This window comes from Chiloscyllium punctatum, chromosome 21 (genome assembly GCF_047496795.1).
Source record: "Chiloscyllium punctatum isolate Juve2018m chromosome 21, sChiPun1.3, whole genome shotgun sequence".
In the NCBI taxonomy this organism is placed as follows: Eukaryota; Metazoa; Chordata; class Chondrichthyes; order Orectolobiformes; family Hemiscylliidae; genus Chiloscyllium; species Chiloscyllium punctatum.
This window is the reverse complement of record NC_092759.1, coordinates 5,521,632-5,593,720: the sequence shown is the minus strand read 5'-3', so window position 1 is coordinate 5,593,720 and position 72,089 is coordinate 5,521,632. Positions and strand designations below refer to the sequence as shown.

At 45.7% G+C, this 72,089-nt stretch overlaps 1 protein-coding gene across 1 annotated transcript; it reads left to right on the top strand.

The window, feature by feature from the left end:
* The first annotated feature begins 31,414 nt into the window (after positions 1–31,414).
* Positions 31,415–47,726, top strand: LOC140492546 (7SK snRNA methylphosphate capping enzyme-like). Its single transcript, XM_072591488.1, has 4 exons — positions 31,415–33,170; positions 38,745–38,963; positions 41,402–41,528; positions 43,798–47,726. The coding sequence occupies exons 1-4, from the start codon at positions 31,731–31,733 to the stop codon at positions 43,842–43,844; spliced, it is 1,833 nt and encodes a 610-aa protein (XP_072447589.1). The 5' UTR covers positions 31,415–31,730; the 3' UTR covers positions 43,845–47,726.
* Positions 47,727–72,089: the final 24,363 nt, after the last annotated feature.

The following is a 72,089-nucleotide window of genomic DNA, read 5'->3' as shown; positions in this document are numbered from 1 at the left end:
CCATAATCCTCAGAACAATCCCTTCAGCGCAGACCTCTAACGCAATCCTCAGAATGAATCCGTCAATGATGAGGGATTTATTCTACCATAGTCCTCAGAATAATCCCATTAGCGCTGACCCATTACCGTAATCCACAGAATAAATCCCTCAGGACTGACTTTATACCATAATCCTCAGAATAATCCCGTTAACACGAACCCTCTACAGTAATCCTTAGAATAATCCTTAGAATTAAAGTGGCACAGTGGCTCAGTGGTTAGCACTGCTGCCTCACAGCACCAGGGTCCCAGGTTTGATTCCAGCCTTGGGCCAACTGGCTGTGTGGAGTTTGCACATTCTCCCCGTGTCTGCGTGGGTTTCCTCCGGGTGCTTCGGTTTCCTCCCACAGTCCAAAGATGTGCAGGTCAGGGTGGATTGGCCGTGTGAAATTGCCCAAAGTGTTAGGTGCATTAGTCAGGGATAAATATGGAGTGTGGGTGGGTAACTCTTTGGAGGATTGGTGTGGATTTGTTGGGTCAAATGGCCTGTTTCCACACTGTCAGTTATCTAATCCCGTTAGCACTAACCTTCTACTGTAATCCTTACTTTAATCCCTTTAGAGTTAGCTGAAAATGTGTTGCTGGAAAAGCGCAGCAGGTCAGGCATAAACCCTTCTTCAGGTTTATGCCCGAAACGTCGATTCTCTTGCTCCTTGGATGCTGCCTGACCTGCTGCACTTTTCCAGCAACACATTTTCATCTCTGTTCTCCAGCATCTGCAGTCCTCACTTTCTCCCTTTAGAGTTAACCCTCTGCTGCAATCTTTAGAATAATCCCTTTAGCGGTAACCCTCTACTGTAATACTTGGACAAAGTTAAAAATCACGCAACACCAGATTATAGTCCAACAGGTTTATTTGGAAGCACTAGCTTTCAGAGCACTGCTCCTTCATCGGTTGATGACCTGATTTTTAACTTTGTCCACCCCAGACCAATATCAGCTCCTCCACATCATGGTAATCCTTAGAATAATCCCTTTAACGCTGACCTGCTACCGTAATCCTCAGAATAATCTCCTTCGCGCGAACTCTCTACCATAATCCTTAGAATAATCCCCATAGCATGAACCGTCTACCATAATCCACAGAACACAGAGGAACCTCGATTATCTTAACGAGACAGGCAGGATGTATTTTGTTCAGATAATCGAATGTTTAATAATCGAATGTTCAAATAGTAGTTTACCTAAGCATCATGACCTTGAGATATTGTTCAGATCATCCGAAATCTGGATAATTGATGTTTAGATAATCGAGGTTCCTCTGCAATTCCTTCAGTGCTATCCCTCTACTGTAATCCTTAGAATAACCTCTTTAACACTGACCCTGTATTGTAATCCTTAGAATAATCCCTTTCATGCTAACCTTCTACCATAGTCCTCAGAATAGTCCCCTTAGCACTAACCCTCTACCATAATCCTGAGAATAATCCCTTTAACACTGACGCTCTACCATAATCTTCAGAATAATCCCCTTAGTGCTCACCCACTTCTGTAATCCTTAGAATAATCAATTTAGGGCGAACCCATTACCGTAATCCTCAGAATAGTGCTCTCAGTGCTCACCCTCTACCGTAATCCTCAGAATAATCCCCTGAGAGCAAATCCTCCCCCATAATCCTCAGAATGATCCCCTTAGCACTAACCCCCAACTGTAATTCTCAGAATAACCATTTTAGTGCTAACTCTCTACTGTAATCCTTAGAAAAATCACTTTAGCGCTGACCTTCTACCATAATCCTCAGAATAATTCCGTAAGAGCTAACCCTCTACCGTAATCTTCAGAGTAATCACTTCAGTGTTGCCAATCTACTATAACCCTCAGAATAATCCTGTTCGTGCTAACCTTCTACTGTAATCCTCAGAATAGTCCCTTTAGCACTGACAATCGAGCATAATCCTCAAAATAATCTCTTTAACACCAACCTTCTACTGTAATCTTCCAAATAATACACTGAACATTGACTCTCTACCATAATCCTCAAAATAACCCCTATAACTCTAATCCTTTCCCACAATCCTCAGAAAATTCCCTATAATACCCAAACAGGCCCTTTACCATAATCCATATAGTAATCCCTATTATGCCATACAAACCTTCACCATAGTCCTCATAGTATCATGAGGTCCTGTACTGTAATCATTGTAATAATCTCCATAACAACATAAGCCTCATCACTTTAAACCCTACCTCTTAGTTCTGGCCCTGCCCATTTTAACCATAATTCCCACCCCATTCAAACTGGCCCACACCCGGGAGCTCATGTCCAGAGGATCATGACCCAATCCCCTTAACGCTGACCCTATACCATAATCCCTATAATTTCTGCCCCTTAATACTGACTGCATCCGCTTTTAATCATAGACCTGCTCCCCCAGGAGCAAGCATCCCGACGAGAATACCTAATATCCTGAACGCTGACCCTATCCCTTTAAGCCTCTTCACGATCCTTCAGCCCTGCTCCCACCAACATTGGCCGCATCCCTCTGAACACATATATAGACCCTCACCTGCTCCACCCAGGACCGCAAGAGACTACAGAAGGTTATGTGCACATCCCGGACCATCACGGAAGTGAACTTTCCATCCACGGACTCCATCTACACTTCTCATAGCCTCAGAAAGGCTGCCAACATCATCAAAGATCCCTCCAAACCCGGGAATGCTTTTCCACAACCTCTTCCATCAGACAGAAGTTACAGGAGCCTGAACACATGCGCCAACAGGTTCAAGAACAGCTTCTACCCACTGTTACTAGACTGCTGAAGGCACCTCTCTAACTTCAAATAATGTTGATCTTGTTAATGTTGATCTTGCTTCATGCCCCTCCTGTGCAGTGTAACCTTGTTTGCCTCACTCTATCTAAGCACTCTGTGTTCTGTATGTCCTTGTTTGCTATGATCTGTCTTCACTGCTGCTCACAAAATAAAACTTTTCACTGTACTTAGGAGCATGTGACCCCAATAAATCAAATAAAATCAAAACATATAGTTATACAAATTAGGAGCAGACTGAGGCCTCTCAAGCCCGCACTGCCATTCAATGGTTGATCTGATTACTCTGTATTCCCGCCTAGCTCCAATAACCTTTCACCTCCTTACTATTCACCTCTGCCTCTAAAATATTCAAGGAATCTGCTTCCACTGCATTTTGAGGAAGGAGTTCTAAAGATATATAACCCTCTGTCAGAAACAAGATGTTCCTCACCTCTGTCTTGAAAGGGTGACCCCTTATTTTGAAACAGTGAGCCCTAATTCTAGATTCTTCTACAACAGGACGCACCCTCACCATGTCTATTCCATCTAGACACCTCAGGACCTTCATGGTTTTGGTCACGTCATCTCTCATTCTTCTAAACTCCACGAGATACAAGCCCAATCTGTCCAACTTTTCGCCATTAAGTATCTTACCCATTTCACTAGTCCAGCAATTAGTCAAGTCAAGAGTAGCTTTATTTGTCATTTGCACCATATACAACTGATACAGTAAACACGAGACAGCGTTCTTCTAGGATCAAGGTGCTACATGGACAGCACAAACTACACGATCAGACACAGGGCAGCATAAAGTGCAAAGTGCAAAACACACAAGACAGCAGAGTAATTCCTGACAATAGGCACAGTGGTGAACAAATTACAGTGCAATAAATGAATGATAATTAATAAAACATTGTTCTAGTAGCAATCCGAAGTCATGCAAAGAATTTCAGATGGAATAGAGTTTGATCATACAATGTTTTTTTTATAGATATTTTTATTGGAAATTTAACATTTTTACAAGTTTACAAAAATAAAAATAACTCTCAAGTACAAACATTGATATACAATTAAATCTTAAATAAATAATAACCAAAATTTAACAAAAGAAAAATACTGAGAGAAAAAAAACCCAAAACTCAACTAACTACTAATCTAACCTACAACTAACCAGAGTGTATAATTAAGTCTCTTACATTATTCACATAAGAGAAAGAAAAAAAAACAACGGATAACACAGAAATTGGATAGTGAGATACATGCTCGGAATGTGTTAACATCAAATGTAACAAAACCCGTATTCGTGCGGGATTCCTCTCCCAAGGGGCCCCGGACCAGCCAGGTTTGCAATCTCAATTAAATAAAAGCCCTTGTTAGGATAGCCGAAATATCTGTATTTATATAATTCATGAAGGGCGATCATACAGTGTTAAGGAGCCTGGTGGCTTGGGGGAAGAAACTGTTGCACAGTCTGGCCGTGAGAGACCGAATGCTCCAGTACCTTCTGCCAGATGGCAGGAGGGAGGAGAGTTTGAGTGAGGGGTGTGTGGGCTGTCCCACAATGCTCTTAGCCTTGCGGATGCAGCGTGTGGTGTAAATGTGTGTAATGGAGGGGAGAGAGACCCCGATGATCCTCTCAGCCGTCCTCACTATCCATCGTAGGGTCTTACCGTCCGAGAACCGGGCAGTGATGCAGCAGCTCAGCGTGCTCTCAATGGACCCTCTTGTAGAACGTGGTGAAGGAGGGGTTTGGGGTGGGGGGGGGGGGGAGATGGGCTTTCCTCGGCCTACACTGAAAGTAGAGACGGTTCTTGGCCATGGAGCTGAGGGTTGAGGGTCCAGGTGAGATTCTCCACCAGGTCGATGCCAATTAGTCCCATTTCTCCAGCCCTTCCCTACAAGCCTCCAGTTCCCCAGCCACCTCTGGGAATGACACCAAGTAATCCTCAGCAAGCTGTCAGGACTTGGAATGCGCTGCCTCGGAGGGTAGTGGAGGTGGATTCCATAAGGCTGGAGAATGGGACTAGCTGGGTAACACTTTTGGGAGCCAGTACAGACACAATGGGTTGAATGGCCTCCTTCTATGAACCAAGAGAAACAATTGCAGATCGTGCTCTCAATATCAGAATCAAAACAGTAAAAAGCAAGCACACTGTGGCACACCGTTAGGAACTAAGTTACATTTGTAAGGTATGACATCCTTTGCTTTCTTTCTTGGCATTTGAGTGTCCCTGCGCAAGACTATCCATCATATGTTGAGTTCCCAAGGCCCGGCACGCGGACAGAAGGCAAGGCCTGAGGACCAGTGCAGACGGCACCTAGATCGGGGCTTTGGTGGTCTGGTGTGTGTGGCACTGGCTGAAAGAATTTGGCAGTCTGGGATCCCAAAAGCAATTCCAATGTGGCCAAGGAGGTTCCCCAAACATCTGCAGTGATGACAAAAGCAGGGGAGATCAAGCCAGCACGGGGAAAGCTTGCTAAAGCGGGGGAGATCGAGCCCTTGCAGGAAGGTCGGTCCCAGTATGGCTAAGCGCTTAAGGAAGACTCTAATACATTTTAAAATTTATTTCTTTATTTTTCAACTTAATACTAAGAGTGATTGTAATGTCTAACTTGTACCTGGGTACTTAAACCTAAGATGGTACCTTGTGTGGCGACATTGAAATCTCTTCTGGTCGCCCTACTATAGGAAAGAGACAGGGGCTTTGGAGAGGGTGCAAAGAAGGTTTACCAGGATGCTGCCTGGACTGGAGGGCTTGCCTTATGAAGAAAGGTTGAATAAGCTCGGACTTTTCTCTCTGGAGAGAAGGAGGAAGAGAGGAGACCTGATCGAGGTGAACAAGATAATGAGAGAAATAGATAGAGTCAATAGCCAGAGACTTTTCACCAGGGCAGGATTGACTGGTACAAGAGGTCACAATTTTAAGATATTAGGAGGAAGGAATAAAGGAGACGTCAGAGGTAGGTTCTTTACGCAGAGAGTTGTGAATGCATGGAATGTGTTGCCAGCGGTGGTGGTGGAAGCAGAGTCATTAGGGACATTTAAGTGACTGCTGGACATGCACATGGAGAGCAGTGAGTTGAGGGGTGTGCGTAGGTTAAGTTATTTTAATTTACATTAGGATTAAACCTCAGCACAACATCGTGGGCCAAAGGGCCTGTTCTGTGCTGTACTTTTCTACGTTCTATGTTTTCACTGTATTCCTATGCTTTTGTACTTGAATACACATGACATGAAAGTCTAAATCGAAATCTAGATTTAAATCATCTCTAATTTCCCCTTGGCTTACTACAGCTATTTCAGAAAGCAGTTAAGAATCTCCCACAATCCTGTGGCTCTGTATTCACATGTAGGCCACAATGGGTAAGGATGGCAGATTTCCTTCCCTGAAGGATGTTAGTGGGTACCTAAGACAATCAGTACTGGTATTATGGTCACACAAACTCAGTTTCAAATCCAGATCGCTCAATATAATTTTAAATTCCACCAACTGCTGTGCTGTGATTTGAACTGGTGTCCACAGAACCTGTGTCTCTACGGTTACATCTCTAAATATAGCCCTCTCTACAGCAAATTACAGGAGCACATTCATAAACTCAGAAGGTAGTGAGTTTGTGGAATTTAATACCACAGAGGGTTGTCGAGGCTGGATCATTGAGTACATTCAAGGCTGAAACAGACGGATGTTTAATCAGTGAGAGACCCCAGGCTTACGGGGGAAGAAGACAGCAAAGTGGAGTTGTGGATGATCAAATCAGCCCCATGATTTCATTGAGTAATGAAGGGGACTCAATGGGCTGAATGCCTCCATCCTACTGCTCAGTCTTATGGTCTGATAAACTGGCAGATTGGGCAAATGATCCCAGAGTCATAGGGCTATACAGCCCGGAAACAGATCCATTTATCAATTTAACTCCTACAACTAAAGGTTATTCCCCTAAAATGCATGAGTTGTGATACAGTGACTTTAAGAACTACAGACATTGTTGTCCATACCATGGTTTTGGTTTTATCATGTGGCATAGATGATTGTGATCCTTCTTTGTGAAGCGTACCTGGGAGGTTTCTTTTTATTGAAATCTACAGTTTACACCATGGCAAAGACCTCAGGTTTATTCCTCATCCAAACTTTGAACACGAATTGGTCCTCCAACCCAAAATAGAATGGACAAGCTAATATTTTCACCCTTTATTCTTGGAGTTGATAGCCTAAGTGGTATTATCGCGAATAACTGTTTAATCCAGCCATCCAGGCAATGTTCTAGGTTTGAATCCTACTACGGCAGAGGGTGGAATTTGAATTTGCTAAAAATCTGAAATTAAGAGTCTAATAATGACAGTGAATCCATTGCTGGTTTCTGGGAAAACCCATCTGGTTCATTTATTTTCTGCATCTGTGGCATCTTAAAAATCTATGTACCTAAACCCACAAGTCTCTTTGCACTTCTACTGTATTTAAACAATCTATGAGCCACTCAGTTCAGGAGCACTTACAGATGTATGCAAATACCGGCCTTGCTCAGTGACACACATGTTGTGTTTTTTTGATTTATTCACAGGATGAGGGCATCACTGGCTAGGCCAGCCATATTGCCTATCCCTAATTGTCCAGCAGACAATGATGAGTCAACCACATCACGGTGGGTCTGGAGTCATGTGTAGGCCAGGCCAGGTAAAGATGGCAGTTTAAAAACCGAAAGAACTGCGGGCGCTGTAAATCAGAAACAAAAACAAAAATTGCTGGAAAAGTTCAGCAGCTCTGGCAGCGTCTGTGGAGACAAATCGGAGGTAACGTTTCAGGTCGAGTGACCCTTCCTCACAACTGCTCCTCTACCACATATGAAAGTTATAGAGTCATAGAGTCATAGAGATGTACAGCACGGAATCAGACCCTTCGGTCCAACCCACCAAGCCGACCAGATATCCCAACCCAATCTAGTCGCACCTGCCAGCACCCAGCCCATATCCCTCCAAACCTTTCCTATTCATATACCCATCCAAATGCCTCTTAAATGTTGCAATTGTACCAGTCTCCACCACATCCTCTGGCAGCTCATTCCACACACGTACCACCCTCTGTGTGAAAAAGTTGCCCCTTAGGTCTCTTTTATATCTTTCCCCTCTCACCCTAAACCTATGCCCTCTAGTTCTGGACTCCCCGATCCCAGGGAAAAGCCCTTGTCTATTTATCCTATCCATTCCCCTCATAATTTTGTAAACCTCTATAAGGTCACCCGTCAGCCTCCGACACTCCAGGGAAAACAGCCCCAACGTGTTCAGCCTCTCCCTGTAGCTCAAATCCTCCAACTTTGGCAACATCCTTGTAAATCTTTTCTGAACCCTTTCAAGTTTCACAACATCTTTCCGATAGGAAGCAGACCAGAATTGCACGCAATATTCCAACAGTGCACTAAGGTTCCGAGTCAATCCGAAACGTTAACTCCAATTTCTCTCCAGGGCTGCTGAGCTTTTCCAGCAATTTCTGTTTTTGTTTCTGATTTACATCATCTGTAGTTCTTTTGGTTTTTAAACTGCCATCCTTACCTGGCCTGGCCTACATATGACTCCAGACCCACAGCGATGTGGTTGACTCGTCATTGTCTGCTGGACAATTAGGAATGGGCAATATAGCAGGCCTAGCCAGTGATGCCCTCATCCTGTGAATAAAAAAAACACAACATGTGTGTCACTGAGCAAGGCCAGTGTTTGCATACATCTGTAAGTGCTCCTGAACTGAGTGGCTCATTGATTGTTTAAATAGAGTGGAATTGCAAAGAGACTTGTGGATTCAGGTACATAGATCTTAAAGATGCCACAGATGCAGAGAATAATCAAGAACACCAGTGGAATGCAGGCCTTTATATCTTGGGGACTAGAATAGATGTACAGAAACTTATGCTGCAGTTATATAAAACCCTGGTTAAACCTCACTGTGAGCATATGTGGGCAGCACACTTCAGGAAGATACACTGGCCTTGGAGGGAGTTCAATGTAAGTTTACAAGAATGATACCTGTACCTCAGGGTTGAATTTGTGAGGAGAAATTATACAAATTAGGCCTATGTTTCTCTAGAATTTAGAAGGTTGTGGGTGATCTTTGAAGTCTTCAAGATATTAGCTGGGGTAGACAGAGATAAACTGTTCCCATTTGTTTTGTGTTCGAGAACTAAGGGGTACGGACTGAGAATTAGGACCAGACCATTCAGGAGAAGGGCAGCATGGTAGCTCAGCGGGTTCGATTCCAGCCTTAGGCAACTGTCTGTGTGGAGTTTGCACATTCTCCCTGTACCTACATGGGTTTCATCCCACAGTGCAAAGGTGAGCAGGTTAGGTTGATTAGACATCTAAATTGCCCATAGTGTCCAAGGATGTGTAGGTTAGGTGAATTAGCCTTGGGAAAAGCAGGGTTATGGGAATAGGGTGGGGGCGGTGGGGGGGGTGAGTCTGGATCTGACGGTTCATGTGGACTTGTTGGACCATATTGGCCTGTTCCCACACTGTAGGAATTCTATGGAGTGATCTTAGGAAACACTTCTACACACAAAGGGTGGTACAGGTTTGGAATTCTCTTCCACAAATGGCACTTGATGCTTGATCAGATGTTAGTTTTAAATCTGAGATAGATACATTTTTGCTAAGCAAAGATATTAATGGATATGGAGCAAAGGCAGGTATATGGAGTTAGGCATCAGAGCAGGCCTGAGGGGCTGAATGGCCTACTCCTGTAGCTATTTCAGAGTCAACCATGTGTCTGTGGGTCCAGAATCACATGCAGACCAGACTGGGTAAGAATGATAGATTCCCTGACAAACCAGATTGGATTTTTTAATAGAATCTCTACAGTGCGGAAGCAGGTCATTCAGCCCAACAAGTTTACACTAACCCTCTGAAGAGCATCCCACCCAGAACCAAACACCCAAACCCCACCCCCACACACATTGCACTTCCCATAGCCAATCCACCTAACCTGCACATCTTTGCACTGCGGGAGAAATCTGGAGCACCCAGAGGAAGTCCACTTCGACATAGGGAGAACATTCAAACTCCACACACAGCTGCTCAAGGCTGGAATTGAACCTAGATTCAATTACTTCATAGTCAATTACTTCATAGTCACCATTACCAAAACCAGCTAATTGAATTTGAATGTCATCAGCTGCAGGATTTGAACTTACACCCTCACAGCATTATCAGGTCCTCTGATATTACTGGTCAAATAATACAACTGCTATATAGAGTCAGAGTCATAGAGATGTACAGCACGGAAACAGACCCTTCGGTCCAACTTGTCCATGCCCACCAGATATCCTAACCCCAATGAAGTCCCACCTGCCTGCACCCGGCCCATATCCCTCCAAACCCTTCCTAGTCATATACCCATCCAGATGACTTTTAAGTGTTGCCATTGTACTAGCCTCCAACACTTCCTCTGGCAGCTCATTCCATACACCCTCTGTGTGAAAAAGTTGCCCCTTAGGTCTCTTTTATATCTTTCCCCTCTCACACTAAAACCCATGCCCTCCAGTTCTGAACTCCCCCACCCCAGGGATAGCACCATTTCCCCATCAGTCAGCCACTGTTTTATCACTGCTGTGTAAAACATTAAGCAACAGGCAGGATGTTCAATTCCAATAATACCGTACTGGCTTGCTATGGAACGATACATTTGACAGACAGACAACTCTGCTGACAGCATCTGAAAACAAAATCACGATTTGTTACATACAATCCATCCAGCCCTGTACTAAATGAGGTGTCAGCTGTGTCTCAGTGGGTAACATTGTGCCTCTGAGTCAGAAGGTTGTAACTTTGAGTCCCACTCCAGGCGTTGAGTATAACAAGATGGGCTGACACTCCATTGTGCTGCTGAGGGAGTGCTGTACTGTAAGAGATGCCATCTTTTGGATGAGACAGGAGGGGCATTTGGTGCATTTGAAATGAGCTACCCATTTTGGCTCTTAAATTTAATTTTTAAAAAAAAATCTTGACTGGAAGGTTAATCCAATACTGCTGCCACGAAACTATCATTGATAGTCGTAAAAAGAACCATCTGGTTCGGTACTGAGCCCCTCAGGAACTGGAAAATGAGTGAGTACTGTTGATCAAATGAAGATATTCGCAAAGTGAAACTGTCACTGGAGTAACAATGCTTTGGGGGTACATAGGTTCAAATAACAGATGATGGAATTTAAATTGAACAATTTGATGGGCCGATCTCAGGTTAATCTCAGGATGGTGACCACAAAAATTATTATTAATTGCTGTAAAAACCCATCTGGCTCATTTATGCTCTTTCAGGAAGGAATTCAGTTATCTTTACTTGGTCTGGCCTACATGTGACTCCAGACCCCACAGTGGTGGGGGGAGGGTCTGTGGGGTCTGGAGTCACATATCTCTTAACTACTGTCTGAAATGACATTACAAACGTTCCGTTCAAATGTAATTAGGGAGAGGAAACCATTTGCCAGTGACGCACACATCAAGTGAAATCATAAAATAAATTAGTCCTACTCCCTACTCATGCCCCACCATAATCCAGTGAATATTTCTTCCTCAAGAATTCATCAAAATTCCCCAAGCGATGTTACTGGATGTGGCTCTACCATCCTTTCATCTAGCGCAGTCCCAATCTCAACAACTCACTGGCTTCTCCTCATCTCCTCCCCTTCTGGTCCTTCTGCCAATCACCTTCCTTCCCTTCTTTAAAAAGAGAATGACAAAGGTGATTGGTACGTCCCTTTGGTTACCAACACCTACTGCCATTGGAGACAGTTTACCCTTACTTACCTTACCTTACTCTTCGTTGTGTTGAATTCCTGAATTAAGTATCCTCTTAACCTTTCCTTGCATTGAGAAGAACAACTCTATCTTCTCTAGTAATAAAGGCAAGTGTGCTAAATGTATTTTTAACTACTCTGTCTACCTGTGAAGCAATTTTCAAAGAACTATGTACCCAAATCTCTAGGTCTCTCTGTTCAACAACACTACCCAGGGTCCTACCATTAACTGGACAAGTCCTGCCCTTGTTTATTTTACCAAAAAACAATACCTTGCATTTATCCGAATTAAACCCCACCTGCCATTCCTCAGCCCATTGGCCCAAATGATCAAGATCTCTTTGTAATCTTAGATAACCTTCTTCACTGTCAACTGTACCACCAATTTTGGTGTCATGCACAAACTTTACTAACCACTCCCCTGAAATTCTCATCCAAGTCGTTCATATAAATGAGAAACTACAGCGGACTAATTCAGTTTAGGAAGCCCGGTCAGTATGGATGAGTTGGGCTGAAGGGTCTGTTTCTATGCTGTATGACTCCATGACTCCTGATGACCAATCGTCGTTGATTGGGGCTACGATGTTGTGGCCGTAACGGAGAGATGGGTTTCACAGGGGCAGGAATGGTTGCTAGATGTTCCAGGGTTCAGAATGTTTAAAAAGAACAGGGAGGGTGGAAAAAGAGGAGGGGGTGTAACATTGCTCATCAGAGAGTGCATCACAGCTACAGAAACAAAGGTTGTTGAGGAAGGTTTGTCTACTGAGTCAGTATGGGTGGACGTTAGGAACAGCAAGGGAGCAGCCACCACACTGGGGGTTTTCTACAGACCACCTAATAGCAGTAGGGAGATTGAAGATCTCATAGGTGGGCAGATTCTGTAAAAATGCTAAAGTACCAGGGTTGTTGTTATGGGTGATTTCAACTTTCCCAATATCGACTGGAACCTCCTAAGTGCAGATGGTTTGGATGGAGCCATTTTTGTCAGGTGTGTTCAGGAGGGTTTCCTTGCTCAGTATGTAGACAGGCTGACGAGGGGAGAGGCCAATTTGGATTTGGTGCTCGGCAACGAGCCAGGACAGGTGTCAGATCTCGCGGTGGGAGAGCACTTTGGTGAAAGTGCCTCACATTAGCATAGCCTTGGAGAGTGAAAGGAGCAGTTACTGAGGAAAGATATTTAATTGGGAAATAGGAAATTATGACGCTCTCAGACAGTTGAGAAATACAGACTGGGAGCAATCCTTTTGTAGAAAGGGCACAGCAGACATGTGGAGACTATTTAAGGAGCAGTTGTTGCGAATGATACACAAATTTGTTCCTCTGAGACAGGTAAGAAGGCGTAAGATTAAGGAACCTTGGATGACAAGAACAGAGGAATTTCTCGTCAAAAGGAAGAAGGCCGCTTATGTAAGGTGGAGGAAGCAAGGATCTAGCACAGCTTTAGAGGATTACAGGCTTGCTAGAAAGGAGCTCAGAAATGGACTGAGGAGAGCCAGGAGAGGGCACAAAAAAGGCTTGGCAAGAAGGATTAGGGAGAACCCAAAGGCATTTTACTCATACGTGAGGAATAAGAGAATGCTCAGGGAGAAGGTAGGGCTGATCAGGGACAGCGGAGGGAACTTTTGCATGGAGTCTGAGCAGATAGGTGAAGCCCTAAATGAGATTTTTCCTTCGGTTTTCACCAAGGAAAGGGAATTTGTTATAAATGAAAACTTAGAGGAGCTAGGATACAGTCTTGACCAGATCAAGAATGATGAAATTGATGTGCTAGAAATTTTGGAAAACATTAAGATTGATAAGTCCCGAGGGCCAGACCAGATTTAAGGCTGCTCCAGGAAGCAGGAAAGGAGGTTGCTAAGCCGCTGACAGGGATATTTGCCTCCTCACTCTCCATGGGAGTCGTACCGGAGGATTGGAAGGAGGCAAATGTTGTTCCTCTTTACAAGAAGGGTAATAGGGAAATCCCTGGCAATTACAGACCAGTCAGTCTTACGTCTGTGGTGAGCAAAGCTTTGGAAAGAATTCTGAGGGATAGGATTTATGACCATTTGGCAAAGCATAGTGTGATTAAAGGCAGTCAGCATGGGCTTTGTGAGGGGCAGGTCATGCCTCACTAATCTTATTGAGTTCTTCGAGGAGGTGTCAAGACAGGTCAACAACGGTCGGGCAGTGGATGTGGTGTATATGGACTTCAGCGTTCCCCATGGTAGGCTCATTCATAAAGTCAGGAAGTATGGGATACAGGGAGATTTGGCTATTTGGATTCAGAATTGGCTGGCTGATAGAAGGCAGAGAGTGGTTGTAGATGGAAATTATTCTGCCTGGAGGTCAGTGTTGAGTGGGGTCCCGCAGGGCTCTGTTTTTGGGCCTCTGCTCTTTGTAGTTTTTATAAATGACTTGGATGAGGAGGTTGAGGGGTGGGTTAGTAAATTTGCAGATGACACAAAGATTGGAGGTGTCGTCGATAGTATAGAGGGCTACTGCAGGCTGCAGCACAACATAGACAGGATGCAGAGCCGGGCTGAGAAATAGCAGATGGAGTTCAACCTGGATAAGTGTGAAGTAATGCGTTTTGGAAGGTCGATCTCTAAAGCTGAATATAGGATTAAAGACAGGATTCTTGGCAGTGCAGAGGGATCTAGGTGTGCAAGTACATAGATCCCTCAATGTTGTCGCCCAACAATAGGGTTGTTAAGAAAGCATATGGTGTTTTGGCTTTCATTAACAGGGGGATCGAGTTTAAGAGCCATGAGGTTTTGCTGCACATCTACAAAACTCTGGTGAGACCACACTTGAAATACTGTGTCCAGTTCTGGTCGCCCTACTATAGGAAAGATACAGAGGCTTTGGAGAGGGTGCAAAGAAGGTTTACAAGGATGCTGCCTGGACTGGAGGGCTTGCCTTATGAAGAAAGGTTGAATAAGCTCGGACTTTTCTCTCTGGAGAGGAGGAGGAAGAGAGGAGACCTGATCGAGGTATACAAGATAATGAGAGGAATAGATAGAGTCAATAGCCAGAGACTTTTCTCCAAGGCAGGATTAACTGGTATGAGAAGCCATTGTTTTAAGATATTAGGAGGAAGGTATAAAGGAGACGTCAGAGGTAGGTTCTTTACGCAGAGAGTTGTGAATGCATGGAATGTGTTGCCAGCTGTGGTGGTGGTGGAAGCAGAGTCCTTGGGGACATTTGAGCGACTTCTGTACATGCATATGGATAGCAGTGAGTTGAAGGGTGCGTAGGTTAAGTTACTATATTTTACACGAGGATTAAATCTCGGCACAACATCGTGGGCCAAAGGGCCTGTTCTGTGCTGTATTTTTCTATGTTCTATGTTCTATCTACAGCATGGCAAGGGAAGGTGGAAGCTGAATGCGAAATATTTGACCCCGGAACGCATCGAGGAGCTCAAAAGGGATTATAAATGTTGAAGTATGTGAAACCCCTATCCGAGTCTTCAGTGACATATGGGAAACCGTCCAGGGCAACACAGTCAAGGGGAACATCAAGAGGTTCTTCATCCTCAAACGTATGCAGAAGATATGTGTGTGTGAGAGAGAGAGAGAGAGAGAGAGAGAGATATGGGCAAAATTGTCAAAACTCCAGAAAAGCAAGCAGACTTTACTCCCGCTGCAGACAATGGGCTTCGATGTCACGGAGAATCTCCACGAGTTGAAGAGCCAGCAAGCCTCACTCTTTGCCATGGAGGTCTTTGAGATAATCCTTCGGTACAGAGTCCATTCCATGGACAGAATGTGCACAGGGAGAGTTCTGAGATCAGCAGCCTGAGGGAAACAGATGGTTCGGTAATGTCATCTCAACCTGACATCCTGTGGGTCAGCAAATCCTTTTATTGCCAGACTGTATGATAGAAAGCCCACATGCCACCAATCGTTCCTGTCCTCTATCATGGAGGTTTTAGACGTCAGCACACGGGAGAGGCTGGACCAGCTGTTATCCTTCCCTGTGCTGACCAAAACCCTCGAGTTCTTTGGGAGGAGTAAAGCTCCCAGAAGTGATAGCTTACTGGCTGAGGTGTATTCAGCTCTGTGGCCATGACCTACTGAAGGTGCTGGGCAGCATGCTTCTGGCCAGTTACATGCACGAATCCATAAGGAAAGGACCCTCACCTACAAGGGGAAGGGGGAGAAGGAAGAAATGACAAATCGGTGACCAGTCTCACTGCTGAATGCAAAAATGCTGTCTCAGGACATCGCCAAGTGGGTCTAGGATCAATGATTCACCTCCACCAACTCTGTGCTGTACCGAGCAGGACAATCTCTGAGAGCCTTGCTTTTCTCAGGGGTATGATCACCAACAGGCATGGCAGACGATGATGAGCTGTACCCAAAGATTAGTGGGGTGGAAGGTGAGGACCAGGAAAGTTCTATCCTTGTTGTGGTTGGAGGGCTAGAGTTCAAAGGCAGAGGTGCGGGAAGTGGAGAAGATGCGTTGGAGGGCATTGTTGATTATGTGGGAGGGGAAATTGTGGTCCTTGAATTCGGAGGCCATCTGGGATGTCCTGGAGTGGAATTGTTCCTCCTGGGAGCAGATGCGGTGGAGGAATTGGGAGTAGGGATTTTCTTTTTCAGGAGGGAGAGTGGGAGGAGGTAGCTGTGGGAGTTGGTGAGTTTGAAGTAGATATCCATGTTGAGTCAGTTGCTGGAGGTGGAGGTGGAGAGGTCCAGGAAGGAGAGGGGGGGTGTCTGAGATGAGTCCAGGTGAACTTGAGATCAGGGTGGAAGGTGTTTGTGAAGTTGATGAACTGTTCAACCTCCTCGTGAGAGCATGAGGTGATGCTGATACAGTTATCGATGTAGCGGAGGACAAGGTTGGGGGATGGTGCCAGTGTCGCTCCGGAAGATGGACTGTTCCATCAGTGGAGTCTCAATCAACAGGCGGGAATCAGAAAGCTTCCCGATGAGATTTGGAGTCAGGCAAGGCTGCCCTCTCTCTGTCGTCAGGTGTGTTGTATATGGTCTTTTGCTGACTCCATGAGGAAGGATGTGAACCTGAGAGGGGTTACTATTCCAGGCAGTGGAGGCCTGCAGGTCAAAGCCACCCTGTACATGGACAACGTCACTGTTTTCTGCTCAGATCCACTGTCAGTGCACAGACTCATGAGCACCTGCAACCAGTTCAAACTGGAGCCAAGGTAAATCGAGGCACTGTTGGGGTTGCTGCATGTGGTACAGATCTGGTCTATTCCCCGAGCCTACACCACTGCAGTCACCCAAACCATCTTCCATTTCATTTGGATTTCAAAGATGGACTATATCCACAGGGACACAATATACAAATCACCAGATAAGGAGGGAGGGACATACCCAAGCCACTTTAATTCTGATGGCCACGTTTGTGTGCAACTGCATCAAGTTGTGGGTAGACTATCGGTCCACAAACACCAAGCATCACTACATACTGAGGTTCTACCTGACCCCGGTGTTGTGTAGGATGGGTCAGGCCTCAGTGCTGCGGAATGCTCCGAGTTGTTGGACCATTCTGCATCACCTGTCCTTCAGTGGAAAAGCTTCCAAAGTAAAACACCTTTGACCACAAGTTCACGAGGAAGTGGTCAACATGTAGCATCCTCGAAACCCTGCGGGAAATGGAGAGGGTTGGCTCTGTCAGTATGTTAGGAGAAAATGAGGTCTGCAGATGCTTGAGATCAGAGTTGAGAGTGTGTTTCTGGAAAAGCACAGCAGGTCAGGCAGCATCCGAGGGGCAGGAGGATCGACGTTTCGGGCCAAAGCCCTTCATCAGGAATGAAGGGTTCTGACCCAAAACGTCGATCCTCCTGCCCCTCGGATGCTGCCTGACCTGCTGTGCTTTTCCAGAAACACACTCTCCACCCTGTCGGGATGTTCCTGAGCAGACTGTCAAAGCCATTTGGCAGAATGCTTCATTATTATAACTTTCCAACAAGCACCAAGACCCAGCTTGGCTGGTGGTGAGAAGGGCATGCCTTGTTAGGTCCTTCATGCACACATGGTCTCGGCGTGCCACCACGCACTGCCTTCAAAGCAGCTACACTGGTGAAGAGGCTTTCACTCATAGCCTTCTTGCGTGTGCCTTTGCAAAGATGGAGAGAGATGCAGTGATTTTTGTCGAAGTTCATCCCGAGCAGCTCTGTGACGCAGGACTCTGTGCTCTACCGTGTGACACACTCTGAGGTAAACGTTGACTGCATCCCAAAAGCCATCAGCTTGGTGAAAGATGCTCTTTGGTCTGCCCGAAACGTGTTGGTCTTCCAGAATAAGGAGCTGACCTTGACCGAGTGTTGCAGGCTGACACATCCAGGACTATGTGCCGAGGGATGTGCTGAAGCTTCGTGCCAAGACACAGTGAGGAAAGACCACTGTCTGAGATCTTTGTGCTGAGGTATAATGAGGGTCCGTTCAATTGTCAGACCCTTTTGGTGCCTCCAAAAAAAACATTAATGGTTTCCTACATAAGTAAAAATTGCCAAATTCTTTTGCATCTGCAAAGGAGCTGAAAAATGTAAAAATTCCTACGTTGTGTTTGCTTTTATTTTTTCTATAAAGACTACATGGAAATAATTAAAAACCTTTGTCATAGAGTCATAGAGATGTACAGCATGGAAACAAACCCTTTGGTCCAACCCGTCCATGCCGAACAGATATCCCAACCCAATCTAGTCCCACCTGCCAGCACCCGGCCCATATCCCTCCAAACCCTTCCTATTCATATACCCATCCAGATGCCTCTTAAATGTTGTAATTGTACCAGCCTCCACCACTTCCTCTGGCAGCTCATTCCATACACGTACCACCCTCTGCATGAAAAAGTTGCCCCTCAGGTCTCTTTTATATCTTTCCCCTCTCACCCTAAACCTATGCCCTCTAGTTCTGGACTCCCCCACCCCAGGGAAAAGACTTTGTCTATTTATCCTATCCATGCCCCTCATAATTTTGTAACCCTCTATAAGGTCACCCCTCAGCCTCCGACGTTCCAGGGAAAACAGCCCCATCCTGTTCAGCCTCTCCCTGTAGCTCAAACCCTCCAACCCTGGGAACATCCTTGTAAATCTTTTCTGAACCCTTTCAAGTTTCACAACATCTTTCCGATAGGAAGGAGACCAGGATTGCATGCAATATTCCAACAGTAGTCTTTGTATGTAGAGAATAAATGAAGTATATTTTTTAAAGAATGAAATAGATATTTTTAAAAATCCCATGGGTTTCCATCAATCACCTGAAGGGATAGGTGAGGTATTAAAATTTCAGGAGACGACCATGCTCTGGGTTATTTTCCCTTGCTTGGGGTGTAGGTACCACTCAGCGAGGCCAGCATTTTTTTGCTTGTCCTTAAATTGCCTCTTGAACTGAGGGCTTTCTCAGGCCATTTCAGGGGGCAGTTAAGAGTCAATCACCTCACTAATTCAAAACTAATTAAATAAGAATGGAGGGCAGGGTGGTGTATTGTTTCTGCATGAGCTGGTGGACCCCATTGTGGTTCCCAGAGACCATGTCTGTGGTAAACCGTTGGTCGCCGGAAGAACTCCGGCTCACGGTCGATGAGCTGGAGTCTGAGCTTCAAACATTGCGACACATCAGGGAGGGGGAAAAGTTACCTGGCTGCTTCAGGAGACAGTAACACCCCTTAGGCTAACTAACTTGAATTTGGCCAGTGGTCAGGGACAAGTGGGTGTAGGTGTGAGTGAGGTAGGTACAGGGATCCAGGAGGTAGATTTGCAGGAGCCATAGCCCACGTCATTGTCCAACAGGCTCAAGAGTTTTCGCTCCCTGCGTGGACAGGAATGGGGACGGCAGGGAGAGTGAGCCAACTGAGCACAGCACGGTGGTGCAGGGAACCATTCAAGTCGGGGGAGAGAAGAGATATGTTGTTTTAATTGGGGAGAATATAGTTAGAGGCATCGACACTGTTCTCTGTGACCAGGATCAAGAGTCCTGATGGTTGTGTTGCCTGCCTGGTGCTCGGGTCCCAGATTTCTCATCTGGGCTGCAGAGGAGCTTGGGGTGGGAGGGTAAAGATCCAGTGGTTGCGGTCCATGTATGTACCAATGACATAGATAAAACTAGGGCAGAGGTTCTGCTAAGGAAGTATGAACAGCTAGGAGGGAAATTAAAAAGCAGAACTAAAAAGATAACATTGTCTGGATTACTACCTGAACCACAAGCTAATTGGCACAGGATCAATATGATTCAGCAGGTAAACGTGTGGGTCAGAGATTGGTGTGGGACATTGGCACCAGTACTGGGGAAGGAGGGACCAATGGGATGGTCTTCATCTGAACCGTGCTGGGATCAGAGTTCTAGTGAATCGCATAACTAGGGCTGTGGACAGGGTTTTCAACTAAATGGGGGGGGGGGGGGGCACAGTTATAGGGGAAATTAGAAAGCCCAAATTAAGGGAGGAGGTAAGAGTGCAGGACTCAGGAGATGTTATTAAAATCTCCAGCACAGCCACAAATAGGACAGAGCGTATGGAAAGGGTTAGCAATCAAACTTCAAGCATAATGGACAAACGAATTACAATGAGAAGAGGGACGGTTAATACATGACTGAAAGTGTTATATCTGAGTGCACACAGCAAAAGGAATAAGATAAATGAGCGTGTGGTGCAGATCGAAATTGGTGAGAGACAAAAAAAAACTGCGGATGCTGGAATCTAAGGTAGACAAGCAGAAGGCTGGAGGAACACAGCATACCAGGCAGCATCCGGAGGTGGAGAAGTCAATGTTTCAGGTGTAACCCTTTGTCAGGACTTGGGGGGAGGCGCAGATACAAGGTTGGGTGGGGGTAGGGGGGAGGTAGGGTGGTGAGGGTGGGATAGGTGAACACAGGTAGCAGGTACGACCTGGTTGGTTGATGGGAGAGATGAATCTGGTTGGTAACTGGAAGGAAGGGTTGATCAGAGGAATGGAAGGGAAGGGGAGGGGCTTGGGAGCCATGGGAGGAGAAGGGAGGTTATTTTAGATTGGAGAATTCAAAGTTCATTCCTCTGGGCTGTAGGCTGCCCAGGCGGAAGATGAAGTGTAATTTGTGCGTCTGATTCGTTGTGGCAATGGAGGAGGCCAAGGATGGTCATGTCAGAAAGGGAATGGGGAGGGGAATTAAAATGGGGGTGACTGGGAGGTCAGGTTGGCCCCTGCGAGCCCAGCTGAGATATCCCATCGACCACCCTGAACGCCCATGTATCTTCCCCTGCAACCGTAAAAGATGCAAAATCAGCCAGCACACCACCCCAGTCACCTCCATCCAGGGCCCCAAACAGTCCTGTCAGGAGAGAGAGAGGTTCACCTGCCTCTCCTACAACCTAGCTTACTTTGTATCCGGTGCTCCTAATGTGGTCTTCCCTACATCGGTGAGACCAAACGTAAACTCAGGGCACGTTTCGCCAAGCATCTCAGCCAGGTCCACAGGGGCCAACCTGACCTTCCAGTCACCACCCATTTTAATTCTCTCACCAACTCCCTCTCTGACATGACCATACTCGGCCTGCTCCATCGCCACAGCGAATCAGACCGCAAATCGGAGGAACAATACCTACAGCCCGGAGGACTCAACATGGAGTTCCCCAATTTCATATAACCTCCCTCCCCATCTCCTGGCTCCCTTTCTAGCCTCTCCCCTCCCTTCCATTCTGATGACCAACCCTTCCTTCCAGCTACCAACAGAATTCATTCCTCCCATTGACCAACCAGTTGTACTCTCTACCTGTGTTCACCTATCACTACCTCAACCCTGCCTCCCCTCCCCGCACCGCTCCCTCTTTATCTGTAGCTCCTCTTACATCCACCCCCCAGTCCAGAAGAAGGGTTACACCTGAAACATTGACTTCTCCACCACCTGAGGTATTTCCTCAAAGGACGTGTATTTGGAAAGGCAAGGACTGATTCGGGATAGTCAACATGGCTTTGTGCGTGGGAATCATGTCTCACAAACTTGATTGAGATTTTTGAAGAAGTAACAAAGAGGATTGATGAGGGCAGAGCGGTAGATGTGATCTATATGGACTTCAGTAAGGCGTTCGACAAGGTTCCCCATGAGAGGCTGGTTAACAAGGTTAGATCTCACGGAATACAGGGAGAACTAGCCATTTGGATACAGAACTGGCTCAAAGGTAGAAGACAGAGGGTGGTGGTGGAGGGTTGTTTTTCAGACTGGAGGCTTGTGACCAGTGGAGTGCCACAAGGATCGGTGCTGGGTCCATTACTTTTCGTCATTTATATAAATGATTTGGATATGAGCATAAGAGGTATAGTTAGGGATATTTTGATCGCTGCCTCCCAAGGGTTCCTTCACCTTAAGCTCCCTGATCAAGTCTGCCTCATTGCACAACACTAAATCCAGTATTGCCTGTTCCCTAATGGGCTCCACCACAAGCTGCTCCGAAAAGCTATCTTGTAGACATTCCACAAATTCCTTTTCTTGAAATCCACTACTAACCTGATTTTCCCAGTCCACCTGCATATTGAAATCCCCCATGATCACTGTAACTTTGCCTTTCCTACACATCTTTTCTATCTCCTGGTGTATCTTGCACCCCAGCTCCTGTTTGGAGACCTGTACATAAGTCTAACTATAGTTTTTTTACCTTTGCGGTTCCTCAATGCTAACCACACAGATTCTACATTTTCTGACCCTACTTTGTGTCTGACTATTGATTTAATTGTATTTATATTGAGCTCCCGATCCTGATACCCCGGCAGTCATGTCTCTGTAATGCCACAGCCATTTCATGGAGTCATAGAGATGTACAGCACGGAAACAGACCCTTCAGTCCAACCCGTCCATGCCGACCAGATATCCCAACCCAATCTAGTCCCACCTGCCAGCTCCCAGCCCATATCCCTCCAAACCCTTCCTATTCATATACCCATCCAAATGCTGTTTAAATGTTGCAATTGTACCAGCCCCCACCACATCCTCTGGCAGCCCATTCCATACACGTACCACCCTCTGCATGAAAATGTTGCCCCTTAGGTCTCTTTTATATCTTTCCCTTCTCATCCTAAACCTATGCCCTCTAGTTCTGGACTCTCCAACCCAGGGAAAAGACCTTGTCTTTTTACCCTATCCATGCCCCTCACGATTTTATAAACCTCTATAAGGGTCACCCCTCAGCCTCCGATGCTCCAGGGAAAACAGCCCCATCCTGTTCAGCCTCTCCCTATAGCTCAGATCCTCCAACCCTGGCAACATCCTTGTAAATCTTTTCTGAACCCTTTCAAGTTTCACAACATCATAGCCTAACCAATGTTCTATACAGCCGCAACATGACCTCCCAACTCCTGTACTCAATACTCTGACCAATAAAGGAAAGCATACCAAACATCTTCTTCACTATCCTATCTACCTGCGACTCCACTTTCAAGGAGCTATGAACCTGCACTCCAAGGTCTCTTTGTTCAGCAACACTTGCTAGGACCTTACCATTAAGTGTATAAGTCCTGCTAAAGTTTGCTTTCCCAAAATACAACACCTCACATTTATCTAAACTCCATCTACCGCTCCTCAGCCCATTGGCTCATCTGATCAAGATCCCGTTGTAATCCGAGGTAATCTTCTTCGCTGTCCACTACACCTTCAATTTTGGTGTCATCTGCAAACTTATTAATTATACCACTTAAACTCACATCCAAATCATTTATATAAATGATGAAAAGTAGTGGACCCAGCACCGATCCTTGTGGCATTCCACTGGTCACAGGCCTCCAGTCTGAAAAACAACCCTCCACCACCACCCTCTGTCTTCTATCTTTGAGCCTGTTCTGTATCCAAATGGCTAGTTATCCCTGTATTCCATGAGATATAACCTTACTAACTAGTCTCCCATGCGGAACCTTGTCAAATGCCTTCCTGAAGTCCATATAGATCACATCTACTGCTCTGCCCTTATCAATCCTCTTTGTTACTTCTTCAAAACACTTAGTTTCCCATGTTGACTATCCCTAATCAGTCCTTGCCTTTTCAAATACATGTACATCCTGTCCCTCAGGATTCCCTCCAACTACTTGCCCACCACCGAGGTCAGGCTCACTGGACTATATGTTTTCTGGATTAGTGGTGCTGGAAGAGCACAGCAGTTCAGGCAGCATCCAACGAGCAGCGAAATGGACGTTTCGGGCAAAAGCCCTTCATCAGGAATAAAGGCAGTGAGCCTGAAGCGTGGAGAGATAAGCTAGAGGAGGGTGGGGGTGGGGAGAGAGTAGCATAGAGTACAATGGGTGAGTGGGGGAGGAGATGAAGGTGATAGGTCAAGGAGGAGAGGGTGGAGTGGATAGGTGGAAAAGAAGATAGGCAGGTCGGACAAGTCCGGACAAGTCAAGGAGACAGTGCTGAGCTGGAAGTTTGAAACTAGGATGAGGTGGGGGAAGGAGAAGTGAGGAAGCTATTGAAGTCCACATTGATGCCCTGGGGTTGAAGTGTTCTGAGGCGGAAGATGAGGCGTTCTTCCTCCAGGCGTCTGGTGGTGAGGGAGCGGCGGTGAAGGAGGCCCAGGACCTCCATGTCCTCGGCAGAGTGGGAGGGGGAGTTGAAATGTTGGGCCACGGGGCGGTTTGGTTGATTGGTGCGGATGTCTCGGAGATGTTCCCTAAAGCGCTCTGCTAGGAGGCGCCCAGTCTCCCCAATGTAGAGGAGACCACATCGGGAGCAACGAATAAAATAAATGATATTGGTGGATGTGCAGGTGAAACTTTGATGGATGTGGAAGGCTCCTTTAGGGCCTTGGATAGAGGTGAGAGAGGAGGTGTGGGCACAGGTTTTACAGTTCCTGCGGTGGCAGGGGAAAGTGCCAGAATGGGAGGGTGGGTCGTAGGGGGGTGTGGACCTGACCAGGTAGTCACGGAGGGAACGGTCTTTGCGGAAGGCGGAAAGGGGTGGGGAGAGAAATATATCCCTGGTGGTGGGGTCTTTTTGGAGGTGGCAGAAATGTCGGTGGATGATTTGGTTGATGCGAAGGTTTGTAGGGTGGAAGGTGAGCACCAGGGGCGTTCTGTCCTTGTTACGGTCGGAGGTGTGGGGTCTGAGGGCGGAGGTGCGAGATGTGGACGAGATGCGTTGGAGGGCATCTTTAACCACGTGGGAAGGGAAATTGCGGTCTCTAAAGAAGGAGGTCATCTGGTGTGTCCTATGGTGGAACTGGTCCTCCTGGGAGCAGATACGGCGGAGGCGGAGAAATTGGGAATACGGGATGGCATTTTTGCAAGAGATAGGGTGGGAAGAGTTGTAATCCAGATAGCTGTGGGAGTCAGTGGGTTTGTAAAAAATGTCAGTGTCAAGTCGGTCGTCACTAATGGAGATGGAGAGGTCCAGGAAGGGGAGGGAGGTGTCAGAGATAGTCCAGGTAAATTTAAGGTCAGGGTGGAATGTGTTGGTGAAGTTGATGAATTGCTCAACCTCCTCGCGGGAGCACGAGGTGGCAACATTACCCCAGCTCATGCCTCCACCCCCATTTCCCCCACCATCACACCCACTCCAGGTACTGGCTCCGACCCCACTCCCAGCTCCACACCCACACCAGATCCCAGCTCCCGGCCCTGCCGAGTTTTCACCATCCCCACTGACCTCCCACTCACTGAGGACGAACAATCAGTCCTCAGCAAAGGACTCACCTTCATCCCCCTCCGTCCACGCATCAATGAATTTAATACACGACGTGACATCGAACACTTCTCCCGTCGCCTCCGCCTCCGAGCTTACTTTCACAATCAGGACCCCTTCGCCCACCTCCAACACACTGCATCCACCTGGACACCCCACGCTGGCCTATTACCTGCCCTCGACCTCTACATTTCCAACTGCCGCTGGGACATTAACCGCCTCAACCTGTCGTCCCCCCTCCCCCACTCCAACCTCTCACCCTCACAACGGGCAGCCCTCCAATCCCAACCTCACCATTAAGCCAGCAGATTGACCTCTACACCGCTGAAGCCAAACGCCAACTCGAGGACACCTCTTCCTACTGCTCCCTTGACCATGACCCCACCCCCCATCACCAAACCAAATGTGAACCTACTAAAAGAAAGAGGACTTGCTTCGGTCAGATTAAAATCCCTACAATATGGAAACAGGCCCTTCGGCCAACATTCCACATCAACCATCCAAAGAGTAACCCAACCAGACGCATTCCCCTACCCTATATTTACCACTGACTAATGCACCTAACACTATGGGCAATTTAATATGGCTAATTCACCTGACCTACACATCATTGGATTACAGGAGGAAACCAGAGCACCCAGAGGAAACCCACACAGATACAGGGAGAATGTGCAAACTCCACACAGTCACCCGAGGCAGGAACCAAACCCGCATCTCTGGCACTGTGAGGCAGCAGTGCTAACCACTGAGCCACCATGCCACCCATGCCTCTAGGGAAAAGGTGAAGGGGATATTTTTCTTGGTTATTATAAGATTTGGACATGACTTGTGAGCTAGATTGCTCTTTCAAGAGATATTCTGAACATGATGGGCTGAACGGCCACCTTAACACGCTTTAACCATTCTATGATGCTATAGGAACTGTTTGATCACCTCACTGTTGCTGCTTTGTGGGATTTTGCACAACAGTAGTCACTTTCAATGAATATGAGGCAATGTATTTTGGTGAAATAAAACAGCAGTGATATGAAGGGAAGCAGAATCAGAGTACGGGAAATTTGAAGAACAGGTTCAAAGAACATTCAAACCATAGGCTGAAAACACAAAAAAAAACCTGAAGAAGTTCCATCGGGGTAAGAGGTCATCACTTATACATTAAAGTTCAGTCCAACCTCAGGGGTACTATGTGCATTAGACTTCATAAAAAGGGAAGGATGTGAAAGGTTTTTTTGGTGAGGGAGGGGTATTCCCCTCAGATACTGGCTGTTCCAAAGATATGTAAAGAGGCAACAAGATAGGATAAATTGAGTCTTTCTTTAGCACAATGCAGATTACACAACGGTATGAAAGAAATGTTTAATATCAATAAAGGACAGGGCATGGTAGATAGAAATAGATTTTGATTTGATTTGATTTATCATAGTCTCATGTACCAAGATACAGTGAAAAGTATTTCTTTTAACATTGCACCGTGTGCAAGAGATGAGAATCAGGGGGAACTGTCGAACATGAGGCATCTCCCACTTAAAATGGAGATGAGTGGTTTTATTTTTGCTCTCAGTAGGTCATTAGTCTGTGGAGCCCTCTTCACCAGAGACCGGTCAAGGCTGGGTCATCAAATATAAAGGTTGCGTCAGATAAGCTCTGGATGAATATGCAGCCAAAGAGTACATATTTAGTGTGGACAGGTAAGTGCAGCTGGGGCCACAGTCAGATCAGTCATGGTTTTATTGAATGATAGAGCAGGTTAAAAAGGCCTACTTTATATGGTTGCATATTCTTATGATGTGTGGTGTTTGGGAACAGCTGGGAGGGTAGACATAAGCGAGTTGGTGCTTAGATCAAATGGCAGAAGAAACCACTTGTCACAGAGAGGGAATCCAGGACTAGATACCATGGCTCTGGCAGAGGTGGAGAGGGTTCAGAAGAGATTTTCCCAGGCATGGCAAGAAAGGCTGAATAGGCTGGGACTTTTACACTGTAGCGTAGAAGTTGAAAATTAATCTTATAGAAGTTTATAAAATAATGAAGGATATAGACAAGAGTTATTGGTAGTTGTCTTTTCTCTATGATGCGGGACTTCAAGATTAGGGGACAATTTTTTAAGCTAAGAGGAGAAAGATTTATAAAAGACATGAGAGGCATTTTTTTTAACAGAGTGGTTTGGAATGAACTTCCCGAAGAAGTAGTGGATGTGGGTACAATTATAACATTTGGATAAGTACATGAATAGGAAAGGTTTGAAGGGTTATGGGCCAGGAGCAGGCAGATGGGACTAGGTTATATTGGGATTATGTTCAGCATGGACTGTTGATTTGAAGGGTCTGTGTTCTGTGCTGTTTCCATCTAAAAACTGGGGAACCTTCACCACATAGAATGCAGGCAGCTGACCAGCACTTTCTCAAACGGATGGGCAAAAAGACACTGGCCTCACCAGCAATGCCCACATCCAGCAAATTAATAATTTTCTAAAAAGGTTTTAAGCTGTCTCCAGGGGCAAGAGCATCAGCAATCAGGGAACACAGATTTTGAAATAAGTAACAAAGTAATTAAGGGCAGTAGATGAGAAAGTTATTTCTCGTTATGCAGGCAAGTTGTGGTCTGGAATGCATTGTCAGAAAGGGCAGTGGAGCAAGTTCAATACTTCTGTCCATGGTGGCTTACCATTGCCTTTAACTCTCAGGGTTAGGGCAAGGAGTCAGCTCCTAAATCTACTTGAGCCAAACTAGGAATCAAACCTGTGCTTTCAGTTTCAATCTCAACCACGTGCTGAAAATCTAACCAATTTTAGCTAACTAGCCCACACGGTGGTTTTGTTACTGGATTTATAATCTTAACACTTAATCAAATCCTACAAGAAGAAATTTCAATTTAATCACTGCATGAATATTTGAATTAAAGTTAGTCATACTCTGCTCTTGTGATTTACAGTGGTAGTGTCCCCACCTCCGAGTTCAATTCCCAAGTACTACAGAGGCATGTCATAACATGTCTGAACAGATTGAACTCAATAAAAAAAACTCATCCAGTTCACTGAGTACAATCACCACAGAGACTACAGAGGTTTGAGAAGGCAGCTCTCATAACCATCTACATTCTCAAGGGGACCGAGGAACAGGCAGAAAATATTGGCTTTCCCAGTGATATCAACTTCCTGAGAAAGAATTCAAAGCAAAAGACTTGTTTTATATGGTACTTTTCACATCTTACAACACTTTGCAGCCAATTAGATACATTATTTGCTCAGTTATACAGGAAGTCATTTCAACCCGTGACCAGTACCATCTAGGACAAGATGCATGAGAGCACTTCCACCTGCTAGTTCCCTCTAAACTCCATACCATCTTGATTTTACAAATATATTGCAGCTCCTTCGCTGTCACTAAACCAAAAATGGTATTGCCACCCCTAAATCATTGTCGTTGTACCTACACCATGTGGAATGAACATTAAATAACTTTTCAGGGACACAGCTGAGGCCAGTATTTGTTGCCCATTTCCAATTGGCTCCAAGCAGAGTGACTTGCGTGGCCAGTTCAAAAGGCAGTTAAAGAGTAAGGGTATGATTTACACCCGAAACGTCAATTTTCCTGCTCCACGGATGCTGCCTGACCTGCTGTGCTTTTCCAGCACCACACTCTTGACTCTAATCTCCAGCATCTGCAGTCCTCAATTTTGCCTAAGAATTACAACCTATGTGTCATTGAGTTCTAGAGTTTTTACAGCATGGAAAGGGGCGCTTTGGCCCAATGTGTCGAGGCTAGTCATCAAACATTCATCGATTCAAATCCCATTCTCCAGCATTTGGAAGCGTTTATGCAAGTAGTTCTTGAATGCCTTGAGGGTTCCTGCCTTGACTACCCTTTTAATGCAGTGAGTTCCAGACACTCACTACTTTCGTGTAAAAACTTTTATTCCCCAAATCTCCACTGTGAGTCCCCTTCCATCAGTCAGAGTTTAGAAACCTTGCAGTTCAGCCAGTGGTCAGGATTAAATTTTCCACATGGGGCTGGGGAATGTACCCAATTTGGCTCTGTTTCTAGAAGGTGTGTGCCCACTGTTTGGAGCCAAGGAGTTGGGGGGTGGGCAGCAATAGGAAGACAGGGCTGTTGGTGTAGGGAGTGAGGAGAGGGATGTAACGGGAAGGGAGATGGTTGGGAAGGGGAAATGGGGAGCAATGGGGTTAGGTGGAGAGAACGATAATGGGTAGAGGGAAGATGGGAATAGGGGGAGAAATCATGCCAGAGGGGGGAGGTGGGCAAGATGGGGTGGGGGGGGATGGGGAATAGGGGTGGGGAAGGGATGGATTTGAGGGGCGGGGAGGAGTGGAGGGGGGAGAAGTAGAATGGGGAGGGGGGGAGGAGAATGGGGTATGGAGAGGAGGCAGTGGTGACGAGAGGGGAGGGGAGTTGGGGAAGGGGAGGACTGAGGGGAGGGGAAGTGAGGAGAGGGGGAGGGGAGGAGTGAGGGGAGGGAGAGAAGGGAAGAGGAGGGGAGAGAAGGGAAGAGGAGGGGAGAGAAGGGAAGAGGAGGGGGAGAGAAGGGAAGAGGAGGGGGAGAGAAGGGAAGAGGGGAAAGGGAAGAGGGAAGAGGGGAAAGGGAAGAGGGGAAAGGGAAGAGGGAAGAGGGGAAAGGGAAGAGGGGAAAGGGAAGAGGAGGAGGGGGAGGGAAGGTGGGGGAGGGGAGTGAATTGGAGAGGGAGGAGGGGAGATTTTGGTTGGGACGCAGGGAGTACGGTCAGGGATATGGAAATGAGAAGAGGCGATGGCGTGAGCAGGAGGAGGAAATGGGAGAGTGAGATGGGGCAAGGAGCAAGATGGGGGGGGGGGGGGAAGAGGGGGGCGTGGTACTGGAGGATGAGGAGGGGCGTGGAGACTACAACTCGGCACCGCTGCGGGAGGCGTCACGTGTGGGACCCGGATGTGAGCCGGGCGCAAAAAAAACCGACGAAAACACAACGTGCGAACGCGGAGGAGGGATTTTATTTTTTAATCTCCTCCTCTTCCCCCCCCCCCCCCATGAACCCTCAGGAGCCGCGCCTGCTGCTGACGGCTCTGGCGCAGGGGAATCTCAAGAATCCCCGCCGAGCCCGTGAAAAGTCAGCGACGGCCCCCGTTTTGAAAAGAGAAAGTCGGTTGTGCGGCGTTTTCGTCGCGCGGAAGGAGAGAGGCGGCCGCGGCTGGCGCCTGAATAATGGAGGGAGAGGGGGGGGAGACAAAACAACAAACATCGGGGCGGACGAGCCGTCGAACCCCCCCCCCCCCCCCCTTCACACCATCAACCCTCCCTCACCAACCCAACCGTCCCGCCGTTAACGGGACAGCTCGACCCCTGCTCTATCGAGCGACCACCCGAACCTCCGCTACAAGCGTTCATTATTGTACCTCTTGGTTATTCTTTCTGTTTTTAAATAAAACGTATTCCAACCCCCCCCCCCCATCTCAGTCAGTGAAGACGGACGCCTCGGCGGACCACCCCCCCCCCCCCCCCCCCCAACCTCTCCGCCGCGTCCCGCCTTCCAGAGGTGGGCGGGGCCGGGAGCGAGGTCCCCGCCAGCTCCGGGCCCAACCTCCGCCCTCCGGATTGGACGGGGCCGGGGGGGCGTCGCGCGGCGCGGGCGCCGACCCCTGGCCGCCGACTGGTCAGGGCGCCGCCCGTCAGCCGAGGGGCGGTCCGACCGGGTTATAAAAGGAGACGCAAGCGCACTGTGAGGGGGAGAAAGGGGGTGGGGGGAGGGGTGAAGGAAGAGAGAGAGAGAGAGAGAGAGAGAGAGAGACACAGGGAGGAAAAAAAAAACCCAGCGAGTGCGCCTAAGCAGCTCCAAGGGCTGGTGATCGAGTGGAGTTGGGTTGTTGAGAGGAGGAGGGGAGGGAAGAAAAGGAAAGTGATTTTAATTTTTTTTAAAAGTGGGTGAGGGGCATTTCGAATCGAAGAGGTGGTGGGAGGGAAGGAAGGAGAGAGGGGAGGGGGAGGTAAAGCAACCGTGTGACTTCCACCGAATGAATAAGCACGGTTCGTCGTTTGCGGATATATTTCCGCTTTAAGTTCCACAAACTTGACAATCGAGGCTTTAAAGTTGCCATTTTTGTTGGGGGTGGGGGAAGGAAAGGGAAAGAAAATTCTCCTTCTCGCTCAGGTGGAAGACGAGGGGGGAGGGGGAGGGGAAGAAGCGGGGAGTCGATAAACAAAACCCCGGGGGGGGGAGGGGGAGGGGAGTGTAAGGTTGGGTTGAGGGGGGGGGGGTGGAGGAGGTGGTGGTGAATTGATTGTTCGCTCAGGTCCCAGAAATATGAATAATTCATTTATGTTGATGAAACGCGCTGACGTCACGGACGACGTGGGATTCCGTTAGGGGACGTAACGGCGACGTCGTGGACTGGCCTCAACCCGGGAGGGGGGAGGGGAGGCGGGGAAGTGGGACTCGCTGAGTCCCTGGTGCATGGGAGGTTACCACTGCTGGTGCTGTGCTGGGGGACTGGAGGGGGCGCTGTCACAGGAGGGAGCACCGACGGTGCCAATCCGGAGAGCCAGGGCGACCCGGACGCCAGCCACGACCCCCTGTGCCCATTAATGGCGACGTCGGTGGAGGACGATGCCGTCCGGGAGGTGACACTTCTCAAGCCCGAGTACCTGTCTGCCGTCGGCGTAGAGGATCTGTGCCATCGCCCGGGCAGGGTGCTAACGCCCGTCAGCGAGGAGGTCGCCCTGTCCCCCGGTGCCAAGGATGAGGATGAGAACACGGCGGAGCTGAGCCGGCCGAAGAACGGGCTCCAACCCTTGCAGCAGCAGCGGGCCTTCAAGCGGAGGAATAGCCTGAACGTGGGCTTCAAGCACCCTGGGTTCAAGAGGAGGCGCCGCGTCAACTCTGACTGCGACCCAGTGCTGCCCAGCAACTTCCTGCTGGGTGGCAACATCTTCGACCCGCTCAACCTCAACAGCCTGCTGGACGAGGACGTCAACAAGGCTCTCAATGCCGAGACCCCCAAGTCCTCGCCTCTGCCCAGCCGCAACCGTGACCCGGTGGAGATCCTCATCCCCAAGGACATCACCGACCCACTCAACCTCAACAACGACTCCGAGGTCCTGCCATCGCCCCTGAAGCTGGGCCGCAAGAGGCGACACCGGCATTACCACCACCCGCCTGGCCAGCCGCCTCAGTCTGCCGAACCAGCGGAGAGGAGCCAGGTTCCCCCGCTCGATCCCAGCGCCCGGGATTGCCCCGTGGGCCAGAACTTGGCAGCTGCGAACGCGGGGCCGGGCAACTCTGAAGTACCGGCTGAGTCGGAGGGCCCCCAGCCCTATGAGCTCAACACCGTCATCAACTGCAGGGATGAGATTGTGTCGCCCGTCCTTCACGGCTCTGAGCAAGCTCCGACCGGAACCCGGCATCGCAAGCGGCGCCGGACTACCAGCAAGTCCGAGATGGGCAAGGTCCCTGCCGGCTCGGAGGAAGAGCCCAGGCTGCCAAGTGCTGAGGCCAAGAAATCGACGGCAGATAAGACGAAGGGCAAGTCGTCTCACCACCACCATCACCAACACCAGCAGCATAGCCTCCAGCGCCACTCCAGCCTGTACCGTGACGGCAAGGCCCAGCCCAACTTCCAGATCAAACATAAGCGGTTCCAATACGGCAACTACACCAAGTACTACGGCTACCGCAACCCCGGGCGCTGCGAGGACCCTCGGCTCGGCTTCTTCAAGCCTGAGTGGTTTCGAGGCAAGGACATCCTGGACCTGGGCTGCAACGTGGGCCACCTAACCCTCAGCATCGCCAAAGACTTGAAGCCCTCACGCATTGTGGGCATCGACATTGACGGTGGCCTTGTCCACACGGCCCGACAGAACATCCGCCATTTCCTGTCGCAGGATGTGCTGCCGTCGCAGGGCGACGGGCAGGTGAAGAGGTGTTTCCCGCTGTCGCTGACCAAATGCAAGGGCCCGATCGTAGCCCCACCTGTGACTGTGGATCACTGTGTGACCGAGTTCCCCAATAACGTCACCTTCATCCAGGTGAGTGCATCTGGTAAGCTTTTTGTGGGGGAGGGAGGTTCACCTCAGCAACTGGTGAATAAGTAAAATATTTGGTATTGCAAAAAATCCCAGATGACGTCTTTTGAACCAAGCCACTTGGATGGGGGGGGGCCCACCACTCAAACTCCATCCAGGTCAACAGTGGGTGGTTTCTTTTACAAGATGGACAGTCACTTTGTGTTCTGTGGAAATTTGATTTTTCACAGGGTAATCTTGACAGTGAATACATTCCTGCAGCCCAGGTACTCAACAGGTAGGACATGTAAACAACCTTTTTTATTCTCACTGCGGATGTTAAGACTTGAGTGCATTCTAGGTTGTGTAACCTCGCCCAGGGGGCACTCCAAACGAAGAGGGTTTTAAAAATATTTCTCATTGCCCTGAAATGTGAGGTGGCTACACGGCCGTTTCATGCCTTCAGAATGATTGTCTGAGTTCCTGTGAAACCGTATGTATCAGCGGGTTTTTGAGTCAGTTTTAAAATGGTGCTTCTAGCAAATCCATGCATAACATGAATTTATGTTCCACTTTTCATTTGACCATGTGCCTTATCAAGTTTTCATGTCTGTTAGCCAGCTGTTCAGCTTTTCTGATTGGAAATGGTGGTTGTACATGCCTTGCTTACAGTGTAGTTGTTGAGATTGGGGCTGCGGCCTATTCCTGTCCTGTTCTTTCCCCTCTGTATGGTGAGATTTCCTTGCACTGAAAGTCCTGTCACTCAACAGGATGCATGAAGTTTCTAGTTTGCCCACTAGGAGGTGCCCCGTGTACTGAGTAATTGATTGTTTCTCCAGCTTTCGGTTCTGACCTCTGGGGCTGAATTGATGAGCTTTTCCAGCATCTAAAGTTAAACTTATCCACCAGCCCACCTTCACTCCTTTTGGGGAAGTAAAGTTAACGGCTCGAGATAATGCAAACCATGTAGTTTAATTTTCAAACTCCAATTCCTGGTGCCTCCTGCAAACAATGATCTAACAGTGAGCTGCAAAAGCTGCTTGCAGTGTGTACAGATTCAAAATGTTCAGGAAAATCCTACAGAATAGCATCCCACTCAATTCAAAATCGATTGGTCCAATGGATGCAAATTTCAGTTCAGCAAACCTTGTATTAACTGGCATGTATGGGACCAGGCGTGGGCCTGTTGATCAAATGTTCCAGATAATCCAGACGTCCACATGATCAATGTGAAAACACGCATTAAATAACAAACTTAATGCAGGGGATATACACACAACTGCTTTACTTTACTCACAACATAAATCACTTGAATAATAATGCATCTTCGCATTAAATAAATCTTAACGGCACAGAGCCTTCTCATTCACATCCTCAACTGACTACTCTGAAGTCATGAAAATACAGTAATTTCACATTATTTGAGGTATATAATTTTTGCTGGTTTATCGAGAGTGCTGGTTCATAAATTGTCAGTGAAAACAGAGTTTGCTGTATTTGGAGATGACGACACCCTCCCCCTGAGAGCTTGTGATGCTGGGAGGTCTGTTCTCAGCACTCATTTGGGTGAAATTGTGGTGGTTTGCTGCTTGTTGTGTCCTGTTGCTTATGCCCGATGCATCTTAAAAGTTTTACCACCTCCAAGGAGTGCAGTCACATTGTGGTTATGTTGCTGGACTAGTTATCTGACGGCAGCTTCAAATCCTAAACCAGGGAATTTCGATTTAGTTGATTAAACAAAATTTGGAATGAAAAAACTAGGAGTGACCATTGTGACAATGGTAATATTTGATTATCCTAAAACCCAATCTGATTCACTAATTCCTTTTTAGCGAAGGAAGTTTGCTGTTTTACTTCGTCTAGTCTAACCTAGCCCAAATGTGGCTAGAGGAAGGATGTTGTGAAACATGAATGGGTTCAGAAAAGATTTATAATGATGTTGTCAGGAATGGACGGTTTGAGCTATAGGTAGGGGCTGAATAAGCTGGTGTGTTGGAGGCTGAGGAATGACTGTATAGAGGTTGATAAAATCATGAGTGATATGGACAGGATGAATAGCTAAGGTCTTTCTCCCAGGGTAGGGGAGTCCAAAAGTAGAGGGCATAGGTTTAAGGTGAGAGGGGGAAGATTTAAAAGGGACCTAAGAGGCAGTCTTTTCACGCAGAGGGTGGTATAAGGAATGAGGTGAAAAAGGAAATGGTTGAGACGGGTACAGTGATAACATTGAAAAGACATTTGGACAGTATATGGAAAGGGAAAGTTTAGAGGGATATGAGCCAAATGCAGTCAGTTTGGGAAATCTGGTCAGCGTGGATCAGTTGGATTGAAGGGTGTTGTACAGCTCTGACTGCAGACCCAAAGTAATGTAGCTTCCTGAAATTGCTGATTGAGACGTCAGTTGTGTTTTAGAAAGGAGCTCACCACCAACTCTTCGAGCAACGGAATGGGCAGAAATATTTGCCCCTATCCTGTGAACAAATTGTCTTTACGGTGCTTTGAGACCTGATTGCTTTAGGATGTTGCTTTAAGACTGAGAGGCTCCACCTAGGACTGGCCTTCTGCATATTTATGATAAGCAGCCCACATCTATTGCCGTGCATGTTTGTTGCTTCATTGTACGTATTTACCATGAGCATTAATTACAATCACCTTCCAGTAGACCATTTCAAATCATTCTTTTTTTAAACCTATCCATTCAGTTGTTTGCAGTGCAGCAGATGGTTGCCTCTGAGTTCAGTTCAAGGCTGCATGGTCCAGTTTTAATTTGGGAGATCGGCTCAAGCAGACAGTTTGATCTGGAGTGAGTTGCTTTAATCCTCAAACACCTTTTTTGAGCAAGAGGATGTTTGGTATGGAGGTACTGTGAAAGCTCTGCTACTGTCTTTCCCACTTTTACAGAGGGTTTGGTAGCAGTGACTTTGAAGGGTAGGGCTGGGGGAGAAAGGAGATTGAAAACAGAAAAAAGGATGGAGAGGAGTTTATTCAAATGTGAACTTTGGCACCCGACAGATTTTTGTTCCTGCACGGGATGTGGACCTTACTGGCAAGGCCAGCAATTGTCACCCATTCCTAATTACCCTTGAATAGAGTGCCTTGCTAGGCCATTTCAGAGGACAGTAAATAATCGGGTGTAGGCCAAATGGAGTAAGGATGACCAGGCAGAGAGTATAATGAACCAGGTGTATTTTCTAATACCATTCGCACGTTTTGCTGCTATCGTAAGACTTTTTAAAAAAAAGTTCCATGTATTGTTGATTTCATGTTTGAACCATCTCTCACATTTGGCTTCAAACCAATGTGTCCAGCGTATTAGCCTGGAACTGTAGATTACCAGTCCAGTGACATTTCCACAATGCCACTTCAGGCCTGCACACCCACTGTTTATCGTCCCTTCTTTCTGCTGGATCTGGGGAAGCAATGCATTGACCGGAGGAAGCAAGAGGCTGTCCTACCTGTCCACCCTGTTTGTATTCATCATGGCTAATTAGCTACCTCTTATTATGGAGTGTCTGGTAAGGATGTCGGAATTGGAACGCCTGCTTAAAGGTTAATGAAAGGATTATTGGGTTCCAGCTAGGTTGGGTATATGTGGGGACCAAGGTAGCTATTGGGATGCAGTGATAGCATCAGCAGGTTAGAGTTCCAGAATAGAGTCCCACCTACCTGGGACATGTGCTAAAACATCTCTGAACAGATTGCTTACTTGTTCTCCATATAATTATTTTAACAAGTGTGGTGGAGTTTTCCGATGGGAGAGTTGAAGTAATGTGACTAGAAGTATATATTCCTAGATTTGTATAATCAATGTTGAAAATACTACTTTTCCCCCCATTGTCCTTTATGACATCAGTATCCAAAGACCTATGAATCTTTGTGTTTGTACCTGCTCACTGACTGAGCCTCTTCCACCCTTGGGTGCAGAATTTCCTTAGTGTTACGTTGTGGAAGAAGGAGGGCAGTGAATGGAGTAACTGTGGAAGATAAGGTACCTTACAAATTGGCGATCTCATTTGCAGTTAAAGCCAGAGTTGCTGAACAGTTTTCAGTGGTTCTCTATTTCTGGCACACACAGACAGTTATGATTGGGACCACCTTGTGAGTAACTGTGCAGATTCATGTAGCTCAGTTTGGAACTAGAAACTCAGTCATTGACAAGTGAGAACCAACTTCAGCAAATTTCAGTGGATGGTGCGCCCTTGGTCCTGACCTATTGGCCTGGGACTTAGTAGTGAATCATGGGATTTTGCCACTCCCACCTGTATTGTTATTTTTCAGCTTGATCCTCCCCTCTCCAATTTTGTGTCTGCTTTCTAAACTCTAATTTCATGTACTTTGTACTCTTCCTGAAGCTGGGCTTCAGCTCTGCCCTAACTGGATGGGACTTGCCTTTTCATACAGTCATCCCTCAGGCAATCTGAAGTTTTAATATGTACAGATTATTGCAGATGATGCGATCGATAAGTTTGTCATCTGAAGTTGTACTTGGACAGTGGGAGAAAGTGAGGACTACAGATGTTGGAGATCAGATCGAGAGTGTGTTGCAGAAAAGCGCAGCAGGTCAGGCAGCATCTGAGCAGCAGGAGAATTGACGTTTTGGGCTTAAACCCTTCATCAGGAATTCCTGATGAAGGGCTTATGCCCAAAACATCAATTCTCCTGCTCCTCGGATGCTGCCTGACCAGTTGTGTTTATCCAGTGCCATGCTCTCGACTCTGTGCTTGCTTCATGCCTCACTACGTGTTAGACATCCCAGACCCAGCTTCAATTGTTGGCAGATACAGCAGCTGAAGTTTTCCTGCCAACAGCAGTGGGATGAGAGGCTGCTTGGTCTGTTGGTGATTGCAAGGGTCAATGAGTGTTGACAAGAGCACGAGGATGCCCTCTGCTCTTTAATTGGACCCTGGGATCTTTTAATGTGCACTGTAATGAGATGGGGCATGAGTTTTCAACAAGAACAGAGCATACCTTTAGTAGTAGTGCGCCACTGCCAAGTTATAGATTCAATGATGAAATGCATCTTGACCCACCACCTTCAAACTGTGCACAGTGATAACAATTTGTCCAAGCTGACAGGCAATGTATCTTTTTGGAGCTATGACTGAATTTATCTTAATTTGCCGTTCATATTTTGCAGCAGGGGCTATCAGATGAGTGTGTGCAAAACCAAACTAATTCCTAGTCCAAGGAGTGCTGAAGACAGAATTCTAGCAATCAATCCTACTCCAGCCTCCTGCCTGAGGGCCAATAGATGCGGATCAAATCCAAGTCATTCCTTGTTTCTGTGGCAAGTAGATACTACTTTCAGCCACTGAAACAATTGGAAGTCTTTGGCCCTGCTGTGAAACTGATTCTGGGTTTCTCAAATTGCCTTCAGGCTGTGATTCCAGGCAGAGATCCAATGGCATATTCAGCCCCTACACGAGATAAATTGTGGGCCGAAGAGCCCATTCCTCTGCTGTCCTGTTCTCATCTCGCTGAGTGGAGTGCAAACCTTTTAGTCTGTGTGTTATGTTTCTTTGGCTGCTGATTTCAGCTGTGTTTGAGTCTAGGGTATTTCAATTTTTTTTAATACTCTCTCTCTCTTCCTTTTCCTGACAGGGAAACTACGTGCTGGAGAAGGACGAATTGCTGGAGACACAGAGGCCAGAGTACGATGTCATTCTGTGCCTAAGTTTGACAAAATGGATTCATCTCAACTGGGGCGACGAGGGGCTCAAACGGATGTTCAAACGCATTTACAGGCATCTGCGGCCTGGTGGCATTTTCATCCTGGAGCCGCAGCCCTGGTCGTCTTATGGGAAGCGGCGGAAAATTACGGTGAGGTTTTTTTTTGAAAAAGCATAATTGTTTGCAGCATTTTGGCACTGCTGACTGCGTTCAATGTCTATTGCCCGTTTCTGATTATCCATCAGAAAATGTTGGTGAATCACAGCCATCCGTGTAAGTACAACCTCCATGTGGTCGAGCGGAGAGTTCTAGGATCCAGTGAAAAACAGTGATATAATTGTTTGCAAGCGGCTTGGAGTGGGTGGAGCTTACTGGTGGTAGGGGGTTTTCCTGTATGTCTGCTACCCTTCTAGGTGCTAGTGGACATTGATTTGGAAGATTTTGTCGTGAGAGGGGGCTGTACTTTTGTCTACACATCTTCAGGAAATATTGTGACAAGGAGGATTATAAAAAAAGGTTTACACTTGCAGCAACTGTCTGCCACGCCTGTAAGTATATCATCTGTACATGAGAAACCTTTGGAATGAAAAAGTCAGCAAATTTCCATGTATCACCTTGTGGCTCAACTATACAGAGCAATGGTTTCCCTCAACTTTGGTCACTTGGTATGCTTCTGTTGGAAATGGCGTTGCTAGTTAGAGTGGGGATGAACAATCAGGATTGTTGTTCCCTGTTTAGTTTTGGACATTGAGAGTGGATTCTCAGCTGTGATAGTGTCTCCTGTTCCAATGTCCAAGCCATTGCCTGGAGAATGTGAAAGAGTGTTGGAAAGCCATAGCTGCTGACTGACCCCTATCCCAGCCAGAGACGACAGCAGTCAGGAAACAGGGCCACCATCAGGGCAGGGAGGGTTCTTGTCCACTTGAACATGTTGTTTAAGGTTATGTAATCTTCATTGTCCTTAACAATGGACAACAGGCGACCATGTAAATTTAAATCCAAATTGGTGGACTGAGAGCGTGGATCTTGCAACTGCTCCTGAGATTCTGGCTTATTTCTAGATTTGTTATAGTTGTGACATTTCGGTAGTGTAAGAAATTTTTTCTGATTTATTTTTGATTATAAGTACATGAATAAGAAATGTTTGGAGGGCTATGGGCCAAGTGCAGGCAGGCTGAGACTAGTTTAGTTTGGGTTTATGGTTGGCATGGACTAGTTGGACCGAAGGGTCTCTTTGCGTGCTGTATGACTGTGATTCCTATAATTGTTTATGAGGGCACCCTCTGAAATTGAACTGCTCCCACATGTTGTGAAATCATCTTTACATTTGTGGACTTGATCAGGAACCAGATGAGAGAGTCTTGAATTACTTGAGTCATTCCTATTTGAGCTGTATTGCAACTGTTATAACTAGGTTAATCTGTACAATATCCAGGCTTGGACTGTCAAGTGGCAACTAGCATTTGCGCCACATAACTATCAGGCTATGACCATCACTAATAAGAGACAATCTATCCAACACCCCTTGACATTCAGTGGTGTTACCACCACTGAATCCCCCACTATCAACATCCTGGGGGTTATCATTGACCAGAAACTCAACTGGACTCACCACATAAATAGTGTAGCTACAAGAGCAGGTCAGAGGCTAGGAATACTGTGGTGGGTAACTCCCCTCCTGACTCCCCAAAGCCTTTCCACCATCTACAAGGCACAAATCAGGAGTGTGATGGAATGCTCCCTACTTGCCTGGGTGAGTGCAGCCCCAAGAACACTCAAGAATAAAGCTTGATTGGCACCACGTCCACTCCCTCCACCACCGACACTTAGTACACATTGCTGCTACTATCTACAAGATACACTGCAGAAATTCAGCAAAGATTCTCAGACAGCATCTTCCAAATCCATGATCGATTTCATCTAGAAGGACAAGGTTAGCAGATATATGGGAACACCATCACTACCCTCCAAGACACTCGTCATCCTGACTTGGAAATGTATCGCCGTATCTTTTGCTGTCGCTGGATCAAAATCCTGGAATTCTTTTCCTAATGGTATTGTGGGCCATCCCAGAGCAGGTGGACTGTAGTGATCAAGAAGGCAGATCACTACCACCTTCTCCAAGGGCAGCTCAGGATTGGCAATAAATGCTGGGCCCAGCCAGCAATGCCCACAGCCTACAAATGAATAAAGGAAAAAATATGTCCGAGCTCCACTGCTAGCTTGAAACTTGTGATCCCGTTTAGGGTCCCAACCCTATTTTGGGATGTCCTGCACTAAATTTCGGTTCCATCAATTAAGTTTGGATTTCACACTGCCTCAGTCCCAGATCCTGGGTGCTCCTGCACTGAGATCTCACTTGTATATTTATAGTCTGAGATTTTGAGAGAGTTCACACCACCTGAGAGTTGATCCTGCTTCACCAGGTAAAGACGAATAGATTCAGGACTGAATTCCAATAGAATGTTGTTATTGCTGTTTCACAAGATCTGTCAATTTCAAGTGTTAAAGGTTATGCCGAGTAATAAAATTATTCATTTCAGTTGATTCTTGTTGCCCTTCTAAAAGATCTGTTTGTGTTTTCCCAGGAGACAATCTACAAGAACTACTATAAGATTATCTTTAAACCGGATCAGTTTACGTCTTATCTGTTGTCCCCAGAGGTTGGGTTTTCCAGTTACGAACTGGTGGGAACACCTCAAAGCACATCTAAAGGTAAGGGATGTATTTAAAGGCCACATGGCTTCAGCGCTGCTTATTGGAACTCTGCAATTTAGATTTCTGCTGCAGCTGAAGCAGCTTTTCGATGATGCAGGCACACACTAGAATGTGTTCGTGCTATCATTTTAGAAAGAAATGGGTTGAATGGCAGCCTACTGTGTTGAGATTCTGATCGTACAAAATTGGAAACCAGAGAGAAGACCATAACAGGTGAGAAGACAGAGACCATGGGGTGGCACAATGGCTCAGTAGTTAGCATTGCTGTCTCTCAGCGCCAGGGACCCGGTTCCATTCCACCCTCTGGCGAGTGTCTGGATGGAGTTTACACGTTCTCCCTGTGTCTGTGTGGGTTTCCTCCAGGTGCTCTGGTTTCGTCCCACAGTCCGAAGATGTGCAAGTTGGGGTGGACTGGCCATGCTAAGTCGTCCTGTAATGTCCTGGGATGTGCAGGTTAGGTGGGTTAGCCATGGGAAATGCAGGGATAGAGTAGGTAGGTGGGCAAGTTTGGGTAGGGTGTTCTTTGGTGGGTCAGTGTGGGCTCGATGGGCCGAATGGTCTGCTTCCACATTGTAGGGATTCTATACATTGATACAAATACTCATTGGGTTAGGCAGTGTAGTAAAGTGAGAAACTGGGGTTAATTTTTCAGGTCAAAATTACTTCTGATGAAAGGCTCATTGATTTCTAACATTAATTCTCTGTCCAATGATGTCTGACCTGCTGAATATTTTTCGCATCTGCTGTTAGCATTCATAGTCGTAGAGTCATAGAGATGTACAGCACGGAAACAGACCCAACGATCCAACCCAATCTAGTCCCACCTGGCCCATATCATTCCAAACCCTTCCTATTCATGTACCCATCTAGATGGCTTTAAATGTTGCAATTGTACTAACTTCCACCACTTCCTCTGGCAGCTCATTCCATACATGTACCACCCTCTGTGAAAAAGTTGCCCCTTCAGTCTTTTATATTTTTTCCCCTCTCACCTTAAACCTATGCCCTCTAGTTCTGGACTCCCCCACCCCAGGGAAAAGACTTTGTTTATTTACCCTATCCATGCCCCTCATGATTTTATAATCCTCTATAAGGTCACCCCTCAACCTCCGACACACCAGGGAAAATAGCCCCAGCCTATTCAACCTCTCCCTGTAGCTCAAATCCTCCAGCCCTGGCAATATCCTTGTAAATCTTTTCTGACCCCTTTCAAGTTTCACAACATCTTTCCGATAGGAAGGAGACCAGAAGTGCCTGCAATATTCCAACAGTGGCCTAACCAATGTCCTGAACAGCCGCAAAATGACCTCCCAACTCCTATATTGGATGCATTGACCAATAAAGACAAGTTTACTAAATGCCTTCTTCACTGTCCTATCTACCTGCAACTCCACTTTGAAGGAGCTATGAACCTGCACTCCAAGGTCTCTTTGTTCAGCAACACTCCCTAGGACCTTACCATTAAGTGTATAAGTCCTGCTAAGATTTGCTTTCCCAAAATGCAGTACCTCACATTTATCTAAATTAAAGTCCATCTGCCACTTCTCAGCCCATTAGCCCATCTGGTCAAGATCCTGTTGTAATCTGAGGTAACCCACTTCACTGTCCACTAGACCTCCAATTTTGGTGTCATCTGCAAACTTACTAACTATACCTCCTATGCTCACATCCAAGTGATTTATATAAATGATAAAGTAGTGGACCAGCACCAATCCTTGTTGCACTCCACTGGTCACAGGCCTCCAGTCTGAAAAACAACCATCCAACACCACCCTCTGTCTTCTACATATGAGCCAGTTCTGTATCCAAATGGCTAGTTCTCCCTGTATTCCGTGAGATCTAATCTTGCTGACCGGTCTTCCATGGGGAACCTTGTTTGAACGCTTTACTGAAGTCCATATCGATCATGTCCACCACTCTGCCCTCATCAATCCACTTGGTTACTACTTCAAAAAAACTCACTGAAGTTAGTGAGACACAATTTCCTGCTCACAAAGCCATGTTGACTCTAACTAGTCCTTGTTTTTCCGAATACATGTAAATCCCGTCCCTCAGGATTCCCTCCAACAACTTGTCCACCACTGATGTCCAGTAACTTTATTGTTATGCAATTGTTGCCAAACTGGAGTGGGTTTAAAGAGGAATAAATAAAGGAATGTTACGATTTGGTTTGTCTTCCCTGAACAGATGCTGACGTTATCTATTTTAGATTTCGTTCTTTTGATTCACCTGAATGTTGCAACTAAGCAGCTGTTTTTCTCCACAGGGTTCCAGCGGCCGGTTTACCTCTTTCACAAAGGGTCATCCATCTAGTGCGAACTAAGACTTCCAAAGCCAGCTCCTGGCTGCTATTTCAGTTTCTTTTGTCCATCAATGGCTCTTTCCCGACCATCTCCTCTCTCTTGTCGAAGCCAGTGGAAGACCCTGCATGGGACACGTGGTCTATCGTCATGAGCATTGCCTTTTTTTTTTCTGTTTGTTTTAAATTGACAAGCTGTTAATCTCGATCTGCTTCACATAAAAGCCTCAATGAATGTATAAAGAGAAAGGAAACGCATACTAGGGTTACAAAAAAAAACTGCATTTGCTGGCTTCAGGCACCTCTTGGGTGGGGAAGGGAGCACGTGACTTATTTTAGAAAGTGTAACTTCTGCTCTTGAATTCACAGTGCGCCAACACTGTCAGCATTGCCTCCAGGAGAGTTTCAGCCCCTTTTTCTGACAAAGCCCCATTGTTTGGTTATGTGAGAGTGCACGGATTTCTTGTGGAGTGGCAGGGGGAGGAATATCTATTAAACACTGAGACATCACAGATTAAACTATCACAATGACCCTATGTACTGTTGCATTGTTTTAATATCATATCCTTCAGTGCGTCAGCCACTCGTCCATAGGGCATTTGCCACTTCTCTCTCTTCACCCAAGTATTCACCAAAAATGAAAGTTTTGCTGGACATTATAAACCAGCCAAACCATGAAACCAGTTGGGTTTGTAGATGCAACTAAAATCATCCATTGTTATTCTGTTAGAATGATTGGCCATGAATTTGGCCATGGTCATGTTGAGCTGTGTGCAGACCCTTGCTATGTGGTGGTGACCATTTCCATTGCCCTGGTTGGTATGAGCACAGGATGTGAGCAATGTTGAGTTTGAGATTGATCCAAAACTTTATGGCCAGTGGTTTGGAATAGTCACTTGTAACTTAATTCTAACAGTTGCCGCAGTTGGTACTGCTACATCTTTTTGTCTTTTTTCCCCCCTGCCTCAAACCAGGCAGATGCGATTTTCAGCTGTTCCAGCTTGCAAATCCCTCAGTGGTGGTGAGGAAGGTGATTTTTGTTTTCTCATCTCTCTTTGTCATCTTTATGTCCAAAAACTCAAATGTTACATTTACCCTTTTTTTTTCCTCAGTAAACCTGAGCTGGGTTATTGAAACCCTGTACGTGCAGCGCTAAGACTTAGGTAAAAGTGAGCAGCATGTGCGATAGCAACAAGTATTAGAGTGGGGTTAAGAGGTCTGAGCACTGTAGTCAGGACTTGCTTTGAAATGCTTACCTATAAGCGCTGTGTGCTTCAGCAAGCTCTGGTTTGCATTTCTCCCCCAGATTGTAACTATCAAGTCAGCAGAACCAAGTGGAATTATTTTAATGTGAAACGCCTGTCATTTTTCCCTTATCCCTCCCACACGCACGTTTGTTCGAATCTTTCAGGCCAGCATTTGGTCTGATCAACTAATCAGCTAATAGAGTGGGATGATAGTCCTAGATGTGACTAGTGACTTTTTCAATAAATAAACTCCTCAGATTTTGACACGTTTGTGTGTATGTGTGTGAGAGAGAGAGAATGAGTAACAATGAGATTTGATAACAAATGAAACATTTGGAGATTACTTCGTTTTAAAGTAAGAACTCTTGAAAAATATTAATTGTAAGAACATGATGCAGCAATTGTGGGTGGGGTGGGGGGGGGGGGGGGAGGGGAGGTGTACTGCACCTTTTTAGGTTCTGCCATTCTGTAAAATTCCTGAAGGTCAACTACTTAGAAATGGCTCCAAACCTCATGCACGTGTGTGTGTGTGTGTGTGCGTGCGCGTGTGTCTGTCTGTCTGTATATATACTGGAGTAGTTTTAACTGCTCAAAAACCCTTTCACTCCTTGCGCTGACCCCCCCTCCACCATCCCCAAAAAGAAATTTTGTAAACAGGCGCTAATCTATGAAGGTACAGAATAAAGTGCATGTTAGCATACCCCCCCCCCCCCCCTCATCTGGACCAATGAGCTAGACTTGATGAGTTGGATCCATGCAGTAACCCTTTGCCATGCATTTGTTGCTATGCACTGTAAATATTCCTGCAGTACAGTACGGAAATGATGCTTTTGTAATTTTCTTTCTAAGGTTAAGAGGTTTCCTGACTTCATTCAGTGCTTTGTTTCAACATCCATAACCTTCTGACTGCTGTCATCCTAACCCACTTTTCATCTTGGCTCTCCTGTGTTCCTGTTGAAAAGGCCATTGTGCTGGTTATTTTCTTAAACATTTTTTTTCGTGGGATGGGTTGGGGGTGGGTTTGAGAATGGGGTAGATCCAGTGCTTTATGTTAAAATAAGGGTTTTTTTTTCTGCTGTTGGGGAGGGAAAAAGGGGTGGAATAAAGCTCATGGCCTTGCCAGTGTTTTGGGTCTGCGCAGACCCTGGGATCCAAGGAGAGTTAAACATTCTGTTGTGCTTTTTACAAAGAATTTTTATTTTTGTTTCCACTTCTCATTGACAGACCAGTTCAAACCTTGGGCCAGAGCTGCATGTGTGTTAGGTAAACGTTGTTTCACTGTTATCTTCTAACAGTGACCTTCTGTCCATTTTGGTGCATTCTAGAATCCACCTACTAGACAACCTATTGGTGAGGTTCAGGGGGTGGTGAGGTTCCGTCACCATCCCTTATTTGACCCATTGGTTCAAAGGATCAGTATTAAACGCAAAGGGATAGATCTGCGGGAAGTTCGATTCTGATCTGGAGCTCTCAGCACAGTTTGCCAATCGTTACTGGCTGGGATTGATTAGGTAGGGAATCTGAGAATTCTGGACTTGAGTCAAACCAGAGGCATGTTTTGTGTGTCAATTTTATCACAATTGTTGACAGGCACTTAATTATTTTTCTGGATTAGAACTCCCTTGGCAAAGATCACCCCAAGAATTCACCCCTAGCTCACTTGCTGACAATATTTCTTTTTTCTTGGAATTTGTCTAATGGCTGTTCAAGTTGGGCATTTTAGAGCACGTTCTTTCTTAATCTGGGTTTGAAGTGTATGGACTTCAAGGAGTCTTATTCCTTTATTTTAAAAGGAGCAAGTTTTACGTGCACATTGAATTTGCCTTTTCTTTTCGGATTAAGGCACTTCCTGAATATGTACCTAGCAGCACCGAACCTTTTCCTTCAAGAATGCATCCAGTCACATTGGCCCTAAGCTGCCTGTAATGAACTTCCAACCTCCCCATTCTCCCACTGTTCATTTGCAATGTCCAGTGGCTGAATAGCGTGTACAAACCTGTGTAGGTGTCTCATTTCGAGCTGATTACAGTCACTATTTTGTCTCTCTGCTCCTGCCCCCACCCCTGTGATTTCTCTGCCTTTTTCCAATATCTCTTACAGGCTTAGCCAATCCCTCTTCCAATGAGCAACTGCAATGAAAGGTCCTCCTGAGGAGGAACTCCTGTGGCTGCCTTAACACCTGGAGTGCAGCAAACTATATTGGCGTGAGCAGGTTTAGCGGCAGTCTCAGCCCATTGGTACTTGCACTGGTCTCTCAATTTGTCTTTAGTTTTTAATTAAGCCATGGCTTGTAAACGAGGTGCTTTCTCCAACTATTTACCAGCTCCGTACAGGAACTTATTTCTTCAGTGTGATAAACTGTATCTTTGACAACTGGTTCGCTGCAGCTTCCAAACAGGGAGGGGAGGGTGGGGAAGGCAACTGTATGTACATGTCTGCATTACAGGGGGTGGTTAAGTGCAAATAAACTTGAGATTCTAGATTTTTAAGAAAAAAAAAGTAAATAAAATGTTGTCTTTGATAAAAAGTTTCAGGAAAAAAATTGTCATTTGTGAATTTTTGTAAAAAAAGATAAAACCAAATGCTGCAAAAATCCAATGTCAAACATACATCAAGTGTCATTACAATAAAGGAATACAAAGTGTTAAACTGGCTGCTGTCTTTTGTTTTCACATTAACTTGTCGCTTGTATGTTACAACTGTGTTCCTATCCTAACAAACCTCCTGAATTGTGGAGCAAACTTGAGGGCCTGTTGATGTTCTAGCCTTTGGTTACCAAGTATACCTTTGCTGTTCTACTTGTTCACCACCATCAGCCAGCTGTGGGGGTGGTTATTATAACTGGAACCTTTGGCTGGAGTTTGAGGGCAGATTCAGTAGGTTATACCAATAATCCATTGTAAAATGTAGAAGAATAAGAGGTGATATAATTGAGAACTCCATGAAGGCTGGTATCCCACCACCTAGTTCCATGTGCATTTGTTTGACACTGACCCAGCTCCGAGAGTGAGCAGAATCCCAGTTTATATTATCATTGGTTGTTATGGAAAACCAATGGCTCAATAATGTCCTTTTGGAAAGGAAATCCAGGCAGATTTTTCTTAATTTATAGTTAAGATGGGACTTGAACCAGTGTCACCAGTGAATCAACCTGTCTGAATACTAAACCTGTAACATTACCACTATACCACTGTCCTCCCTCTCTGTTTATACTTTTTTATTTTATTGAACAGAAGAGTTTACAAAACAATTAACATTTAACAGCTGTATACAGAGAAACAGCAATTTTACGAGGGAGAGGAGCAGCAAAGCCAAACTCCAAACCCCACCGTTCAACCAATTTTCAGGGAAATTAGGTCAAACCTCAAATCCCACTTTCAGTCATCACAAAAACAATGTGACAAATACAAGAAAGTCCAATTAGATAAGAAACAGTGTATATAGAATACAGAACCCCCCCCCCCCACCCCCAGCAAGCTTCCTGTCCATCCCTCCCACCTTCTCTCCTGTTTGTCTCTGTAAGCTAGGGCTCCCTAATTGGACTAGGTCAACAACCACAGTCAGGGAACTCATATTCTGAGGTCCACCTGGTTGACATTGATTCAATCACTGCATCCCTGGTGTGAGACACAGGTCTGTTCCTTTTCCAGTTCCTTCTCAGGCATTTTTTTTTGCACCAGTCCCGGTTCCTCTGACTTTGCCTCGGATGCTACCTTCGTGGACTGGACCAAAGCCTGCCTCTTGTGTGCGAGGAGTGACTCAGCTGAAGCTCATCTTCTGGTGGTAACGGCGTTGAGGCTGTGACATCTCATGTCCAACTCCTCCCCAGAGGTTTCTTCAACACCAGGCTGTGGGGGAGAGCTCATCGGTTCTGTCAGCCCTGTTGGCTGATCTGAGGGCTGGGGATGTTTTGCTCATGCCCCATTTGCGAGATTACAGCTTTCGTGTGGTCCTCATGCTTGTTCAGGACTGCCTCTCCTATGTAAACTTTATATGTTACAGGGCTTGACCTTGCATTGATCGTGTCTCTTACCCATGCAGCGCCAATTTGTGGTTTTGACACCAAACTTTGGAGTGATTGCCTCTCTTGCTTAGAGGAATCTTCTGTCCAGCATTGGACTGTCCTTGCATGCCGAGTGCCATCTGACTAGGAAAAACTCAAATTCCCGGCTGGTAAATAAAGGGCCCATTGTTTGTGACCCAACAATTCCAGGACTCAAGGTGAAAGTGAGGACTGCAGATGCTGGAGATTAGAGTGGTGCTGGAAAAGCACACCAGGTCAGGCAGCATCCGAGTAGCAGGAAGATTGACGTTTCGGGCAAATGTTCGCAACATTTCAATTGTCGTCCCTACGTTTGACAAGTGAACTCTACGTGCATCCCACCACTTTGAATGGGCGTCCATAATGACTAAAAACATTGAGCCCATGAAAGAGCCAGCACAGTTGATGTGTAACTGAGTCCAGGGTTTGTCCACCCATTCCCATGAATGTGAGGGAGCTGCTGTTGGTAATTTTTGCAGTCTGGACACTGTCCCGTCAACGTGGCTGTGTTGGCATCCAAACCCAGTCACCAGACACAATTTCTCGCCAACAGTTTGGAAACCCCTAGATGACCCATTGGGAAGGCGATGGATCATGGTATTGTCGTTCATGTCTTGTTTAAATCCTTCTTTCACTTCTTGCTCCATAGTCTTGAAATCCCCCACCCTAGGGAAAAGACACCCACCATTCACCTTATCTATTCCCTGCATGATTTTATAAACCTCTATAAGGTCAGCCCTCAGCCTCCTACACTCCACTGAAAAAAGCCCCAGCCTACCCAGCCTCTTCCCTTAATTCAAGCCCTTTATTTTTGGCAACATCCCGGTAAATCTCTTCTGAACTTTCTCCAGCTATCCGATTACAGGATGACCAGAACTGCACACAGTTCAGAACAGGCCCCACCAATGTTCTGTACAACCGCAACGTGACATCCCAACTCCTATTTGCCCCATGGTTAACAAAAAAAAAGTCAGCTTTGAATTTAACAAATGATACAGCTTCAGTTGTCATTCCTTACTTTACTGAAGTCTGGTGAATTCTGACCCGTTTCTAGGGGTGTGGGTTGAATTCCTGACATTCACCTTAGCTTAAAGAGAGACTGTGAAGTTTGGGCCTCGACTCGCTATCTTTTAGAGGCCCATGTGTGGAACCGCAGGAGATGGGTGAGACACTAAACGAGTATTTCACATCAGTATTTATTGTGGAGAAGGATACTGAAACTAGAGAACAAGTGATATCTTGAGAAGTATCAATTTTACAGAGGAGGAGGTGCTAGACGTCTTAAAACACATAAAGTTGGATAAATCCCCAGAACCAGATCATGTGTACTGTAGAGCTCTGTGGGAAGCTGGGGAAGTCATTGCTGGGCCCCTTGCTGAGATATTTGTGTCATCGATAGCCATGGGTGACATGCCAGAAGACAAGCAGTTGGTTAATGTGATGCCATTATTTAAGAAAGGTGGTAAGGAAAAGCCAGGGAACTATAGATAGGTGAGCCTGACATCAGAACTGAGGAAGGGTGACGGGACCTAAAACGTTGACTCTGATTTTTCTTCACAGATGCTGACAGACCTACTGAGCTTTTTCAGCAACTTCTGCTTTTGTTCCTGATTTAAAGGATGTGCAGTTCTTTCAGTCAGTGATGGATATGTTGTTGGATTCCAAGGGACAAGATTTACATGTTTTCCAAAGGGAAGGAATGATTAGGAGTAGTTAACATGGCTTTGTGCATGGGAAATTGTGTCTCACTAACCTAATAGTTTTGTGAAGAAGTGACAAAGAAGATTAATGAGGGCAAAGTGGTGGATGTTGTCTATATGAACGTCAGGCGTTTGGCTAGGTTCTGCATAGTTAGCAAGTTTAGATCACATGGAATTCAGGGAGAGCTAGCCATTTAAATACAAAATTAGCTTGAAAGTAGGAGACAGAGAGTGATGGTGGAGGGCTGTTTTTCAGACTGGTGAAGGAGGCTTTCCACATCCGACAGAAATTTACCTGTACTTCCCTGCATGTTATCTTTTGTATCCGTTACACCCAATGTGGTCTTGTCTACATTGGGAAGACAGAACGCCAACTTGTGGTTTGTTTCAGAGAACATCTCTGGGACACCTGCACCAACCAACCCCACCGCCCTGTGGCTGAACACTTTAACTCCCCCTCCCACTTCACCAAGGACATGCAGGTCTGGGCCTCCTCCATCACCAAACCCTTACCATCTAACGCTTGGAAGAATGTCTCATCTTCTGTCTTGGGACCCTGCAACCACACGGGATCAATGTGGATTTCACCAGTTTCCTTATTTCCCCTCTGTTATGGATGAGGCCAGACCACTCAAAGCATTCTTAAAAAGGCAGCCCACACCATAACTTTGCAATTTGTTATGGTAAGTGTACAGTGAAAATTACCTGGACTAGGTTGGCTAGATTGTCCACCGGGTTTTAAAATAGACAAAAACTTATTCACAAAATTATACTTCGAAACACAAAGAACAGAATAAAGAACCCCTACAGAGCTCAGTCTGTCCAATTAGACTTAATTCTGTTCTGATTATACACAACAGTCCCAATAAACAATCCCCCGCCCCCCCCCTTAAATACAGTAAAAAATGAGCCCTTCATCAGGAATACAGACAGAGAGCCTGAAGGGTGGAGAGATAAGTGAGAGGACGGTGGGGGTGGGGAGAGAATAGCATAGAGTACAATAGGTGAGTGGGGGAGGGGATGAAGGTGATAGGTCAGGGTGAGAGAGGAGGGTGGAGTGGATAAGTGGAAAAGAAGATAGGCAGGTAGGACAAGTAATGGCCGGCCCCCAACGCCTCATCTTCACCATGGATATCCAATCCCTCTTCATCTCCATCCACCATGACCAGGGCCTCCAAGCCCTCCGTTTCATCCTCTCCTGACGTCCCCAACAGTACCCTTCCACCGACACTCTCATTCGTTTGGCCAAACTTGTCCTCACCCTTAACAATTTCTCCTTCGAATCCTCCCATTTCCTCCAGACCAAAGGGGTAGCCATGGGCACACGTATGGGCCCCAGCTATGCCTGTCTCTTTGTTGGCTACGTAGAGCAGTTGATCTTCTGTAATTACACTGGCACCACTCCCCACCTCTTCCTCTGCTACATTGATGACTGCATTGGCGCCACCTCATGCTCCCGCGAGGAGGTTGAGCAATTCATCAACTTCACCAACACATTCCAACCTGACCTTAAATTTACCTGGACCATCTCTGACACCTCCCTCCCCTTCCTGGACCTCTCCATCTCCATTAATGACGACCGACTTGACACTGACATCTTTTACAAACCCACCGACTCCCACAGCTACCTGGATTACACCTCTTCCCACCCTACCTCCTGCAAAAATGCCATCCCGTATTCCCAATTCCTCCGCCTCCACCGTATCTGCTCCCAGGAGGACCAGTTCCACCACAGAACACACCAGATGGCCTCCTTCTTTAGAGACCGCAATTTCCCTTCCCATGTGGTTAAAGATGCCCTCCAACGCATCTCGTCTACATCCCGCACCTCCGCCCTCAGACCCCACCCCTCCAACCGTAACAAGGACAGAACGCCCCTGGTGCTCACCTTCCACCCTACCAACCTTCGCATAAACCAAATCATCCGCCGACATTTCTGCCACCTCCAAACAGACCCCACCACCAGGGATATATTTCCCTCCCCACCCCTTTCCACCTTCCACAAAGACTGTTCCCTCCGTGACTACCTGGTCAGGTCCACGCCCCCCTATAACCCATCCTCCCATCCTGGCACCTTCCCCTGCCACCGCAGGAATTGCAAAACCTGCGCCCACACCTCCTCCCTCACCTCTATCCAAGGACCTAAAGGAGCCTTCCACATCCATCAAAGTTTTACTTGCACATCCACCAATATCATTTATTGTATCCGTTGCTCCCGATGCGGTCTCCTCTACACTGGGGAGACTGGACGCCTCCTAGCAGAGTGCTTTAGGGAACATCTCCGGGACACCCGTACCAATCAACCACACCGCCCTGTAGCCCAACATTTCAACTCCCCCTCCCACTCTGCCGAGGACATGGAGGTCCTGGGCCTCCTTCACCGCTGATCCCTCACCTCCAGATGCTTGGAGGAAGAACGCCTCATCTTCCGCCTCAGAACACTTCAACCCCAGGTCATCAATGTGGACTTCAACAGTTTCCTCATTTCCCCTTTCCCCATCTCACCCCAGTTCCAAACTTCCAGCTCAGCACTGTCCCCATGATTTATCCTACCTGCCTATCTTCTTTTCCACCTGTCCACTCCACCCTCCTCTCTCACCCCGACCTATCAGCTTCATCCCCTCCCCCACTCACCCATTGTACTCTATGCTACTTTCTCCCCACCCCCACCCTCCTCTCACTTATCTCTCCACCCTTCAGGCTCTCTGCCTGTATTCCTGATGAAGGGCTTTTGCCTGAAATGTTGATTTTACTGCTCCTCGGATGCTGCCTGAACTGCTGTGCTTTTCCAGCACCACTCTAATCTAAAAAAATGAGCAAAGGCTTACAGGTTGAAGTTAAGAGGGCAGAAGGAGAGAGAGTCTAGCAGCTGTTTCTGCACAGCTCCACAGCTGAACTGACTGTAAGTTAACTTCAGTTTCCAGGGCTGGTCACTCTCCTTGCATTATACAGGTTACTTCTAAAAACATAAAAGCTTTGGCATAAAGTTTCATCTGTTTATGTATAAACAAAAAGACTTCTCAATACCCTTTTATCTCTGCACCAACCCAGCTGTTTCGGAGCCCAGACTGTTTTATGACCCCTCTGAAAAAAATCAAGGACACCGTATCCTTGAGAAAAGGAACAGCTCTTAGAACAAAGGACCAGTTTTGTGACACCGCCCCCCACTTTATCGCAGTCCCAAGCCTCCAACTCAGCATCACCCCCTTGACTGGCCCTACCTGTCCACCTTCCTTCCTTCCCACCCATCAGTTCCACCCTCCCCTCCAACCTATCACTTTCACCCGCACCTTCATCTACCAATCACATTCCCCAGCCCCAGTTCCCCTCCCCCACCCCCATTTATCTCTCAGCCCCCCCCCCCACCCGACCCACAAGCCTCATTCCTGATGTAGGTCTCATGTCTGAAACATCAACTCTCCTGCTCCTCGGATGCTGCCTGACCTGCTGTGCTTTTCCAGCGCCGCACTCTCGAGACAGATCCTTTGGCCCAAACTCCACCATGTTGACCAAATTGTCTGTTCATGCTAACCCCATTTCCCTGCACTTGGCTTATATCCTTCTAATCCTTTCCTATCCAAGTATTTGTCCAAATACTTTTTGAATGTTGTTAATGTACCCACCTCAATCACTTCCGCTGGCAGCTCACTCCATGTGTCCCGCTCTCTGTGTAAAAAAGTTGCTCCTCAAGTTCTTTTTTATTCTTTCCCCTCTAACCTTAAACTAAGGCCCTCTGGTCCTCGATTCCCCAATGCTGAGAAAAAGACTGAGTGCATTCACCCGATCTATGCCTCTCTTATACACCTCTATAAGGTCCCCCCTCAGTCTCCTACACTCTAATGAATAAAGTCCCAGCTTGTTCAACATCTCTCTGTAACTCAGACCATTGAGTCCTGGCAACATCCTTGTAAATTTCTTCTGCACTCTTTGCAGTTTAGTAACATCCTTCCTATAACAAGGTGACCAAAACTGAACACAATACTCCGAGTGTGGCCTCACCAACGTCCTGTATAACTACAATGTAACTTGCCAACTTCTATACTCAGTGCCCTGACTGATGAAGGCCAGTGTGCCAAAAGCCTTCTTCATTGCCATGTCCACGTGTCACTCCACTTTGAGAGAATTGTGAACCCCCACTCCAAGATTCCTCTGTTCCACTACACTCCTTAAGGCCCTCCCTTGATTTGACTTTCCAAAATGCCAGACCTCATACTTACCCATCTTAAACTCCATTTAGCATTTCTCAGTTCACTATTCAGCTGATCAAGGACCTGCTGTAATTTCTGACAACCTTCCTCACTGTCCACGATACGGCCTATTTTCGTGTTATCAGCAAACTTGCTAATCATTGCGCTGTACATTCTCATCCAAATCATTGATATAGATAACAAACAATAACAGGCCCATCACCGACCCCTGAGGCACTCCACTAGTCACAGGCCTCCAGTCTGAGAAGCATCCTTCCATTATTACCCTCTGCTTCCTACCATTAAGCCAATTGTGTAACCAGTTTGCCAGCTCACCCTGGATTCCATGAGATTTAATCTTCCAGAGCAGCCTACCATGTGGAACCTTATCAAAGGCCTTACTGAAGTCCATATAGACTATGTCTACCGCTCTGCCCTCATCAACCTTTCCGGTCACTTCATCAAAGAACTCTAACAAATTTATGAGAGAGGATCTCCCACTCATAAAGCCATGCTGATTATTCTTAATCAAACCCTTGTCTTTCCAAATGTATGTATATCTTATCCCTCAGAATCTTCTCAAGTAACTTGCCCACCATAGATGTTAAGCTTACTGTTCTATAGTTCTCAGGCTTTTGTTTGCACCCTGCTTGAATAAGGGCACAACATTCACTACCCTCTAGTCATCCGGGACCTCACCTGTAGCTAACAATGATGCAAAAATATCAGCCAGGGCCCCCGCAATTTCTTCCCTAGCCTCTTGTAGTATTCTTAGATATAACCGGCCAGGACCAGGAGATTTATCCACCTTCGTACATTCTAATACTCCCAACACCTCCTCCACTGTGATATGGATTGTCCCCAGGATATCACCACTAACTTCCCCAAGTTCCCCAACTCCACGGTAAACCCAGAGGAGAAATACTCATTGAGAACCTCGCCATCTCCTGCGGTTCGACACACATATGTCCACTTTGGTCCTTAAGGGACCCTATTCTCTTTCTAATAATTACTTTTCATTTAATATGCTTAAAGTACCTCTTGGGATTCACCCTAATCTTCTCAGCCAAGGCCATCATATATCCCCTTTTAGCCCTTCTGACTTCCTTCTTCAATAAGAATATTGCATGCAATTCTGATCTCCCTGCTATAGAAAGGGTGTTGTGGAACTTGAAAGGATTGAGAAAAGATTTACAAGAATGTTGCCAGGATTGATGTGTTTGAGCTACAGAGAGAGGCTGAGTTTTCCCTGGAGCATCGGAGGCTGGGGGTAACCTTATAGAATTTTATCAGATCATGAAGTGAATAGCCAACGTCTTTTTACCAAGACAGGGGAGACCAAAATGAGATTACATCGGTTTAATGTGAGAAGGGAAAGATTTAAAATAGACCTAAGGGGCAACGTTTTCACACAGAAGATGGTGCATGTATGGAATACGCTGGCAGAGGAAGTGCTGGAGGCTGGTACAATTACAACATTTAAAAGGCATCTGGATGGATATATGAATAGGAAGGGTTTAGAGGGATATGGAACAAATACTGGCAAATGGGACTAGATTAATTTAAGATATTTGGTTGGCATGGACAAGTTGGACTGAAGAGTCTGCTTCTGTGCTACACATCTGTATAACTATGAGATTTAATTGAAGTGTAAAAGATGTTATAGGTGATCTCGAAGGAGACGTCATAGTTTTAGGATAAGGGGTGGCAGATATAAAACAGATGAAGGGGAATTACTTATCTCAAAGGGTCATGAACCTGTGGAATTTATTGCCCTAGAGCGGTGGTACAGTGGCTCAGTGCTTATCACTGCTGAGTCAATGCACCAGGGACCAGGGTTCAATTCCACCCTCGACTATCTGTGTGGAGTTTGCACTTTCTCCCTGTGTCTGCGTGCGTTTCCTCCCACAGTCCAAAGATGTGCAGGTTAGGATGGATTGGCCATGCTTAGTTCCCCCACAGTACCCAGGTAGACTACCCATGGGAAGTGCATGGTTACAGGGAGGGGGTTCAGGTCTGGGTGGGTGATGCTGTTTGAGGGTTTTTGTGGACTTTTTGGGCTGAATGGCCTGCCTCCACACTCTAGAGATTCTATGATACAGATTGCATTGGACACGGAATAAATTTAAGGAGGAGATGGATTTTTAATTAGTTGCAGGTTGAAGAAACAGGAGAGCGCACAGGAAAGTGGTGTTGAGGCCGAGATGAGATCAGCTATGATCATAATTGATGGAGGAGCACGCTCGAGGGGCTGAACTGCTTACTCCTGCTGCTCGTTACTAAATTTGCATTTTTTTTCATTACAAACCCGAAATGTCTACTTCTAATAACACCCCTTAGTCTTAAACCGCCCCCGCCTCCCCCAACTAGCAGAAATAGTTTCTCCCTATCTGTTTCTCTTAAGGTCTTGAAAGCTTTAATCAAATCACCCCTTACTTAACAGGTTAAGGACTGGGCAAAATCACTTTGACTGTTTAACAATATATAACATAATTGCACAAAGCACGGATCAAATATTAGACACCCCTTTTATAGAGGAAAATATTCGGTTAATGTTCTGTAGAACACAGAAATATTCAGGACCTTCCTGACCTCCAGTAGATTCTATGTTCTATTTCCAGTACTTTTCTGGCCTTTATAGATCGAGACAGAGTGTACCAGCAAGCCTCTGGTCAATCTTCACAAAACACTAGATCATACTCAGCTGGAGTTATCTATCCCATTCTGAAGACATTAGAATGCAGAAAGGATTTACAAGAATTGTTCAAAAGGGATTTCATTTTGAGAACAGATGAGAGAACGCTTGATGGAGCAAGAGGTCTGGATAGAGTGAATAAAGACCATTCTAAATGGCAGAAGAGTTAAGATTCAGAGGACACTGATGTATGTTGAATTGCAAAAGAACCAATGGCGATATGAGCGAAAGTCTTTTATGTAGGGATCACTTAGAGTCGCAGAGCTGAACAGCACGGAAACAGATCCTTCGGTTCAACTTGTCCATGACAGATACCTGAAATGAATCTAGTCCCATTTGCCCTATATCCCTCTAAACTCTTTCTAGTCACGTACCCATTCCGATGCCTTTTAACTGTAATTGTATCAGCCTCCACCACTTCCTCTGGCAGCTCATTCCATACACACACCACTCTCTGCGTGAAAAAGTTGCCCCTCAGGTCTTTTAAATGTTCACCTTAAACCTATGCCCCCTAGTTTTGAACTCCCCCACCCTGGGGAAAAGACCTCATCCATTTACCACATTTGTGTCCCTCATAAACTTCTATAATGTCAGCCCTTAGCCTCCGATGCTCCAGGGAATATAGCCCCAGCCTATTCAGCCTCTCCCGATAGCTAAAACCCTCCAACACTGACAATATCCTTGTAAATCTTTTCTGAACCCTTTCAAGTTTCACATCTTTCCTACAGACCTGAATTTTCTTTTACGAAGAAAGGTAGAGACAGAGATGCTGATTGGTTTACTCAGAGGCCAATAAAGTAAACAGCTTATGAGGCCTTGGATTTCTTTTTAAAGGTGGAACAATAGAAGCAGCCTGACTGGGTGGTGTTAACCTCCCACAGAACCAGAATTTTTAGTTTTAGTTTTTCAATCTGCAGTTGCAGGGGTTTGGAGCTGCAGTACATCTCTCCCTGCTACTCTCTCTCTCTCAGAATTTTCTCTTGATGTTTTTCCCTCCTTGATTGGAGAATTGTCTGTGAGACAATCTGTTTTACTGAATTAGCCTTTGTCAGGGGTGTGTTTAAGGAATGTTATTATATTGGACCAGTTATTGCTTAGTAGCAAAATAATCTATTATTCTGTTAAGTTTTCTAATTGAGTTGTTATTCCAATTCTTTATCTTGTTGTATTATATCTATAGTGCATGAATAAAGGGTGCTGTGCTTCAAGACCAATTGAGTTGCATCTGGAATATAATGCCTTGCACTTGCTTTTGAAATGAAAAAAAGACAGTGTCTAGGCTGTCCTCTTAACATATTTTGAAAGGGTTTGGTCTGGTCCATAATATATGTGCAAAGTTGTTGAGGCTTCTCAACAATGATGGTCCCTGTGAATTCTTAACCCTCATCAGTGAGTTTCTGATGGGAATTATTGATTTCGAGTGGATTTCAGTACAGTTTTAAGTTGGTCTGTAGTTCATTTAGCAGACTTAATCCTCACAGCAGGACTCCAGTTTGGTGCTAAAATCTGAACTGGCTTGCATTGGTATTTTCAGATGAACATTTGGAGGGATCTGATTAATTTCTCCATCTCTCACAGGTACATTTTATGTTGAATTCATTGTTTTGGAGAATTGCTGACAGATTGTTTTGCTCATGATTAATGCGACTGCAGCTGTAATTTGCTGCAACACTGTTGTAATGAATCTTCTGCCGGTTAAGTGCAAAGTAAATCTGCAAACATAGCAGGGCAACAGGTAACAGATCTTGTGGTGCAGTGGTAGCATTCTTACCTTCTAGGCTAGGAGGTCTGGGTTCAAATCTCGACCACCCTGATGGGTATCATACACACCTAAACAGGTTGATTCACAATGATTAATCAGTGTCGTCGGTGAAACAAGAGTTTGTTTTTAGCAGTGGCTGTTCTGAAATGGGCAAGAACATTAAACTGCGTGAAAAAGAGATCTCATATTTTCAAAGAGAGTCCAAGTCGCGGGGCAAATTCAGGTAACCTTTATTGAGATTTACAGCTTAGTTACAGCACATAGCAAAAAGACACACGCTTAGCTTCAGAATGTCTTACCTTATACAGAGCGGACACGCCCACGCTCCTTTGATTACTATTGGTCAGCCGAGCCAAGTTATCTCTTTGTAATTGGCTCTCTGGTACAGCATCTTATACAATTCCAGCTTGCCAAAGATGGACAGTCATATGGTTCCTCCACCCCCTCCCCCCCACCCACGGTCCTTCAGGATATCTCCCTTTTTGAGGCTTTTCCCAATGGATACTACATACAAGTAACATTTGCCAGCTGCACCGTGTTAATTGCCAATTAATTATGTACTTGCCTATCACTTCAGGAACCTTCTAAATTTCTCATTACAGGAAGTACAAAAGAATATTGATTTTTGATCAAAGTTATGTGATTACACCTAACGTTGTTGTGGAGGTGCCAGTGTTGGACTGGGGTGGTCAAGGTCAGAAGTCATACAACACCAGGTTATAGTCCAACAGGTTTATGTGAAATCACAAGCCTTCACAGTGTAGCCCCTTCATCGGGTGAAGTGAAGTGAAGCATACGTACACAGAATTTATCAGCAGAGAGATCAAGGGTAGTTAAAAGGTATGAGTGGAGTGTCGAATAAGAAGTCTCTGCAGGTGTGAGTAACACATCCACAGCTGAATGACAAGCAAAGGGATGACCTTGTATCCAATTAAATTGGGAAGACAGATAATAAAAAAATTAAAAATAAGGTGGTGCTGGAGACAAACCAAATGACTGGAACAACGTGGTAGGCATAAGAGTCGCATGCCGAGAATCTCACAAAAGTAATAAGTAGTGGCTCAGGGATGGACAGGACTGGCAGCTTCATGTTCCAGGATACAAATGCTATAGGACTGATAGAAAGGGGAGCAAAAGAGGAGAAGCAGTAACATTTTTGATAAGAGATAACTGCCATAGTGTTAAGGGTTTGGATGGAGTTTGTACAAGAAATTTTTCTGATTCAGTATGTGGATGTACCTGCTAGAGAAGATGCAAACTTGACCTACTTTTGGGAAATAAGGCAGGGAAGGTGACTGAGATGTCAGTGGGGAGAGCACTTCTGGGCCAGCGACCATAATTCTATTAGTTTTAAAATGGTGATAGTAAAGGATAGACCGGATTTAAATGTTAAAGTTTTAATTGGAAGAGGCCAATTTTGACGGTACTAGGCAAGAATGTTCAAAAGCTGATTGCGGGCGGATGTTTGTAGGTAAAGGGAGGACTGGAAAGTGAGAAGCCTTCAGAAATGAGACAACGAGGGTCCAGAGACAGTGTGTTCCTGTCAGAGTGAAAGGCAAGGCTGGTGGGCGTAGGGAATGCTGGATAACTAGAGAAATTGAAGTTTTGGTTAAGCAAAAGAAGGAAGCATATGTCAGGTATAGGCAGCAGAGATCGAGTGAATCCTTAGAAGAGTATTTAGACAAGAGGAGTATACTTAAGAGGGAAGTCAGGAGGGCAAAAAGGAGACATGCGATAAGCTTTGGCAAATAGAGTTAAGGAGAATCCAAAGGGTTTTTACAAATACATTAAGGACAAAAGGCTAACGAGGAAGAGAATAGGGCCCCTCAAAGATCAGCAAGGCAGCCTATGTGTGGAGTCGCAGGAGATGGGGGAGATACTAAACAAGTATTTTGCATCAGTGTTTACTGTGGATAAGGACATGGAAGATATAGAATGTGAGGAAATCTTGAAAAATGTCCATATTACAGAGGAGGAAGTGCTGGATGTCTTAAACCACATAAAGGTGAATAAATTCCCAGGACCTGATCAGGTGTACCCTCGACCTCTGTGGGAAGCCAGGGAAGTGATTGCTGAGCCCCTTGCTGAGATATTTGAATCACTGATAGTGACAGGTGAGGTGCTGGAAGACTGAAGGTTGGCTAATGTGGTGCCACTGTTTAAGAAGGGTGGTAAAGACAAGCCAGGGAACTATAGACCGGTGAGCCTGACCTCGGTGGTGGGCAAGTTGTTGGAGGGAATCCTGAGGGACAGGATGTACATGTATTTGGAAAGGCAAGGGCTGATTAGGGATAGCCAACATGGTTTTGTGTGTGGGAAATCATGTCTCACAAACTTGATTGAACTTTTTGAAGAAGTAACAAAGAGGATTGATGAGGGCACAGCGGTAGATGTGATCTATATGGACTTCATAAGGTGTTCGACAAAGTTCCTCATGGTAGACTGGTTAGCAAGGTTAGATCATATGGAATACGTGGAGAACTAGCCATTTGGATACAGAACTCGCCCAAAGGTAGAAGACAGAGGGTGGTGGTGGTGGAGGGTTGCTTTTCAGACTGGAGGCCTGTGACCAGTGGTATGCCACAAAGTGTTGGGTCCAATGCTTTTTGTCATTTATATAAATGATTTGGATGTGAACATAGGAGGTATAGTTAATAAGTCTGCAGATGACACCAAAATTGGAAGTATAGTGGACAGTGAAGAAGCTTATCTCAGAGTGCAACAGGATCTTGATCAGATGGGCTAATAGGCTGAAGAGTGGTTGATGACAGTTTAATTTAGATAAATGTGAGGAGCTGCATTTTGGAAAGGCAAATCAGGGCAGGAGTTATACACTAAATGATAAGGGCCTGGGAAGTGTTGCTGAACAAAGAGACCTTGGCATGCAGATTCATAGCTACTTGAAAGTGGAGTTACAGGTAGATGGATAGTGAAGAAGACGTTTGGTATGCTTTCCTTTATTGGTCAGTGCATTGAGTACAGGAGTTGGGTGGACATGTTTCAGCTGTACAGGACATTGGTTAGGCCACTTTTGGAATATTGTCTGCAATTCTGGTCTCTCTCCTAGAGGAAGGATGTTGCGAAACTTGAAAGCATTCAGAAAAGATTTACAAAGATGTTGCCAGAGTTGGAGAGTTTGAGCTACAAGGAGAGACTGAATATGCTGTGCTACTTTCCCTGGAGGGTCAGAAACTAAGGGCTGACCTTATAGAGATTTATAAAATCATGAGGGGTAAGGATAGGGTAAATAGACAAACCCTAGGGTAGGGGAGTCCAGTACAAGAGGTCATGGGTATAAGATGAAGGGGGGATAATTTTAAAGGGACCTAAGGGCAACCTTTTCATGCAGAGGTGGTGCCTGTATGGAATAAGCTGCCAAAGGAAGTTGTGGCGGCTGGTACAATTACAACATTTAAAAGGCATCTAGATGGATACATGAACAGGAAGGATTTAGAGGGAGATGGACCAAGTGCTTGCAAATGGGACTAGATTAGTTTAGGATATCTGCTTGGCATGGACAAATTGGACCAAAGGGTCTGTTTCCATGCTGTACACCTCTATGACTCTATAAACCAAAACTGTACAAATTAATTAAGGTGGAGAGAGAATAATAATTTATCAAGGCGATGGTATCAAAACAGAACAGTAAGGAAGACCCACCCCTATAACCCACATACATGACGTATGGGCATCACTAGCAAGGCCAACAATTGTTGCCCATCTCTGATTATCCCTGAATCAAGTCATTCGGCCCATTGAGTCCACATTGCCCCTCCAAATTCCACCAATACCCCCCCCCCCTCAACGCTGCATTTCCCATGGCTCATCCACTAAGCCTGCACACCCCTGGACACTATGGGCAATTTAGCATGGCCGATTCACCTAACCTGACCGTGGGAGGAAACCGGAGTGCCTGGAGGAAACCGAAACAGACAGGGGGAGAATTTGTGAACTCCACATAGACAATCGCCCGAGGCCAGAATCAAACCCAGGTCCCTGGCACTGAGGCAGCAGTGCTAACCACTGAGCAGCCCGTGGAGCACCAATCTTGAACTATGTGGCCTGCTAGGGCCATTTTAGAGGGTAGTTAAGGGTTAATCACATTGCTGTGGGTCTGGAGTCTCACATAGGCCAGACCAGGCAAGGAATTCCCTCCATGAAGGAAGTTAGTGAAGCAAGTTTTACAACAGTCATTGATAGTTTCACGGTCACCATTATTAACAGTCTAACTTGCAATTCCAGATTCTTTTCTTTTAAATAAAAACTATTTTACATTCCATTGTTTGCTCAAATGAGAGGTGAACTCCCACCTCCAGAGTTAACATGAATTACTGGACTATTGGTATTAACACAATCCCATCATTTGCCTCTCTCTTCTGTAACCTTTGATGAAATAAATAACCAGGAATAAATCTAATCGATTAATATTAGTCAACAGGTAAATGTTGGCAGAACAACCCCCCTGCTCTTCCATCTCGAGTGGGAGAACTTTATTATCTATCTGACAGTGCAGACAGGGCCTTTGTTCAACATTGAATCGGGAGACAGCTGCTATGACAGTGTAGCACTCCACTGGGTGCTGTGTGCCAATGACTCTATCCACGCTCTTACAATTCAGATGCAACAAAGCTACAAGTGAGCCATGACTTATATCTAAAATATGGATGTAGGATATATAAAACTAATCACAGGGCTCTGTGTAGTGTTGTAGAACAGAGAGACCGAGATGTTCAGGAACACAATTCTTTGAAATTTGGGTCAAAGGCAGACAGTGTGGTTAAGAAGGTGTTTGTGACACTTGCCTTCATTGCTCAAGCCTTTGAATAAAGGAGTTGGGATACCATGTTGAGGTTGTACTGGATGTTGGTGAGGCATCTTCTGGAGTACTGTGGGAATTCTAGTTGCCCTGTTATAGGAAGAATTTTATTAACCTGGAGAGGGTTCGGAAGAGATTTACCAGGATGTTCCTGGGACCAGAAGGTTTGAGTTATAAAGAGAGGCTGGACAGGCTGGGACTTCCTTCACTGCAGCGTAAGAGATTGAGGTTTATCAAATCATGAGGTAAGGTGAACAGCAAGGGTCTTTTCCCTAAGGGGGGTGGGGGTGGGAAGTCCAAAACTAGGGAGCAAAGTTTTGAGGTGAGAGGAGAAAGAATTAAAAAGGACATGAGGGGCAACTTTTTTTTACACAAAGAGTGGCTAGTGTGTGAAATGAACTTTTGTTTCATTCATTCACGAGACAAAGGCATCGTTGGCTAGGCCAGCATTTATTGTTCATCCCTAATTGCCCAGAGGGTATTTAAATGTCAATCACATTGCTGTGGCTCTGGAGTCACTTGTAGGCCAGACCAGGTAAGGATAGCAGATTTCCTTCCCTAAAAGATATTAGTAAACCCATGGGTTTTTCCAACAATTGACAATGGTTTCATGGTCATTATTAGACTCTTAATTGCAGATTTCTTTTTCTATTTCAATTCAAATTCCACAATCTGCCATGGCAGGAATTGAACACAGGTCACTAGAACATTACCTAGCATCTCTGGATTAACAGTCCAGCAATAATACCAGTAGGCCATCTGCTCCCCTAAGACAGAGGAAGTGGTGGTACACTTACAGTATTTTAAAGAGATTTGGATAAGTACATGAATAGGAAAGGTTTGGAGGCTATGGGGAGAAAGTGAGGAATGCAGATGCTGGAGATCAGAGCTGAAAATGTGTTGCTGGAAAAGCACAGCAGGTCAGGCAGCATCCAAGGAGCAGGAGAATCAACGTTTCGGGCATAAGCCAACACAGGCAGGTGGGACTAGTTTAGTTTGGGAACATGGTTGGCATGGATTGGTTGGACTGAAGGTTCTGTTTCCATGTTGTTTCCACTCTGTGACTAGTGTTGTTAAATAAACAGCACAGTTTAGGTAACTGCTGAATTGAGACACTGCGGAAATTTTGACTACAGCAGCATTCTGTACTCTTTGTGACCCTTCATTCCTTATTTGAACAATGGCAAACAAGTGTCTGTTAGATGTTAGTATAATCAGAAGAGTTGGTTCGAAGAAATTAAAGGATGCATTTTGCTAAAATCAGGGACAGGTATACCATATAATTTATATTGTATACAATGATCACATAAGTGAAATTGTCCATAGAGAAGACATTGAGAAATTGCCTTGGTCATTGGACATTGGTTTGGCTTCTTTTGGAATACTGTGTTCAATTCTGATCTCCCTGCTATAGGGAAGATGTTGTTAAACTTGAAAGGGTTCAGAAAAGGAAATTGCTGGGGTTGGAGGGTTTGAGCTATAGAGGGAGGCTGAATAGGCTGGGGCTGTTTTCCCTGGAGCATAGGAGGCTGAAGGGTGACCTTACGGAGGATTATAAAACCATGAGGGGCATGGATATGGTGAATAGCCAAGGTCATTTTCTCAGGGTAGGGGAGTCCAAAACTAGGGGGTATAGCTTTAATACTGGATTAGTGATGCTGGAAGAGCACAGCAGTTCAGGCAGCATCCAACGAGCAGCGAAATCGACGTTTCGGGCAAAAGCCCTTCATCAGGAATAAAGGCAGTGAGCCTGAAGCGTGGAGAGATAAGCTAGAGGAGGGTGGGGGTGGGGAGAGAGTAGCATAGAGTACAATGGGTGAGTGGGGGAGGAGATGAAGGTGATAGGTCAAGGAGGAGAGGGTGGAGTGGATAGGTGGAAAAGAAGATAGGCAGGTAGGACAAGTCCGGACAAGTCATGGGGACAGTTACTGAGCTGGAAGTTTAGAACTAGGGTGAGGTGGAGGAAGGGGAAATGAGGAAGCTATTGAAGTCCACATTGATGCCCTGGGGTTGAAGTGTTCCGAGGCGGAAGATGAGGCGTTCTTCCTCCAGGCGTCTGGTGGTGAGGGAGCAGCGGTGAAGGAGGCCCAGGACCTCCATGTCCTCGGCAAGAGTGGGAGGGGGAGTTGAAATGTTGGGCCACGGGGCGGTGTGGTTGATTGGTGCGGTATAGGTTTAAGGTGAGAGTGGAAAGATTTAAAAGGAACTAAGGGGCAACTTTTTCACGCAGAGGATGGTGTGTGTATGGAATGAGGCGACAGAGGAAGTGGTGGAGGCTGGTACAATTGCAACATTTAAAAAGCATCTGGATGGGTATATGAATAGGAAGGGTTTAGAGGGATTTGGGCCAAATGCTGGCCAATGGGAGTAGATTAATGGAAGGTGCTCATTGTGAAGAGATGTTGAGTAGGTTGGGTTTATTTTCATTAGGAAAAAGGAGATGGTGGGGGGGGGGACCTGATTGAGGTTTACAAAACCATGAAGGGTACAGACAGGGTGGATAGAGACAAGCTTTATTCCCAGGGTGAAGGATTCAATAACGAGAGGTCACACTTTCAAGGTGAGAGGTGGAAAGTTTAAGGGGGATACACGAGGCAAGTACTTCACACAGAGGGTGGTGGGCGTTTGGATTGCGTTGCCAGCAGTGGTGGCAGAGGCAGGCAGGGTAGATTCATTTAAGATGCATCTCAACAGATGTATGAGTACGTGGGGAGTAGAAGGATACAAATGCTTAGGAATTGACCGACAGGTTAAGACAGTACATTTGGATTGGCTCAGGATTGGAGGGCAGAAGGGCCTGTTCCTAGGCTGTAAATTTTCTCTGTTCTTCTTCTTTATTAATTTAGGATATTGGGATTACCTGGACGAATTAGACAGATAGGTCTGTTTCCGTGCTGTACACCTCTATGACTCTACTGAGTTCAGAGCTGTGTGACAGCTAACTTCATTGGCTCAACTACATAGCATTTAATCCCCACCTCAACACTGGGTGCTCAATTGGTTAGGTGATGAGTTGTCATGCAGAATAAAACCAACAGTGTGGGTTTGATCCCTTGTAACAGCTGCAGTAGTTCATGGAGGATTCACATGCTGTTGGATCCCTCAGCAATAGGAAGAAGCTACTGACCAGGAGCTGTTGCTGCTTCAGATTGAGACCCAAGTTGTTCTCTAGCTGTGGAAGTGCATCTTACATAAAACCCATTCAAATGCCTATGTTGGTCCTTAAGAGCTTCAAAGGACTTTGGGAAAAACAACAGATTGCTTGAAAGCCATGGACACTCAGAGCCTGTCTCACTTCAGGCAAATAGTCAAGTGCTTCACTTCACTGTGGATAAGTTTCCCTAATACTGCATTCAAGAAGTCTTCTAGTGACTGACACCTCAGCTGTGCCTCATGCTTATTCATATTCATCACAGAATGAATCATTGAAATCTCAGAGTGTTGTAAGGTTGGAGCAGGTTAAGGAGATTTGAAGTGGTGATATTAGGAAAGAGATTGAAAACAAGTATTAAGGTTTATAAATTAAGGAAAGACCATAAGAAACAGGAACAGGGGTAGGCCATTTGGCACCTCTAGCCTGCTCCACCATTCAATAGGATCATGGCTGATGCAATATTCCTGCCCTTTCCATGTAACATTTGATTTCCCTTCTGACAACGAATCTACCTATTTCATCCTTAAATACACACAGGAACTCTGCCCCACAGCTACCTGAAGCAAGGAGTTCCAAAGTTTCACAACTCTCTGAGAGAAGAAATTCCTCCTCATGTCAGTCTTAAATTGGCGTCCCTTTATTTTTGAGACTGTTACCTCTGGTCCTAGACTCTCCCATGAGGGTAAACATTCTCTCAGCATTTACCCTCTCAAGCCCGATGAGAATCCTATGCTTCAACGAGATCACCTCCCATTCTTCTAAACTCCAGCTAGAGGAGTCTCAAATTGTTCAGGTTTTGCTCACATGACAATCCTTCTATACCAGAGAGCATACAAAGTGAATCTTCTCTGAGCTGCCTCCAATATACTTCCTTAAAGACAAGGGCCTGCTGAGCTGGGAGCTGTTATCAGTGAGCATAGGGGGCTAGACAATGGGATGCAGTGAGTCAGTACATGTGCAGCAGAGGTTTGGTCGAGTTTAAGGCCGAGGAGAATATAAGGTGAGAGGCCAGGTGGGAGACAATCAAATGGTCAAGTCTAGAGATGGTAAATGCATGGATAAGAGGTTCAACTGCAGATGAATTAAAGCAGAGAAATGGGAAACTTATTTTTTTCTCAGTGACAATGCTAACCTTTCAAGAAGCCTTCTGCTTTTCTCTCTCTCTGATGGGTTCTGACAAACTGTTGAACCCTCTATTCTCTCATCCCTCATGTGCTTGTTAAGTTTTCCCTAAAGTGCAGTTATAGATTTGTTCCAACCACTGCCTGCGATAGGAAGTTCCACATTCTGACCACTCTTTGGCTTTCTTAGTGACAACCTTGTACTGATGGATTCTAGCTATAACATTCTCCACAAATACAATCTATAGCCACTCTGTCAAAACTGTTCATCATTTTAAAATCCTCTAATAGTTATCCACCACTGCCTTCTTTTACCAAAAGAGATTCAACTTGTTCATCCTTTCTTGCAATGTAAGCCCGCCCTTTATAAATCTTCTATGCACCCTCTCCAGAGGCTGTATTTCCTATTTACTAATACAGCTAGCAGAACTGCAACCCCAAAATCTAAATGTGGTCTAACCAAGGTTCAATATAAGTTGAGCACAACTTCACTGTTTTTCAATTCCATCCCTGTCAAAATGAAGCTTAATTTTATATGCTCTCACTAATCAATAAGCAACTTCTAGAGACCTGAAATAACTGCACCGAGCCAATATTCCAGCACCAAGTCACCCATTATTTACAAGTGCACTGTACATGGGCTGTGACCAGCCAGCTCAAAGCCAGTCCCTAAACTAAGGAGACCTTCTGAATCTCCTGTTCATATTTTTTTAACACACTGACTGTGGCACCAGCCAGCACAGAGTCAGTGCTCTAAACTGAGGAGACTAAATCTCCTGGTTATTTTTTTTGAAAAACAAAACACAAACAATAAAGAAACCCAAACGAAAAAGAAACAACTATCTTCCCTAAACAAGGTGGGGGAGGGAGGAGAGACTGAGACAAAGAAACTCCTCTTCTCCTCCTCAGTACCAGCAGTAATACACCGACTGTAGCACCTCCTGTTTATTTTGTTTTTTTTTAGCATGTGAGACACAGTGAAAGACAACAAGTGTACAAATCTTTATTCAATTTCCACTACCAGGAAGAAAGGAAACACCCAAGTGGCCAGTGACAAGCAGTGCCCTCCTTAGAGGGCAATGCTGCGTGATCAAAGAGTGAGGGGTAGAGCACGGGTTAAATCATCTCCTGTTTATTTTTTTTCCTTTCCACACACTACCGCCTAACTGCGGTAGTGTTATTTTTTTTACCCCAGCACCCATGTTGTGTGTGTGCAGGTCTTTATTCAATATCCACCACCAGGAAGCAAAGAAACACCTGAGTGGCCAGTGACAAGCAGTGCCCTTCACATCACAGGGCAATGCTGCGTGGTCAAACAGAGAAGGGCAGGGCAGGGGTTAAATCAAAATAGAGTTGGAGGGGGAAATAATGCACTCCACTCCCTGCGGCGCCCACCTTTCCCTGAACAGCTCATCTCCTGTTTGTATCTGACAGCCAGGGCTCCCTGTTGGCCCAGGTTAACAAGCCCAATCGGGGAACTCATAATTAATGAGATCCACTTGGCTATGATTCCAATTACTACATGATCAATGTATTTGTCCTCAAGATTCCTTTGTTCATCCACCTCACCTTTGACTTAATTCCCAATTTGTGCTACCAAAATGTATGAACACACATTTATTTGCACTGATGCTTATTTACCGATTCTGTGCCCATTCTACAAATAAGTGACACCCTGTAATTTGCTGCAACCTTCCCCAGTATTGGCTATGACCACAACCACAAACAATTATGTTCTGGATTCCAAGTATAACTAGTTAATGTAAATTGTGAACAGCACTGGCTCCAGCACATCCATGTGGAACACCGCCTCTCATTTTCTGCCCCTCTAAATAATTGCTCGTAACTCCCAAGTTCTACAGTCTGCACTGAAGCCAGCAATTCTAATATTTGTCCCCATCTCTGAATTCTCTGGTCTTATTCATTCATCTATTAAGGTGTGTTAAATACTATGGGCTGTGTTACCCAGATGCTCTCCCCTTTTGCTTCTTTTATCTGTTTGCCATTACTGGGTTCAATAGTAAATCTTCCCTTGTTGAACTTTTTACAAATGGTTTAGATAACATCCTGTGCACATAGTCGGAACTCCATTTCCTCTTCCCTGTTGCCTATCTCACTGGTTCAATGAATAACAAAGTAGTTCAGGGCTTCCTAAGCTACAGATCCTGGTCCCTGTTTGGTTGCAAGATGAGATTCTGGCTGTTGCTCCAAACAATGGCTGAAAGGGCTCAGACTGAATGTTGACAACTTTAAAACCTCTCATGTTTTTACTGATGGGGGTTGTGTGACCTAATGAATCTTTAGGCTTGATCACTGCTACAATATTTCACTACTCTCAACCAATGAAAGCCACTTGTTTCCTAGTAATCCCTATCATGACAGGTTCCTCCCAAAACATGATGCCTGCATCATTACAGACAGTGTGTGAATTATTGTATAAACCCACTTTTAGTAAGATTTCCTCTCACTTTATGCTTAACCATGTCTTTAGATTCCAATCCCATCATTTTAATTATCCCCTTCCCATCAACAACCGTCTTTGGTTTTTGACTTTCCTATGATATCTTGTCCTTTCCAGTTAGGCTGCTTCTGTTTCCCGTAGACTCCTCCCCTCTCCCTTACCAAAATAAACTAACTAAATTTGGGGCAGGTTTATCCAAGATTATTGAGTCATTCAGCACGGGAACAGACCATTCAATTCAACCATTCCGTGCTGAACATACACTAAACTAATCCCACCTGCCTGTGCTTGGCCCATATCCCTCCAAACCTTTCCTATTCAGGTATTTATCTAAGTGTCTTTTAAACATTGTAACTGTGCCCACATTGAGTGCACTAATCAGGGGTAAATAGAGGATAATAAGGGAGGGGAATGGGCCTGGGTAGGTTACTCTTCAGAGGGTCAGTGTGAACTTGCTGGACTGAAGGGCCTGTTTCCACACTGTAGGGATTCTCTGATCCACCACTTCCTCAGGAAATTCATTCCACATGTGAACTGCTCTCCATGTAAAAAAATTGTCCCTCATTTCTTTTAAATCTCTCTCCTCTCACTGCTTGAAATCCCCCATCCTATAGAAAAGACACCTACCTATCTATACCCCTCATGATTTAAAAAACGTCCATAAGATCACCTCTTGACCTCTTATGCTCCAGTGAAAAAATCCCAGCCTTTCTTTACAACTCAAACCTTTTGTACCCAGCAACATCCCGGTAAATTTTTAAAATGTCATTCATAGGACATGGATGTCACTGGGTAGGCCTGCATTTATTGCCTATCTCTAACTGCCCAAAGGGCAGTTAAGAGTCAACCACATTGGCTATGGAGTCACATGTAGGCCAGGCAATATAAGGATGGGAGTCTCCTTCCCTAAATGAGATTAGTGAACAGGATGGGTTTTTAACAACAATCATTTCATGGTCGTCATGAAACAATTAATTCCCGATTTTTATTGAAGTCAAATTCCACCATTTGCCATGGTGTGATTCAAACCTCAGCCTCAGAATGTAACCCAAGTCTCTAGATTAACAATCCAGT

Bases quoted from the DNA above. Each gene is read 5' to 3' on its own strand.
- LOC140492546 (XM_072591488.1), top strand. From the start codon at position 31,731: ATGGCGACGTCGGTGGAGGACGATGCCGTCCGGGAGGTGACACTTCTC. The intron at 33,171-38,744 runs GTGAGTGCATCT...TTTTCCTGACAG, and splicing joins ATAACGTCACCTTCATCCAG to GGAAACTACGTGCTGGAGAA. The intron at 41,529-43,797 runs GTAAGGGATGTA...TTTTCTCCACAG, and splicing joins ACCTCAAAGCACATCTAAAG to GGTTCCAGCGGCCGGTTTAC.